Raw genomic sequence first — 72,089 nt, 5'->3', positions numbered from 1 at the left:
AAACTGTGCGTGTTGCCTGAGGTCATCGCCCACGGTATTTTTTTCAACAACCATTTGCAATAGCAAAACCCAATTAGCAGGCAAATTCGCCATTAGCAGGCTAATTATCCGATTATTCATAATCCATTTATTAATCTAATTGACATTTCATATTAAGCACATAATATATTTTATTTCCTTATTAAGGAAGCAGAATTTCATAATTGAAATACATCAGAGTACAACATGATATAGCTTTAGTACTCAGCTACCCCATTACACAACTGCACCAGCAGCAAGTTCCACATGCAACATGTAGAACCTTTCGAAATTAGCATCATAGACGGTATATAGACAGATGCATCTCATCTGGAAAACTACTGAAGCGGAAGGCGAATTTTGAGCCTTCATTCATGTTGAAGGTCGTTGCAACTTTAGGCCAGTGCCTGTGGATGATTGATCGTCCATCCTTCGTCCTCTTCAGGAACACTTCAATATTGAACCGTGGGTGTTGTATGAAAACCTTCCTCGCCTCCTGACCATAGAGGTGGTTTGAGAGGTAATCATCAGTGAACTGCTTTGGAAAGGCCTAAAAACAAGGATGTGCACAAATATCTTCTCTATATTGGAAATGGGGAAAATGAATAAAAAAGGCAAGGTATAATAGTTAGTACCATCTTGTAGTGAACTGATGTCTTCTTCATTGTGCAGACAAAGATCTTGTTGTTTTTTGTCGCTAATTTCTTTATCCTAACAATCTTTCTGAGTTTATTGATTTGATTGATATTCATGGACCGCTCATTTCCCCATATGCAAAAAGGGTCGAACAGTGGGTCAAAACCTCTGACAGCAGGACCTACATGTGCAAGACCAAATTGTTAAAAACCTAAATATTAGAATGGTTCCTGCAATTGCACAATAATGTGCTATTAGACAACGGACCATGCATGTGCTAACCTCGATTGTAAACCTCGGTGCTTCCCATTGTTTCCCTGCAACATATATAAGGTAGTTACTCATCAGGTTAAGTAAGGGTTCGCATGCTATCAGTAAAATATGTTGATGAAAAATAATCACATTGCAGATTTATCAGATTAATTCAAGCCACACGGAAAACCCATTTATCCAAACCAAGCATTATTAAGAACTAGGAAATATAGCACTTGTATATGTTTCTCATGTATTAAGTGCGGCCAAATTCAATTTATTCCTCACATGCACAACAATACAAAATTCTACCCACGACAATTCGACATCGCATTGCAGAATTGAACCAAGTAGTTAACTAAACACCACAACACATGAACCAAACATTAACTGAGCACCACATTGCACAATATAACATACTCCTAATAGAAGATCAAACAGTTAACCAAACAGTTAACTACAGCCAATTGTAGCAATTGTATTTGTTTCTCATGTATTTACTACAGCCAAATTCAATTTATTCCTCACATGGTATAAAATAACAGAATGCATGCACAATTTTGTAAAGATAAAAATTCGATTTATTTCTCACATGGAAGACAATACAAAATTGCATCCTGAAGAATTGAATATCACATTTGCAGAATTGAACCAAACAGTTAACTGAAGACGACAACTAATTAACAAAACAGCTAATAAGTAAGCACCACACTGCACGACATATAGAACATATACACTAGAGCAACAGATTGCTGGTAAAATTAGATAGCACAATTCACTAGAATTTGTGAAGGAAAGACAGGAGCAACACATGCAATGGCTAAACTGAGCATGCTTAACCGGCGTAGCTAGCAAATGGCAAGGTGCTCCTTCAAGATCTGGGGGTCGGCACGAATGGCAGCCATTGCGACCTCATCCACGCGTGCGGCCGCGATTTTCTTCTCTGCTGCGCCGACGGTCTGGGCACGTGGGATGTGGAAGGAGGAGGAGGATGGGGGTCGGGTGTGGATTACCTGCCTGGATAGAGGAGGCCGAGCAGCGTTGTCGGTGTACAAAAAGAGGTGTACACTTTTTGTACCCCTATAACTGTGCACGGGCAGTCTGAGCCACGGGCACCACCACACAAAGCAAGGCAAGGGATGTGAGCCAGGGTAAGACCGAAGCTCAAGAGAACTAGAACGACGCCAAGACCAAGACCACGAAGAGTGAAGGGGGACGAAGTGGACTCCCCCGGCAAGATCCTTGCCGGGAGACAGTTTTAGCGACCCCGGCAAGACCCTTGCCACGGCGACTCGCCCCGCGCCTACGGAACAAATCACCCTTGAGTCCACTGCCCCCAAAGGGCAAGGATTCGGGAGACATCCCCGTGGTGGCATGCAGATCTTTGTGAAGACATTCAAGATCAGATACGCACTAAGGACACGACAACCCTTGGCGGGATCCCAGCCGAGGAAGACCACAAGGCCCCTGGCAAGCGCCTTGCCGGGGATGACAGCAGGCGCCTCGGCAAGACCCTTGCCGGGGCCCCGGCAAGGCCCTTGCCGAGGACACCCGCAGGGCCACCATCAGGCCCACGCTGACTAAACCTCCACCACCGCATGCATGCAGCTGCCGACCCAACCAGCTGGGCAGGCACCTGCGTGGCGGCATGCAGATCTTCGTGAAGACCCACCACTGCGCCACCTCAGCTGCCTGCCTACCTACATGGCATCACAGGCATCGCTGGCCAGGGCGCGTGTCGACACAAGAAGGAGCAGCGACGGACGAGACAGGTTTCTCCCCCATCCCCGATAAAGCAAGGACACCTAGGCAAGACGCATTAAATGTGCCTTGTCATGTAATGCGGGGGATAACCTCGCATCACTGTACCCTTTCCACCTCCTGTGTGCCACTGTGGCAACCCCTTTTTCTATAAAAGGAGGCTCGAGGCGACCAGGAGAAGGATTCGGCTTTTTGGAGCTCCCAACGCCCCAGAGCTAGTTCAAGAACAGGAATATACATCCACCAAAGCAGGAGTAGGGTTTTACGCATCCTCGCGGCCCGAACCTGGATAAACAACCCGTGTACTATCTGTTTGATCCGCTCTTCTCACGACCCCGCGCCCCGCTAACCGCAATAGGGATTCTTGTGATCCCATAGGTGTCGTTCCTACCGACATCTTTGGCGCGCCAGGTAGGGGGCACAGTTGTGAGAATCGGCTTTAGCAGTTAGTTCGACGCTTCTTCATCATCATGGCGCCCAAGAAGAAGACGACGGTGGCGGTTGGCCAGTCGGAAGCCGGACAGCCCATCCCGACGCGGGCGAGCAGCGGACCGATCGAAGAAAGGACCCGGGGCGCTGCTCGCGAACACCAACACCATCCCAGCAGCCAGAGTTTGGGAGGCGGCGATGTTTGTGCGCCTGGTAACGGGCCTCACGTCGCCAAATCCAAAGGCAGAGCCAGGCCCTCCGCGGGTGGAGCGGGGCCTTCCAAGGTCATCGCCGCCCCGCCCGAAGGCGATGCAAGGGCCTCCAAGACTCCCACGCCGGCGCCAACAGCGCGCTCCTTCCAGGCAGCGCGCGACAAACGGCGTAATCACGCCAAAGATCCCGGGCGTCGCCGCGGGAAGAGCCCCGAGCGCCACTCCCGGGACGTAGAAGACCTGCCCGCTCGCCGAGGCGCTGGTGAAAACGGCATGCGACCGCGGGGTCGTGATAGAGCTCCTTCTGACATGGTCAGAAGTCAAAGCGCGTCGCGATCCATGCAGGTTTCGCTGCCACCGACGCCAGCAGAGGCCCTGGCGCGCGCGTAGTTGCTCCTCGACTTTCCTCCCACTACGGGGAAACTCGACGAATGGAGAGCCACTATCCGAAGCCTTGTTGCGGTGGCCAAAAAATATGAACCAAGTCCGGTAGGGCCCCCGGGTCGACGCTCCGATGGAGTCCCGCGCACCAGTGGCGGAAAAGCCGGCGGCGCCGCGACCGAGGTGAAGGCGGAGGCAGGGATGAGGCGAGCTCAGGCTCCTTGTTTCATCCTTTCGTTGCCGCGCATCGACCATATTGTTGACTCCACAGCTGGGTGTGATCTGTTGTCATTCCTCGATGCCTACTCCGGCTACCACCAGATCTTCATGACAAGAGAAGACGAAGAGAAAACGGCATTCATCACCCCATGTGGTACGTATTGTTTTATACGGATGCCTTTCGGGTTGAAGAGTGTTGGTTCAACGTTTGCAAGGGCGGTCCAGATTGGTTTTGAACCCCAGCTCCATAGAAATATGGAAGCTTATATGGATGATATAGTGGTCAAAACCAAGGACAGGGCAACCCTCATATCAGATTTACAAGAAACATTTGCAAACCTACGCAAGATCAATCTCAAGCTGAACCCTGAGAAGTGCGTCTTCGGTGTCCCGTCCGGCAAGCTTCTCGGGTTCTTTGTGTCACAGCATGGGATAGAGGCCAATCTGGACAAGATCAAAGCTATAGAGCAGATTGAAGCACCCAAGCGAGTCAAGGATGTGTGTCGGCTTGCTGGTTGCGTTGCCGCCATGAGCAGGTTCATTTCCAAGTCCGCCGAGCGCGCCCTTCCCTTTTTCAAGATTTTGAAAAAGGCGGGCCCGATGGAGTGGACGCCAGAAGTCGAAGCAGCATTGCAAGATTTGATGAGGTACCTCTCCTCCGCGCCAATACTAGTTGCGCCTAGGCCACAAGAACCGTTGCTGCTATACTTGGCGGCAACGAACCAGGTGGTCAGCGTCGCACTAGTGGCGCAGAGAGAAATTGATGACGAGGTAATAGCAGCGGCGGAGCCCGATGCCACCGATGCAGAGACGACACAGCCAGTTGGAGTGCCGCCGAAGAAGAAAATGATGCAGCACCTGGTCTACTTTGTTAGCTCCCTCCTACAGGGGACTAGATCGAGGTACTCCGGCATGCAGAAACTGCTCTTCGGCCTCCTCATGGCCTCGAGGAAGCTGCGTCACTACTTCCAGGCACACGAGATCACTGTCGTCACTCGCCTCCCTCTGCAACGGATATTGCACAATCCAGATGCAACGGGGAGGATTGTGGAATGGGCACTGGAGCTGTCCAGCTTTGGCCTCAAGTTTGAAAAGTACTTCAACGATCCAGAGCCGAGTCCTGGCGGAGTTCATTGCAGAATGGACCGCGACGCCTGACGAAGAAGCCCAAGAGACTGCTCTCCCCGGCAAGGAGGCAAGTTGCGACTGGATCATGTACTTTGATGGAGCTTTCTCCTTACAGGGCGCCGGGGCTGGCGTACTGCTTGTCGCGCCCACCGGAGAGCACCTCAAGTACGTGATCCAGATGCACTTCCCCAGGGAGGTGTCAACAAACAATATGGCTGAGTACGAAGGGCTGCTTGCCAGTCTTAGGATCGCGGCGGACCTCGGAATCAAGAAACTCGTCGTCAGAGGCGACTCACAACTTGTCGTCAAGAAAGTTAACAAGGATTACCAGAGCCCGTTGATGAAGGCCTACGTCGATGAAGTGAGAAAGCTGGAAGAGCGTTTTGACGGTATACAGGCAGAATACGTTCCCCGAGCGGAGAATGACATCGCCGATTACCTGTCAAAACGCGCTGCCGTCAAGCTACCTGTGGAACCAGGTACCTTTGTGCTTTGGCTAACTCAGCCATCCGTTGATCCATCAACAAAGCAGAACAAGAGGAGGAAATCAGGGCCCGGCAAGTACTTTCCCACCGAGCTCCCCGGAGCCGCCGGCAAGGATGTTGCCGGGGACGCTGAGCCCGCCACGGGACGGCTGGCTCCGGCGGAGCGTCAAGCTCTTGCCGTCAAGACAGCTGCTCCTATAGCGGAGGAAATGCCTTTAGTCCTCGCCGTCGAGCCCCAGGCTCGAGCGTGGGCACAGCATACCGTCCGATTCCTCCAAATAGGGGAACTTCCTGAGGAGCGGGAAGAAGCGGAAAAAGTAGCCCGTCGCTCTACTATGTACCAGTTCGTCGATGACGTCCTGTACATAAAGAGGACGAACGGCGTGAAATTGAAGTGTATCCCTCGAGAGGAAGGACTGGGGCTGTTGGCGGAGATACATGGAGGCATATGTGGATCCCACATCGGGTCAAGGGCCCTTGCCGGCAAAGCGTTTCAGCAAGGCTTCTTCTGGCCCACCGCCCTCCATGATGCGACGACACTAGTCACCAGGTGTAAAGCGTGTCAGTTCCATTCAAAAAAGCTTCATCAGCCAGCTCAAGCCCTTCAAACCATTCCTCTCTCCTGGCCTTTCTCGATCTGGGGGCTCGACATACTGGGCCCTTTCCCCCGCGCTTTCGGGGGCTTTGAGTACTTGTACGTTGCAATCGACAAGTTCACAAAGTGGCCAGAAGTGGAAGCAGTGAGGAAGGTCCCAGCACAGTCAGCCGTCAAGTTCTTCAAAGGACTGGTGTGCCGTTTTGGTGTACCCAATAGGGTTATCGCCAACAACGGCACGCAGTTCACAAGCCACACCTTCATGCAATATATTCAAGACCTCGGCAGCAAGGTCTGTTTCGCTTCCGTTGCTCACCCACGAAGTAATGGTCAAGCTGAGAGGGCAAATGCTGAAGTACTGCGAGGCCTGAGGACAAAGACCTTTGACGGACTGCACAAGAGTGGAAGGCGCTGGATTGATGAATTGCCGGCGGTTCTTTGGTCAATCAGAATGACACCAAATCGAGCCACCGGCCAGACACCCTTTGCCAAGGTATATGGGGCAGAAGCAGTTCTCCCCACGGAACTCATATACGGGTCACCTCGAGTACTCGCTTATGACGACCTTGAGCAAGAGCAATTGCGGCAAGATGACGCAACGCTCCTTGAAGAAGATTGTCTTCGGGCGGCTGTGAGAGCAGCGCGCTACCAGCAAGCCTTGCGCCTCTACCATAGCCGCAAGGTTCATGCCCGAAGCTTTGAGGAAGGCGACCTTGTTCTTCGGCGTGTTCAATCGGCCAAGAATTCCAACAAGTTGACGCCAAAGTGGGAAGGCCCTTATCGGGTAATACGAGTCACCAGGCCCGGCGCAGTCCGCCTGGAGACCGAAGATGCCGTTCCGGTGAGTAACTCCTGGAACATTGAGCATCTTTGCAAGTTTTACCCGTGAGGCGCGGCTTGTCGGGCCCCCCGGCAAGCCACCTTTTGTACGAGCCTTGCCGATGACGCATGTAACCCTTTGTACAAAGCCAGGCGTAGACCCTGAGCATAAATAAATGAAGCGCTGGCGCCCTAAGTTATAGCATGCATGCTAGGTCGAGTCTCGTCCTTGGTTAGGGTTGATAGTGCTTAGCGGTGACTAACCCCTAGCTTAGAGGTCGAGTGTGCATCTCTTTGTCTTTCTTTTGTCTTCTTTGGTTCACAGGACACGCAGATATCCGTGCCGAACCACTTGGGGAGAAAAAAAGAGGAACAGACCAGCATCTAGCCCCCGGCAAGCCAGTATTGCCGGGGGCTACAAGAGCAAAGATTCACCCACGGCAAACCAGGGTTGCCGGGGACTGCAGCTTCAGATAAGTTCTTCATCCCTTATCATGCATTCCATTATGGACTGAGGTATGTGAAACCTCGTTTTTCCCTAAGCTACCGTGCTCCCCTAACTCGAGGCCCTAGGGCTCGTTCCTGGGACCAAGTTTGGTCGTAGTCGCGGCAGCGAAAGGATGAAACAAGGAGCCTGAACCCGCCTCATCCCTGCCTCCGCCAAAGGCGTGAGAAAGGTCGAGCGAAGTGGGGAGACGGCAAGGCCTGTTGCCGGGCAAGGAAATGTTTATCTTGAAGATATCAAGGATTTACTCCTTGTCGTGGGTTCCACCCGCAAACAAATGACCCGGCAAGCATCCCTTTTTCATTAAAAACATTCCACTCAGGTATAGTCCATAGGGAATGAAAAACATGAATGATGGGATTACAAGTTTTAAATTCAACAAAGGCCCGAAGGCTTACAAACTAAAAAGAGATAAGGTGCCCGTAATCCCTTTCTTGTCCCTCTCCTCAGGAGGCAGGTCAAGGAGGTGAGAAGGGCAAAAGAAGCACCTAGGCAAGCTACGGGTGGTAGAAGAGGCAGAGAGAACATCTCGGTGGCCGTCCGAAGGCTGGATGGTGATGGCGGCGCCGGAAGTAGAGATCGAAGACGAGGCGGCAGGACGTCAGCACGCATCGAAGGCATCGGTGCCCGCGTACTCTGACTTGACGGCCTTGCCGCCCGCCCTCTTCCTCTTCCGCAGCCTCCCAACGCCAGCCTCCCAAGGAGACGACCCCGAGAAGTTCAAGGAGCCGGCGACACGAATGATGGGGTCGCCGGTGCCGCACGGAGCGGCACCCGACACCTAGTCAGACCCGTCATCCTGCCGCCTACTGCCCTCGTCGTCGCTGCCGCTGTCCTCCTCGTCACTCCTGCCCGAGGAGGAGTCTTCACTATCAGAAGAGCTCTCCACGCAGCACCTTGTATGGGTCCCAAAGAGCCCGAAGACCTTGACGGAGAGAAGGCCACCCTCCATCAGCTTAAAATGGAGAGTGAGCCCCTCCGTCAAGCTGTGGATATGAGCAAACGTCTTCCATCCCCGATGAAGATACATCACATGAGGAGCGGGGAAGTTGACGCGGACCCGCGTGCCACTGATCCCGCAGCCCCTCATGTGCAGTCGCAATGACTCCGGCGGATCCAGCTCCATCTCCCGCGTGAATGGAGTCGGGAGACGAAGGCGACGGCGCGGCGGCCGGCGCAGCCTGACGAAGAACTCACAAGGGTCATCCCCAACATGGCCCTCCATTGGAGGAGGAGCTACTGGCGGAGGCGAGGCCGGCGCGCCACCCCGTCCTCCTCTTCCCCGAGCTCCCCGGCCTCGCCCACGGCCTCGCCCCCTCCCCCTTCCCCTCGCGGCCGGCTCTACCACCGCAGGCGCAGGAGAAGGAGGGACGCGTTGTCGAGCGGCGACCCTCGCCGCCACTGTTGAAGGACCGGGATTCCCTCTCTCCATGACGGATGGAAGGGAGGAGCAGAAGCTGAAGGAAGAAGAAGATGAAAGAATGCGGGACGCCATCCCCCCCTCCCGCTCTTTATAAAGGATCAGGGTTGGGGCTCGGCCGCCCCGCTCGGCCAATCGAGACACAGAAGGCGCAGGGAGCCAGGACCGACCCGCCGCCCCAACCAGCGACGGCTCGGTTTCCCACCTCCACCGTTTGCCACCCCAGGCGCATGGGAGACACGTGGCGGACGTGCAGAACCGAGGGGACGGGTGAGACGACCTCTCCCCACCCCGTGATCGTGGGGAGTGGATGCCTTGAAGACCGTGCCTCAGCCCCATTCACTAAATGGGCCGCGCCTCCACGCCTCCCTCCGTTTATGGGGAAGGCGCGAACCGCCCCTTTACTACGACGTGATGCATGTGTGCAGAGACCAACCCCACACATGCCGCCCACGTCACACGCGCCTCCCCACGCCGTGCCATGCGCGGGAATCGTGGGAAGCGCAGCGCGCGAAGAATCTTACCGCGGTAAAAACCGCCCCGCCTGCCCGCGCACCGTTTCTGGGCCTAGCCCAACAACGCGTTGCGCTTATGTGTGGCCCAGGCCTGGGGGCTCATGTCGGTGTACAAAAAGAGGGGTACACTTTTTGTACCCCTATAACTGTGCACGGGCAGTCTGAGCCACAGGCACCACCACACAAAGCAAGGCAAGGGAGGTGAGCCAGGGTAAGACCGAAGCTCAAGAGAACTAGAACGACGCCAAGACCAAGACCACGAAGAGCGAAGGGGGACGAAGTGGACTTGCCGGGAGACAGTTTTAGCGACCCCGGCAAGACCCTTGCCACGGCGACTCGCCCCGCGCCTACGGAGCAAATCACCCTTGAGTCCACTGCCCCCAAAGGGCAAGGATTCGGGACATCCCCGTGGTGGCATGCAGATCTTTGTGAAGACATTCAAGATCAGATACGCACTAAGGAGACGACAACCCTTGGCGGGATCCCAGCCGAGGAAGACCACAAGGCCCCCAGCAAGCGCCTTGCCGGGGATGACAGTAGGCGCCTCGGCAAGACCCTTGCCGGGGCCCCAGCAAGGCCCTTGCCGGGTCCCCGGCAAGGCCCTTGCCGAGGACACCCGCAGGGCCACCATCAGGCCCATGCCGACTAAACCTCCACCACCGCATGCATGCAGCTGCCGACCCAACCAGCTGGGCAGGCACCTGCGTGGCGGCATGCAGATCTTCGTGAAGACCCACCACTGCGCCACCTCAACTGCCTGCCTACCTACATGGCATCATAGGCATCGCTGGCCAGGGTGCGTGTCGACACAAGAAGGAGCGGCGACGGACGAGGCAGGTTTCTCCCCCGTCCCCGATAAAGTAAGGACACCTAGGCAAGACGCATTAAATGCGCCTTGTCATGTAATGCGGGGGATAACCTCGCATCACTGTACCCTTTCCACCTCCTGTGTGCCACTGTGGCAACCCCTTTTTCTATAAAAGGAGGCCCGAGGCGACCAGGAGAAGGATTCGGCTTTTTGGAGCTCCCAACGCCCCAGAGCTAGTTTAAGAACAGGAATATACATCCACCAAAGCAAGAGTAGGGTTTTATGCATCCTCGCGGCCCGAACCTAGATAAACAACCTGTGTACTATCTGTTTGATCCACTCTTCTCACGACCCCGCACCCCGCTAACCGCAGTAGGGATTCTTGTGATCCCATAGGTGTCGTTCCCACCGACAAGCGTGAAGGAGGGTCGCCGACAAGGAGGCGGTGCTGCAAGCAAGGAGTGAAGGTTTCAACTTGGAAAGGAAGGCGGAAAGAGGGGAAATTTTGCTTTTGGTAAGGGGGAGGGGGCGGGGAGATAGATATTTCTGCGGAAGCCGAAAATTTGGAATCGCTTCAGCGAAAAAACTGGCGTGCAAAGTGTCATCAGACACGGTCCCTTATTAAGAACTGTGTACGATATGTGGACATCACAAATGATTCAGATAGCTTAACCCGTGTGTGATGAGTTTGAACGTCAAAAGTTTTGATTCGAATTTCCATGGTTACAGTGGTCATCCACGTCATTGCATAATTTGGGTACACAAAGGAGACTACATCACACCCACACTTCTTAATCGAGCAAGTTTAGCAATTAAACAGAGCTAGCTGACCTAAACATTACTCTAACAAATTAAAGACCGGCGCTCTTAATTAAACAAAACAAAGAGTACTACTATGGCTGGTGCTCGTCGATCTCCGTCGCCGCCTCCATGTCCAGCTCGCGCCTGACGTTCTCCTGGGGAAGGGGCTCCATGGCATCCATCGCACCATACTCGGCAAGCATCTCGCCATCCGCGTCCGCCATCTCTTTGGAAAAGGCCGCCACGAGCTGGGCGTGGGCGGATGCGATCTGGGCTTGGACAGGCTCCGTCGTCGCAAGGTATGCGGCGGAGGAACGGACGGCTGCTCGAACGCTCTTGGTGATTGATTCATCTCCAACATATCAATAATTTATTAAGTATTCATGCCATGTTTACTATTGTTTTATATGATTTTGGTATGATTTGATTAGAACTAACCCGGACAGACGCTATTTTCAGCAGAACTACCATGGTGTTTTTTTGTGCAGAAATAAAAGTTCTCGGAATGCGCTGAAAAACAACGGAGAATTTTTCTGGAAAATATAAAAAATACTGGAAGAAAAATCTACCGGAGGGGAGTCCCGTGGGCCCCACGAGGGTGGGGGCGTGCCCTTGTGCCTCGAGGACTACCCGTGGGGCCCCTGACTTGTTCTTGACGCCAACCTCTCCTATAAAATACCCAAACCTCCAGAAATTCACCTAGATCGGAAGTTCTGCCGCCGCAAGCCTCTATAGCCACGAGAAATCAATCTAGTCCCTCTCTGGCACCCAGCCGGAGGGGGCCATCATCACCGGAGGCCATGGAGGAGGATCCCGGAGGGGCCATCATCGCCATGAAGGCCAAGGACCAGAGGGAGAACCTCACCCCATCTAGGGGGGACGCCATGGAGGAGGAAGCGCAAGGGGGAGAACCTCTTCTCCTCTCTCGGTGGCGCCGGAGTGCCATCGGGAGGGGAATCATCGCCGCGGTGATCGTCTTCATCAACATCACCATCCTCATCTATTTTACGCGGTCCACTCTCCCGCACCCCGCTGTAATCCCTACTTGAACATGGTGCTTTATGCCACATATTATTATCCAATGATGTGTTGCCATCCTATGATGTTTTGAGTAGATATCCTTTGTCTTTGGGTTGATTGATGATATAGATTGGTATGAGTTGTATGTTTTATTTTGGTGTTGTCCTATTGTGCCCTCCATGTCGTGCAAGCGTGAGGGGTTCCCGCTGTAGGGTGTTGCAATACGTTCATGATTCGCTTATAGTGGGTTGCTTGAGTGATAGAAGCATAAACCCGAGTAAGGGGGTTGTGGCGTATGGGATAAAGGGGACTTGATGCTTTAATGCTATGGTTGGGTTTTACCTTAATGATCTTTAGTAGTTGCGGATGCTTGCTAGAGTTACAATCATAAGTGCATATGATCCAAGAAGAGAAAGTATGTTAGCTTATGCCTCTCCCTCATATGAAATTGCAATGACGACTACCGGTCTTGTTAACAATTGCCTAGGACAATTCCGCACACCGATCCATCATTATTCCACACTCGCTATTTATAATATTTAGTAATATATTCTAACTTTATGATAAAAACACCTACTTTTATGTTTTAGCTCTCCGATATCATGCAAAGTTATCCTCTTCATACCCACAACATAGTTTTATTTCTCGTTTCTAGTTGGAAGCAAACGTTCGGTGTACGTAGAGTCGTATAAGTGGCAGATAGGACTTGAGAGAATATTGATCTTACCTTTAGCTCCTTGTTGGTTAGACACTCCATACTTATCACTTCCACCTTTGGGAATTGCTACGATGATTCCCTGCACTTGGGGATTATCAAGCTCTTTTATGGCGCCGTTGCCGGGGAGCAATAGCGTGGGGTTGATATTCTCGTGTGTGCTTGTTTGCTTTATTCACTAAGTAGATTTTGTTTTTCCTTTTTGTTTCTGTTTAGTTGTGGGTGAAACATACAAAAAAATTAAATAATTAAAATACAAAAAAATTACTTGCCTTTCATGCCTAAAAAGTTTTTCAATAAGAGAAGTGATTGGAAGATTATGCATTGAAGAAGTGAGGGTCGACCTTGAGCACTTGTGTTCATGCTCATGGAAACAATGTAAATTTTTTCATGAAAGCTTCTCTGAAAATAATTATCTCCTTGTATATATCCATTGTATTATAAAAATAATGTGCCAAGCTTTGGTTTTAGGATGATTAGATTGCTTGTTTACTTTGTGCGGTACAAAAACAGAAACTTTGGCTGTAGTGCGTGAATTTACATTTTTTTTACTGGAAAGTCAAATGGGTCTGAAAATTTTTGCACATTACTTCTGTACAATTTTTTTAATTTTCATATGTGTTCTAGAATTTTTGGAGTTACAGAAGTTTGCTAAACTTCCAGATTACTACATACTGTCCTGTTTTTGACAGATTCTGTTTTCTATGTATTGATCGCTTATTTTGATGAATCTATGGGTAGTATCGGGGGGTATGAACCATGGTGAAGTTGGAATACAGTAGATAAAGTGCTAATATGAAATTGGAATGAGTTTGCAACAGTACCTAAAGGTAGTGATTTTCTCTAAGTATACTAATGGATCTCACAAAGTTTTTGTTAAGTTTTTGTGGATGAAGTGTTCGAAGAACGAGGAGTTACCGATGTGAGAAGAATAAAGAGAGGCAAGAGTTAAAGCTTGGGGATGCCCAAGGCACCCCAAGTAAATATTCCAAGGATACCCATCTAAGCTTGGGGATGCCCCGGTTGGCATCCCATCTTTCTTCTTCGACAATTATCGGTATACCTCGGTTTTTGTTTTGTTCACATGATTTGTGTCCTTTGTGTTTTTCTTTTTCTTTAAGAACCATGCTAGTATGAGATAGCCCTTCATTGATATAGAATACTTCATGTGCTTCACTTATATCTTTTAAGTATGATCTTATAGAATTGCTCTTTGTGCTTCACTTAGATCTTTTGAGTATGGTTTTATAGAATACTTCATGTGCTTCACTTATATCTTTTAAGTGTGGTCTTATAGAATTGCTCTTTGTGCTTCACTTAAATATTTTGAGTATGATTTTATAGAATGCTTCGTGTGCTTAACTTATATATTTTGAGCTTGGATATTGGTTAGACTATATTAATTGTAGAATGCTCCATGAACTTCACTTATATCTTTTGGAGTATGAATAATACTATCATCTAAAGCGGGTTTGGAAGAGTGTCAACTTTAGGAATTAGTGATCCCACTATTCCGAGTGAGAAGAATTTTGCTTATGTGGAGAGTAGAAAATTTTCTATGCTTGTAGATCATGAAAATAATGCTTTATGTGATGGTTATATTGTTGAATTCATTCATGATGCTACTGAAAATTATTATGAGGAAGGAATATATGCTTGTAGAGGTGCAATAATATCAAGTTTCCTCTCTATGTGCTTAAAGTTTTGAAGTTATACTTGTTTTGCCTTCCTATGCTAGTTGATTCCTGTTCCTATAAATTATGTGTTCACAAAATCCCTAGGCATAGGAAGTGGGTTAGATGTGCCAGTCTTATTCTTCATGATGCTCTCTTTATGTTTCACTTCTTTTCTTTTATGTGAGCATCATTGAAATCATCATGCCTAGCTAAAAGGCACTAAAGAAAAGCGTTTGTTGGGAGACAACCCAATATTTACCCTTAATGTTTTTGTGTGTTTACATGATTAAGCTACTGTAATAATCATGTTTTATATCTTTTGTTTCAATAAAGTGCCAAGTAAGACCTTTGGGAAGACTTGGGTGAAAGTTAATGTGATCTTGCTGTAAAAAACAGAAACTTTGCGCTCACGAGATTAGCTGCCGTTTTTTACAGAAGAGTGATTTTGAGTTGATTCTTTTTTAAGAAGATTAATAGACAGATTCCTCACGTCCACCAATTTATTTCATAATTTTTGGAGTAGCAGAAGTATGGTTGCTGTTCAGATCATTACAGACTGTTCTGTTTCTGTAAGATTCTGTTTTCATTGCATAGTTTGCTTGTTTTCTAGTTTCTATGGATTATATTTCTCGATATAAATTGTAGAAATGATATGGTACAATAGGCATTGTGTGAGAACAATTATGAACCTTGTCTTTGACAGTACCAAAGTGAATGGTTTACTCTTTATCATACTAACTTATCTCACGAAGTTCCGTTAAGTTTTGTGTGATTGAAGTTTTCAAGCTTTGGGTGAGATATTGATATGAGGAGAATAAGGAGCGGAAAGACCCTAAGATTGGGTATGCCCAAGGCACCCCAAGGTAATATTCAAGGAAGACTCAAGCGCCTAAGCTTGGGGATGCCCCGGAAGGCATCCCCTCTTTCGTCTTCAAAACTATCGGTATACCTTGTAAGGAGCTATATTTTTATTCGTCACATGATATGTGTTTTGCTTGGAGCGTATTTTCAATTTTACTTGCTGTTTGAATAAAATCATTGGATCTGAAATCTTGAATGAAAAAGAATCCTCCCATGGCTAGTTAATTATTTGACTACTCAGTGTCCTTCACTTATATCTTTTAGGAGTAGTTTGTCATTTACTCATGTGCTTCACGTATATCCTATGAGTAAATGGTTGAATGAATTGAATATAATAAATATGAATTTATATATGTTTCATATGCTTATACCATGGGGAGTAATGACTTCACACAAAATAAGTATAGGTAGTAAACTTATTGAAAGTTAGCATACGCAGAATTGGTCACTTGAACAATTCATGAAAGAATATTGAAGGAAGAGAGATTTCACATATAAATATACTATCTTGGACATATTTTGTAATTGTGAGCACTCATTAAAATATGACATGCTAAAAGGTTGATGTTGGACAAGGAAGACAATGTAATGGGTTATGTCTTCTTATATACGAAATAAAGTATATTGTCATGGATCATCCAACATACTGAGCTTGCGTTTCCCCCTCATGCTAGCCAAATTATTTGCACCAAGTAGAAATACTACTTGTGCTTCTGAATATCCTTAAACCAGGTTTTGCCATGAGAGTCCACCATATCTACCTATGGATTGAGTAAGATCCTTCAAGTAAGTTGTCATTGTTGCATGCAATAAAAATTGCTCTCTAAATATGTGTGATCTATTAGTGTGGAGAAAATAAGCTTTATACAATCTTGTGATATGGAAGCAATAAAAGCGACAGACTGCATAATAAAGGTCCCTATCACAAGTGGCAATATAAAGTGACATTCTTTCGCATTAAGATTTTGTGCATCCAACTATAAAAGCACATGACAACCTCTGCTTCCCTCTGCGAAGGACCTATCTTTTATTCTTGTCTTATACCTTATACAAGAGTCATGGTGATCTTCACCTTTCCTTTTTACATTTTATCCTTTGGCAAGCACATTGTGTTGGAAAGATCCTGATATATATATCCAATTGGATGTAAGTTATCATGAACTATTACTGTTGACATTACCCTTGAGGTAAAAGGTTGGGAGGCAAAACTATAAGCCCCTATCTTTCTCTGTGTCTGATTAAAGCCTCGAACCCACAAATATCACATGAGTGTTAGCAACTGTGAAAGATTAAATGATAGTTGAGTACGTGGAGTTTGCTGAATCAAAGCTCTTACATAGACCCTTCCAGAAAATAATATGAATTGCAATTGTTTGATGACTAAGGGCACGGTTTGTTAGTTTTCAAGAAAGTTTATGATCTATACTTTAACATGTGAATAGCTTGTTACTTGATCATGAGAAGTTTTATGAGTTGAGCTACTGTTATGATATATAATGATGCTACAAAAAGTGTTTAAAACTATCATTGATCAAACTTAAGAACTTGCTAGCATTCACACTTCATAAATTATTTCTTTTATCATTTACCTACTCGAGGACAAGCAGGAATTAAGCTTGGGGATGCTGATATGTCTCCAACGTATCGATAATTTATGAAGTATTCATGCCATGTTTACTATTGTTTTATATGATTTTGGTATGATTTGATTAGAACTAACCCGGACTAACGTTGTTTTCAACAGAACTACCGTGGTGTTGTTTTTGTGCAGAAATAAAAGTTCTCGGAATGCGCTAAAAATCAATGGAGAATTTTTCTAGAAAATATAAAAAATACTGGAACAAAAATCTACCGGAGGGGAGTCCCGTGGGCCCCACGAGGGTGGGGGCGCGCCCACCCCCTGGGCGCGCCCCTGTGCCTCATGGACAACCCGTGAGGTCCCCTGACTTGTTCTCGACGCCAACCTCTCCTATAAATACCCAAACCTCCAGAAATTAACCTAGATTAGAAGTTCCGCCGCCGCAAGCCTCTGTATCCATGAGAAATCAATCTAGGCCCTCTCTGGCACCCTGCCGGAGGGGGCCATCATCACCAGAGGCCATGGAGGAGGATCTCGGAGGGGCCATCATCGCCATGAAGTCCAAGGACCAGAGGGAGAACCTCTCCCCATCTAGGGGGAGGCCATGGAGGAGGAAGCACAAGGGGGAGAACCTCTCCTCCTCTCTCTCGATGGCGCCGGAGTGCCATCGGGAGGGGAATCATCGCCGCGATGATCGTCTTCATCAACATCACCATCATCATCACCATCTTCATCTATTTTACGCGGTCCACTCTCCCGCATCCCGCTGTAATCCCTACTTGAACATGGTGCTTTATGCCACATATTATGATCCAATGATGTGTTGCCATCCTATGATGTTTTGAGTAGATATCCTTTGTCTTTGGGTTGATTGATGATGTAGATTGGTATGAGTTGTATGTTTTATTTTGGTGCTGTCCTATTGTGCCCTCCGTGTCGCACAAGTGTGAGGGATTCCCGCTATAGGGTGTTGCAATACGTTCATGATTCGCTTATAGTGGGTTGCTTGAGTGACAGAAGCATAAACCCGAGTAAGGGGGTTGTGGTGTATGGGATAAAGGGGACTTGATGCTTTAATGCTATGGTTGGGTTTTACCTTAATGATATTTAGTAGTTGCGGGTGCTTGGTAGAGTTCCAATCATAAGTGCATATGATCCAAGAAGAGAAAGTATGTTAGCTTATGCCTCTCCCTCATATGAAATTGCAATGACGACTACCGGTCTTGTTAACAATTGCCTAGGACAATTCCGCACACCGATCCATCATTATTCCACACTCGCTATTTATAATATTTAGTAATATATTCTAACTTTATGATAACGGCACCTACTTTTATGTTTTAACTCTCCAATATCATGCAAAGTTATCCTCTTCATACCCACAACGTAGTTTTATTTCTCATTTCTAGTTGGAAGCAAACGTTCGGTGTACGTAGAGTCGTATCAGTGGCAGATAGGACTTGAGAGAATATTGATCTTACCTTTAGCTCCTTGTGGGTTCGACACTCCATACTTATCACTTCCACCTTTGGGAGTTGCTACGATGATTCCCTGCACTTGGGGATTATCAGCGATTGCCAGCTCTTCGGCCGTGGGTTGCAGACTGTTGTCGGAGAAGCTTCGTTCAATTTGTGCGGTGACCACCAGGAGCTGAGCGTGGGCAGCCTCGACATGGTCGTGGGCGGCCTCCATCAGGGCTAAGTGCGCCGCTGTGGAATAGACACCTGTTGTGCCGCTCTCGCCAGTTGCTATCCCCGAGGCAGATGTTGCTGCAACCACCTGAGAAGCAACAGCGGCCGTTTGGGCTGCCTTTGCTGCCCGATCGCAGGTTGCGGCCGCGCTCATGCACCTTGTTAGCACGCTCATGGCGGCTGCGGCCGCGCTCTCGCCGGAGTGGGCCACCGAAGTTGCCCTCACGACGCGGGTCCATGTGCCCATCTTTCACCGACGACGATTGAATAGTGAAATGATATTTCGGGAGCGAGCTAGTGTGCTTGAGACGCCGGCTGTGTACTGTAGCGGACGCACCTTGTCGCGTAAGCCATAGGCGTACTATACACCGACGGTGCTCCAGGATATTTTTTGTTGCATCTCACACGGTTGCTGATAATAAACTGTGTGCGATCTACTTGATCTTTCATCTTGATTTGAATTACATAATGGGGTCACAGCGGCAATGAACGGTGTTTGAATTGCAAGACCTTTTATCTGGAGTGAACATGCAACTATATGTGTGTCGTAAAATAATTGTAATTATTCAGGGTTCGTTTGAACATTTTATACATTAAATTGGTTTTCTAGCCATTTCAGGTGAACAATTCAAATTTGAACTACATGCACATGCTCCAGTGCATTTAAATTGGTTGAAAAATCAAATATGTGTCCTTGGGTGCATGCTTATAGGTCCCATGCAAGAAATGAGAATGAATTTCAAACACCAGGGCACCGTTGATTGCCGGCAAAACATTGAGATGCCTGGTTTTTAAATTCTAGTAAATCAAAAACTCGTCTGAAATTCATGAAACTTGGCATGCTATCATGGAGCGGCATCAACATGCCGTGGTAAAAATTTTGTCCCATTTGCGGCAGGTTTGGGTATATACTTCTCACAAACCGGAGCTTCTCACAACAAGCATGATGGTTTTCGGTAGGGAACGTCCCACCTTTGGGGACGAAACGATATCCATTACCTCTTATTGCTTTCATTTTTCTCGTGTCAACGTAGAACAACAGGAGTGTTGTGTGAATTTTTATGATTTTTCGGCGTTCGTTTGGACATTTTTATGCATTAACTGAGTTTTCAATGCATTTATGTGCATAATTCAAATTTGAACTACATGCACATGCTCCAGTGCATATAAATTGGTTGAAAAATCAAATATGTGTCCTTGGGTGCATGCTTCGGTCCCATGCAAGAAATGGGAATGAATTTCAAACACCGGGGCACCGTTGATTGCCGGCAAAACATTGAGATGCCTGGTGTTTAAATTCTAGTAAATCCAAAACTCGTCAGAAATTCATGAAACTTGGCATGCTATCATGGAGCGGCATCAACATGCCGTGGTACAAATTTTGTCCCATTTGGGGCAGGTTTGGGTATATACTTCTCACAAACCGGAGCTTCTCACAACAAGCATGATGGTTTTCGGTAGGGAACGTCCCACCTTTGGGGACGAAACGATATCCATTACCTCTTATTGCTTTCATTTTTCTCGTGTCAACGTAGAACAACAGGAGTGTTGTGTGAATTTTTATGATTTTTCGGCGTTCGTTTGGACATTTTTATGCATTAACTGAGTTTTCAATGCATTTATGTGCATAATTCAAATTTGAACTACATGCACATGCTCCAGTGCATATAAATTGGTTGAAAAATCAAATATGTGTCCTTGGGTGCATGCTTCGGTCCCATGCAAGAAATGGGAATGAATTTCAAACACCGGGGCACCGTTGATTGCCGGCAAAACATTGAGATGCCTGGTGTTTAAATTCTAGTAAATCCAAAACTCGTCAGAAATTCATGAAACTTGGCATGCTATCATGGAGCGGCATCAACATGCCGTGGTACAAATTTTGTCCCATTTGGGGCAGGTTTGGGTATATACTTCTCACAAACCGGAGCTTCTCACAACAAGCATGATGGTTTTCGGTAGGGAACGTCCCACCTTTGGGGACGAAACGATATCCATTACCTCTTATTGCTTTCATTTTTCTCGTGTCAACGTAGAACAACAGGAGTGTTGTGTGAATTTTTATGATTTTTCGGCGTTCGTTTGGACATTTTTATGCATTAACTGAGTTTTCAATGCATTTATGTGCATAATTCAAATTTGAACTACATGCACATGCTCCAGTGCATATAAATTGGTTGAAAAATCAAATATGTGTCCTTGGGTGCATGCTTCGGTCCCATGCAAGAAATGGGAATGAATTTCAAACACCGGGGCACCGTTGATTGCCGGCAAAACATTGAGATGCCTGGTGTTTAAATTCTAGTAAATCCAAAACTCGTCAGAAATTCATGAAACTTGGCATGCTATCATGGAGCGGCATCAACATGCCGTGGTACAAATTTTGTCCCATTTGGGGCAGGTTTGGGTATATACTTCTCACAAACCGGAGCTTCTCACAACAAGCATGATGGTTTTCGGTAGGGAACGTCCCACCTTTGGGGACGAAACGATATCCATTGCCTCTTATTGCTTTCAATTTTTTTTCTCGTGTCAACATAGAACAACAGGAGTGTTGTGTGAAATTTTGTGATTTTTTGGGGTTCATTTGGACATTTTTATGCATTAACTGAGTTTTCAATGCATTTATGTGCGTAATTCAAATTTGAACTACATGCACATGCTCTAGTGCATATAAATTGGTTGAAAAATCAAATATGTGTCCTTGGGTGCATGCTTAGGTCCCATGCAAGAAATGGGAATGAATTTCAAACACTAAGGCACCGTTGATTGCCGGCAAAACATTGAGATACCTGGTTTTTAAATTCTAGTAAATCCAAAATTATGTTAACCATTCACGTGACGCCACATGTCTTGGTTTTAATGGCTATAGGAGGTGTCGTGCGGACAGTTGCTTGACCCCGAATGGATGGGAGGCGTGCGAGCGTCGTCCGGTGCGCAGGCTGACCGAGAGGCGTGCAAGCTATCCTCAAGTGCGCAGGCTCGCCGGGAAGCATGCGGCCTGTACACTGCGCAGGCTCACTGGGAAGCGAGCCCTTTGACTTCCATGGACGCCCACCTTGCTCGCATCCTCTCCATTAATGGCGCCCAAGCCGCAGTTTAATTCGCTTTTTAAATATAAAACACTCATCGCAAATGTTTTAGTTAGAACACCTGTATGCAAACCGACAGCTTCCCCAGGAAGCCAAGAGAAAATGTGCCGAGCAGGATTTCTGTAGCTCTTGATCGCAAACGTTTTAGATAGAACACCTGTATGCAAAGTGAGAGTAGCGCAGGATTTGTGCATCCCTTCAACGCAAACGGTTGTTTTGGATGACCCGTGTGCAACCACGTACAAACAATTTGGTAAGATTTGTCAATCCTTGTAACACTGCGATTTGTCAAAATATGAAGCTAAAAATCACTAGCAATATCTAATTTTTAGAACTAAAATTCAGTAATTAAGCATAGATTACATTCATAGATTAAGCAATCGTTCTTAATTTATACAAACAGTTCAACTCGATAGCTGAACCGACCAAACTTTTCCCCAATTGTTGCCAACCACGTACTGAAATAGCTAGTTCAACTATATATACTAGCTAATTTTAAGTACGTTGTACAGTTCCACCACATCTATAGTCAGATAAACTGAACAAAATAGCCCCTAAATACTACTACCACTACTACTACGGAGGGGCTTTGTACTACTTTCGACTGCCTCTCCTCTGCCGAGCGCGCTCAGTAAGAGGCGAAGGAGGAGGAGCCTACCGACGAGCTGGGCAACTGCAATGCGGTGCCTGCCACTAATGCAGCTTTAGTGACGCTCACCTTGAACGCCCTCTGCCGCTCCAGACGACCCCTCTCGAAGCGGTGGTTCTCCTTGTAGATCTCCTGATTCCTCGCCTCTGAGGCGGCGTGTGATGCGGCCACGGCAGCGGTAAGGATCTTTGCGTGCTCGACGAGGCGCTCCTCCTCCTCCCGCAGGAACTCGGTGCAACGCGCGATGTCGCTGACGCACGCGTGGGCATCCACCTCCGCCTCCCGCCTTCGGGCGGTGGTGGCGGAGCGGGTGATGACCCCGGCGGTCGACGGTGAGCTGGCGGCCGACGATGGGGTGGCGGCCACGACCACCACCTCCCGCCTTCGGGCCGCGGTGGCGGAGCGGGTGATGGCCACAGTGGCCGGTAGTGGGGTGGTGGCCACAACGGCCACCTCCCGCCTTCGGGCCGCGGCGGCGGAGCGGGCAATGGCCCTGGTTTTCGACAGTGGTGTGGCGGCAACGGCGGCCGGCAACAGCTGCCGACGGACACCGGCGGCGGAGCGTGTGGTGGGTGTTCCGTGCACATCCAACAAGGACGCCAAGCGCACTACACTACGCCGGGGACTGCGCCGCCGCCGCGGTGTAGCCTCCCAGCTGGAGCTGTCCTCTGATGACGGTGGAGTGGCTGAGCGACGACGATGGACCGGTGCCATTGGCGATTGTGGGAGAAGCAGATGAGATAAGCTATAGGGATGGACGGGAAAATGTGACGCAGGACTCGCTAGCCGTGAGGGTTTTTATAGCAGGCCGTGAGCATTGGGATTTTGGGGGATTTCACCGAGTCGGGCGGGAATCTTGCACGGGAACCTCCGAGGTTGCGCGGGAACGGGCTCACTGACGATTCATTGGCGCCACTGTTTGGCAAAAAGAACGCCCCCGAGCGCTGCGCAAGCTTGCGATATAAGTCGTCTGCGACAGCGGGGTGACAAGACGTGCGAGAGGAGGACGAAAGGCCACGTACACATATGGTTAATAAAAAAACGTTTGCGATTTAATTACCTACTATACCACTGTCCTGGTTTATAAGTATGATTTAACTAATAAAATACGAATGCATGTCGCCAAAGATTATATAGTTGGATTTGTATTTGAACATAGTTTCCAATTATATAATTTTTAAAACATGCATTAACATTTTGTTGGTTAAATTTGAGGGCAAAGTATGGCACCGAAAATAAAGGAGACTATAGACTAGACGGAGGTGGTACCACACAGCCGCTCTCTACGTAGCGACGCAACTATCGGCCGGCTTGCAGGCGACCATTTCCTGCGTGTTCAACTGCTCTATGCGTGTGGTTGCTTGCGGTTCAGGCGGCCGCGGCGCGCTCTGCTCGCATCTCGCCGCGCGCGCTCTGCTCTCACGTCCCTCCGGGTGCTCTGCCCTCGTCCCTCCACGCGTGCTGCCAGTGTTTGGGGCCGGCGCATGATCACGCACGTTCTTGTGCAAGCGGTTGCACCGGGCGCGGTGCGACGATGCAGTTACCCGCTGCAAAAACTGCCATGCAGACGCGCCGAGAATCCATGCCGCCCGGCTCCCTTTTATTCCTGCGGCCATTTACCTTCATCTCTCGTCTCACACGACACAATAAGCACAGCCACGAGGACATATACAGAGAGGACATACAGCGGTTCCAATGGCGCTCCCCGTGGCTCCAATGGCGCTCCGAGCGGCCGACGACGACAACGGCGGGCAGTTCACCACGCATCACATAGTGGACACCCACATGAGGGGGAAGGCCCTCTCGGTGATGTACACGAATGATCCGGTCTCGATGGAGAGCTCCATCCAAACTATGGAGCAGTTCCTTGCCGAGGACAAGTACCGAGTGGTCGGCTTCGACCTCGAGTACACCATCGGTCGTGCCGGGCACGATCAGAAGGTTGTCGTCGCCCAGTTGTGCGTGCGACATGACGTCCTCATCTACCACTTCCACCTTGCCACAAGGCCTTGCAAGCGTTTCTCCAGGTTTATCAACAGCTCCGACTACAGTTTCGCTACGGTGGACACCACCAATGATCTAAAAGTGCTCAAGGTTTCGGACTTGAAATGCCCGAATCTTGTCAACATCCAGCACCACTACAAGGTCTGGGGCAGCGGAAAAAACAAACTGAACTCCCTGGTTGACCTTGCCTCGGCCATCATTGACCCCTACTATGCGAAGATGAAGAATGAGAGCAATAAGGACAAGAACGCCTGGCACAGTGTGTGGCATAAGAGACTGGATGAATAACATGTCAAGTACGCGGCCATGGACGCGTACACAAGCTACGAGATGTACAGGTGGATCGTTGACATGAGGAAGTGTCTTCTTCCTAACAAAGACAAGGGATCGAGCCACATAGCAGTGGCGGGAGCGTCATAAGAAGTAGATGACTAGATGATCGTTTTTCCTACTTTAGAATGCATGCAATTGTTTATTGAGGTGTGTGTGAATGATCTATATAGTCACTTATGTAATTGGATGTTTATTTCATTTATATATATACATGTTATTCTACTGTAGACAGAGCAATTCACACGGCTTATTAGCAGCAATCGTCTGTGTTATTATTGGTCTTCGCACACATTTCAGATTACGGACCTGTTTGCCGCGTATCACACACATCTTGTTCAGTTGAACCATTTCCATTGTGTTGCCTAATCACACAGAGTTCATCCCAGTGAACCGTATGTTGTATATCGCACATGCCTTCATCTGGCTGCCCGTTTCTTTTGTTCCTCCTCATCCCAAACAGTTAATTGAGCTGAACCGTATGCCTTGCATTGCACACGCAACTAAAATCTGAACCGTGTTTGATGCATCCGTCATCGCAAACATTTTGCATCTTTTTTGACGGTTTTTACACCACCGTTTGTGATTATGGCATCGCACATAGTTTCGTCGAAGGGTCTCTGATCGTAGTGTCGCGTTTGGACCATCATGCAGTAGTGTATAGTTCACATCGCCATGTGACCAACACCGAAAGGGTTTACTAGAGTCAATAATCTAATTCACATCGCCATGTGATTAACACCCAAAGAGTAATAAGGTGTGATCATGTTTTGCTTGTGAGAGAAGTTTAGTCAACAGGTCCATCACATTCAAATCCGTATGTATTTTGCAAATTTCTGTGTCTACAATGCTCTGCATGGAGCTACTCTAGCTAATTTATCCCACTTTCAATATGTATCTAGATTGAGACTCAGAGTCATCTGAATCGGTGTCAAAGCTTGCACCGACGTAACCCTTTACGACGAACTCTTTATTACCACCATAACCGAGAAATATCTCCTTAGTCCTCTTAGGTAGGTAAGGATAATTTTGACCGCTGTCCAGTGATCTTCTCCTGGATCATTATTGTACCCCCTTGACAAACTTATGGCAAGGTATACAACAGGTCTGGTACACAGCATAGCATCCATGATAGAAGCTATGGCTGAGACATAGGGAATGGCTTTCATTTTCTCTCTATCTTCTGCAGTGGTCGGGCATTGAGTCTGACTCAACTTCACATCTTGTAACACAGGCAAGAACCCTTTCTTTGACTGATCCATTTTGAACTTCTTCAAAACTTTATCAAGGTATTTGCTTTGTGAAAGTCCTATTAAGCGTCTCGACCTATCCCTATAGATCTTGATGCCTAATATATAAGCAGCTTCACCGAGGTCTTTCATTGAAAAAATCTTATTCAAGTATCCATTTATGCCATCCAGAAATTCTATATCATTTCCAATCAACAATATGTCATCCACATATAATATTAGAAATGCTACAGAGCTCCCACTCACTTTCTTGTAAATACAAGCTTCTTCGAAAGTCTGTATAAAACCATATGCTTTGATCACCTCATCAAAGCATATATTCCAACTCTGAGATGCTTGCACCAGTCCATAAATGGATTGCAGGAGCTTGTACACTTTGTTATCACCTTTAGGATCGACGAAACCTTCTGGTTGCATCATATACAACTCTTCTTTAAGAAATCCATTAAGGAATGCAGTTTTGATGTCCATTTGCCAGATTTCATAATCATAAAATGCGGCAATTGCTAACATGATTCGGATAGACTTAAGCATCGCTACGGGTGAGAAAGTCTCATCGTAGTCAACTCCTTGAACTTGTCGAAAACCTTTCACGACAAGTCGAGCTTTGTAGACAGTAACATTACCATCAGCGTCGGTCTTCTTCTTGAAGATCCATTTATTCTCAATCGTTTGCCGATCATCAGGAAAGTCCATCAAAGTCCAAACTTTGTTCTCATACATGGATCCTATCTCAGATTTCATGGCCTCAAGCCATTTATCGGAATCTGGGATCTTCATAGCTTCTTCATAGTTCACAGGTTCGCCATGGTCTAGCAACATGACTTCCAGAACATGATTACCATACCACTTTGGTGCGGAACATGCTCTGTTCGACCTACGAGGTGCAGTAGTAACTTGATCTGAAGTTTCATTATCATCATCATTAGCTTCCTGTCTAGTTGGTGTAGGCATCACGGGAATAGATTTTTTTTGATGTGCTACTTTCCAATTCGAGAGAAGGTACAATTACCTCATCAAGTTCTACTTTCCTCCCACTCACTTCTTTCGAGAGAAACTCCTTCTCTAGAAAGGACCCATTCTTAGCAACAAAGATCTTGTCTTCGAATCTATGATAGAAGGTGTACCCAATTGTTTCCTTAGGGTATCCTATGAAGACGCACTTCTCCGATTTAGGTTCGAGCTTATCAGGCTGAAGCCTTTTGACATAAGCGTCGCATCCCCAAACTTTAAGAAATGACAGCTTAGGTATCTTGCCAAACCACAGTTCATACGGTGTCGTCTCAACGGATTTAGACGGTGCCCTATTTAACGTGAATGCAGCTGTCTCTAATGTATAACCCCAAAATGATAGTGGTAAATCAGTAAGAGACATCATAGAACGCACCATATCTAATAAAGTACGGTTACGACGTTCGGACACACCATTACCCTGTGGTGTTCCAGGTGGCGTGAGTTGTGAAACTATTCCACATTGTTTTAAATGAAGGCCAAACTCGTAACTCAAATATTCGCCTGCGCGATCAGATCGTAGAAACTTTATTTTCTTGTTACGATGATTCTCTACTTTACTCTGAAATTCTTTGAACTTTTCAAACGTTTCAGACTTGTGTTTCATCAAGTAGATATACCCATACCTACTCAAATCATCTGTGAAGGTTAGAAAATAATGATACCCGCAGCGTGCTTCAATACTCATCGGACCGCATACATCGATATGTATTATATCCAATAAGTCATCAGCTCGCTCCATTGTTCCGGAGAACGGAGTTTTATTCATCTTGTCCATGAGGCATGGTTCACAAGTATCAAATGATTCATAATCAAGTGATTCCAAAAGTCCATCTGCATGGAGTTTCTTCATGCGCTTTACACCAATATGACCTAAACGGCAGTGCCACAACTATGTTGCACTATCATTATCAACTTTGCATCTTTTGGCATCAATATTATGAATATGTGTATCACTACGATCGAGATTCAATAAACCATTTATATTGGGTGTATGACCATAGAAGGTTTTATTCATGTAAACAGAACAAGAATTATTCTTTGACTTAAATGAATAACCGTATTGCAATAAACATGATCCAATCAAATTGATGCTCAACGCAAACACCAAATAACATTTATTTAGGTTCAACACCAATCCCGAAGGTAAAGGGAGTGTGCAATGGTGATCTTATCAACCTTGGAATCACTTCCAAGTTCCAACACACATCGTCACCTCGCCCTTAACCAGTCTCTGTTCATTTTGCAACTCCTGTTTCGAGTTACTAATCAACTGAACCGGTATCAAATACCCACGGGCTACTATGAACACTAGTAAATTACACATCAATAACATGTATATCAAATATACCTTTGTTCACTTTGCCATCCTTCTTAGCCACCAAGTATTTGGGGTAGTTCCGCTTCCAGTGACCATTTCCTTTGTAGTAGAAGCACTTCTTCATGGGAGCGGCAACTTGTTTGCCATTCTACTTGAAGTTCCCTTTCTTTCCCTTTTGCCCTTTTTCTTGTAACTAATGGTCTTGTTAACCATCAATATTTGATGCTCTTTCTTGATTTCTATCTTCGCCGATTTCAGCATCGCGAAGGGCTCGGGAATCATTTTTGTCATCCCTTGCATATTATAGTTTATCACGAAGTTCTAGTAGCTTGGTGATAGTGACTAGAGAAATTTGTCAATCACTATCTTATCTGGAAGATTAACTCCAACTTGATTCAAGCGATTGTAGTACCCAGACATTCTGAGCACATGCGCACTGGTTGAGCTATTCTCCTCCATCTTGTAGGCAAAGTACTTGTCAGAGGTCTCATACCTCTCGACACGGGCATGAGTCTGAAATACCAATTTCAGCTCTTAGAACATCCCATATGCTCTGTGGCATTCAAAACTTTTTTGAAGTCCCGATTCTAAGTCGCAAAGCATGGCGCACTAAACTATTAAGTAGTCATCATCTCGAGCTTGCCAAACATTCATAACGTCTGCATCTGCTCCTGCAATAGGTCTATCACCTAGCGGTGCATCAAGGACATAATTCTTCTATGCAATGAGGATAATCCTCAAATCACGGACCCAGTCCGCATCATTGCTACTATCATCTTTCAACTTATTTTTCTCTAGGAACATATCAAAAAATAAGGGAGCTTTATCGCGAGCTATTGATCTACAACATAGATTTGCAAATACTATCAGGACTAAGTTCATGATAAATTAAGTTCAGTTAATCAAATTACTAATGACCTCCCACTTAAATCAACATCCCTCCAGTTGTATAAGTGATACATGATCCATGTCTACTAACCCATGTCCGATCATAATGTGAGATGGGGTAGTAATCAATGGTGAACATCTCTATGTTGATCATATCTACTATATGACTCATGTTCGACCTTTTGGTATCCAGTGTTCCGAGGCCATGTCTGTACATGCTAGGCTCGTCAAGTTTAACCTGAGTATTCCGCATGTGCAAAACTATCTTGCACCCGTTGTATGTGAACATAGAGTCTATCACACCCGATAATCACGTGGTGTCTCAACACGACGAACTATCGCAACGGTGCATACTCAGGGAGAACACTTATATCTTGAAATTTAGTGAAGGGATGATCTTATAATGCTACCATCGTTCTAAGCAAAATAAGATGCATAAAAGATAAACATCACATGCAATCAAAGTGTGTGACACGATATGGCCACCATCATCTCATGCTTTTGATCTCCATCTCCAAAGCATCATCATCATCGTCTCGCCAACTATTGCTTCTACAACTATTGCTAACTCATAGCGATTAATAAAGCAATTACATGGCGTATGCATTTCATACAACAAATAGACAACCATAAGGCTCCTGCCGGTTGTCAGATAACTTCCAAAACATGATCATCTCATACAATAACGTATATCACATCATGTCTTGACCATATCACATCACAACATACCCTGCAAAAACAAGTTAGACATCCTCTACTTTGTTGTTTCAAGTTTTACGTGGCTGCTATGGGTTTCTAGCAAGAACCGTTCGTACCTACGGCAAAAACCACAATGTTGTTTCGTCAAGTTTGTTGTTTTAACCTTCTTCAAGGACCGGCCGCAGTCAAATTCGATTCAACTAAAGTAGAAGAAATAGACAACCGCCAGCCACCTTTATGCAAAACTAGTTGCATGTCTGCCGGTGGAACCGGTCTCATGTGCGTGGACATGTAAGGTTGGTTCGGGCCCCTTCATCCCACAATACCGCCGAATCAAAATAAGACGTTGGTGGTAAGCAATATGACTATCACCGCCCACAAATCTTTGTGTTATACTCGTGCTTATCATCTACACATAGACCTAGCTCTGATACCACTCTCGAGAATCATTGCATGGAAAACAAAAAAAATCTACGCACACGCAATGATCTATCCATGGAGATGCATAGCAACGAGGGGGAGAGTGTGTCTACGTACCTCCGCGTTCTGCACACGCTCAGCTCGATGATGTCCTCGCCTTCTTGACCCAGCAAGATGGGCGAAGTAGTAGATGAGTTCCGGCAGCACGACGGTCTGGGGACGGTGATGGTGATGCGATCTCCGCAAGGCTTCGCCTAAGCACTACGAAAATATGATCGAGGAAGAAAACTATGGACGAGGGCGCCACACATGGCTAAAACAATATTGTGTCTTTGTGTGGCGCCCCCTCCCCACATATATATATAGGTGGGAGGGGAGGAGGCAGCCCCTAGGGCGCCCTAAGAGACCTGGCGGCAGCCCTAGGGTTGCTGCTTTGCCCTGCGCCCCCTTTCCTTATATGAAGAAGGGGGAAGGAATGAGGGGGGAGAGGGAAAGGAAGGGGAGTCCTACTCCACACATTCCTTTCCCTCCCCTCTTTCCTTCTCCTCTCACAGGCCAGCCTCTATAGGGGGCGGACCCAGTTCCTTGTGGGCTAGTGTGTTCCCTCTCCTGGCCCATAAGGCCCATATCTTTGTCAGTGGTGCCCGGAACCCCTTCCGGTGACCCGATATGTACCCGGTACCCTCCGGAACACTTCCGGTGTCCGAATACTATCGTCCTATATATATCAATCTTTACCTCTCGACCATTTCGAGACTCCTCGTCATGTCCGTGATCTCATTCGGGACACCGAACAACATTCGGTTACCAAATCACATAACTCATATAATACAATATCGTCATCGAACGTTAAGCGTGCGGACCCTACGGTTCGAGAACTATGTAGACATGACCAAGACACCTCTCCGGTCAATAACCAATAGCGGAACCTGGATGCTCATATTGGCTCCTACATATTCTACGAAGATCTTTATCATCCGAACCGTTATGACAACATATGTTATTCCCTTTGTCTATCGGTATGTTACTTTCCCGAGATTCGATCGTCGGTATATTCATACCTAGTCCAATCTCATTACCGGCAGACTCTTTACTCGTTCTGTAATACATCACCTCGTGACTAACTCCTTAGTCGTTTGCTTGCAAGCTTATGATGTGTATTACCGAGAGGGCCCAGAGATACCTCCCCGATACTCGGAGTGACAAATCCTAATCTCGATCTATGCCAACTCAACAAATACCTTCGGAGATACCTGTAGAGCATCATTATAATCACCCAGTTACGTTGTGACGTTTGATAGTACACAAGGCATTCCTTGGTATCCGGGAGTTGCATAATCCCATAGTTGAAGGAATATGTATTTGACATGAAGAAAGCAGTAGCAATAAAACTGAACGATCATAATGCTAAGCTAACGGATGGGTCTTGTCCATCATATCATTCTCCTAATGATGTGATCCCGTTATCAAATGACAACTCATGTCCATGGTTAGAAAACCTTAACCATCTTTGATCAAGGAGCTAGTCAAGTAGAGGCTCACTAGGGACACGGCGTTTGTTTATATATTCACACATGTATTTAGGTTTCCGATCAATACAATTATAGCATGAATAATAAACCTTTATCATGAATAAAGAAATATAAAATAACAACTTTATTATTGCCTCTAGGACATATTTCCTTCACAACCTTGTAAATAATTGAGATTACTACAGTACGTTGATGTCATTGTGAGACCTGGCATGCCAAACCCAAAGTTCTTAATTTTTTTATGATGGCCCTAACATTTCCCTTATTGAGCATATGGGAAGTCCAATTCATTTTCAGTGCATGCAATCAAGGATCCGAACATACTTGGAGACCATCTTGATTCTCCAAGTGCCATGAGCTTTGCTATCTCTTTGACATTTGGTTCTCTCTACTTCGTTCTAAACACGTTGACCACTGCAAATAGCAAATCTCACCATGGCTTCGAGGCATGTGCTCTCAAACATCTGGAGGTACTAATTCCGCTGGTTTGTGGCTATGCCATACACAAGCATCATTAGAGCATACATGCACTTCTGAAGGCCAAAGAACCTAATGGGGTCAAAGACACCCCTTTCAGCTTTTAGTAATCATCATAGGCCCTAACACCTTGCTTGATGCCCAAGAACATTGGTCGTTGCATCAACGTGGAAAATAGGGGTCAAATAGCGAATCGGGGGTAAAGTAGTCCTTGTAGAGATCAACATGCCCCGTGCCCGCCGCCGATTCAACAGTCAATGTCCCTTTGTTGAACCCTTGAAGTTAAGAAAGCACACTCCATTTCTTCAAGAATCGTCATCATCACCGCCATTTCATCGTCATCTTGGTCATAGTCATCCGACAAAGACGAATCCATGAACTCGGCTTAGATGTACTCGTCGTCAGCATCCATCGTGTTTGCTTCAAAATACACAATGACTACATAAAGAAATTGCACCATGGCACTGAACACTTACCAGGCACGGTCCGCCGGCAGGGGCGGGGTCTTGGCGGAGAGGCGGTTTGGTGGGGCGGCAGAGGTCCGGCAAGGCCGGCACGGCTCCAAGGGGGTACAACATCAACGTCAGTCTCGAGAAGCGTGGATAGAAAGTGGAGGAAGGACAAATTGTGAAAAAATGCAGGCTCTAAACATGGTTTACAGCATGACGAACGCCCAAACTCCCCCGCAGTTCCCCAGTTTGGGGCTGGCCAAGGAGATTTCAAAAATTCCGGGTCAAAATGGGCCACGTTGGAGGCCTAAAAATGTTAGCACGACCTCTTTTTGGCTCAGGCCAAACACTTTTTCTCACTGGTAGAGCTTTCTAAAAAAAGCGATGTGAGAACATATTCTCTTATCTAAGCTTCCTCCCTTCGCTCCCCCCATCGTAGATGGTTCAGTCACACCCGGTGCCACGAAATGACTGAGAACTAGGATGGGGTTGAAATGCATTGCACGGGAGAAGGATTTAGGGAAAGGTACCCACCTTTTAACGGGAGAAAGGCAGCTTATGTGAAAACTTCCCTTGTGCCCAAGATCTTTGGAATTCATTTATTTCTTCTTTGACAACAATGATGATAGGCCGCGGTAGTAGCGTTAGAGAAAGGAAAGGACTTGAGGTCCGTCCACCTACAACTAATAAAGCTCCGCCTTTGGGTAGTCCAGACATTTGAAGGCGATTTGATGAGCCGTCGTTGAAGATGTTCTACATATGTGCACAATTTGGTGGGTGCTTTGAAAATGCCTGGCTGATTTCCGGGAGAGAGCGAGCACGAGACTAAGGCAAGAAGCGGTTGCTTCATTAAGGCTCGTACTAAGCGGTGACCGCCCGAATTCAACCACAGCAGCGACGCGCACACCAAAACACGTGACAGCACCAGGTAAAAACAAGAGGCCCAAAATTACCACAAAAATCAAAGTGGTTCCGCTTTTGAATTGTAAGTATGCACTTTCAGGATCCTCAACTTCTGTTCATTCAGTGGACCAGGATATTTGTTTGTTCATCGAACAAGACATACATGAAGTAGGGACTCAACAAGCATCCACAAATGTACAGAGTCAGCTCACATGACGGTTCCCGTTTTCATGCAGAAAGGAAACAGCAGTCGCTTGCCTGCACCAGTATTTTCGGTACAAGGATATGCCAAGGAGTTATACCGCCAAAGAAATCAAATGCATTTAGCAGAAACTTGCAGTTCCACGCATGCATTCACCGACGCATGTATCTGTCCTGAACTCCCAAACCTATCTTCCTGGGCCCGTTTGGTCAATTGGCATGGTATTAATCATGGTGTCCCTTCTCCGAAAGGATAAGTAACTGTAAAAAGAGCAACGTCTCAGTTAAGGAAAATGTTTGGTATCACTGTACTCATCAAACACAGTGAACTACAAAAGAGAATTTCACATACCACCCCCTCCTCTATGGCATCATTTTTTCACACATGTACGCATTTGCTATTACTACCCATAACCGCTCCATCAACAGTGTTTCTTTCAAGACCTGTTCATACCCCGGGCCGGGCCGGGCTTGGCAAAGCCTGAAGTGAAAATCCCAAGCCTGAGACCGGCCTGGCCCGAAACTCATGAACAGTGCTGTTTTTAATTAAAATAATTATATTTGGAATATTATATTAATATATTATACCTATATTTCAAATAAATATATATATATATGGTCATTTCAGGGTTCTTCTGGGCTTTCAGTCCGGGCTTCGGGTGAGAAAGTGGAGCCCGAGTGTGGACCGGATGCCAAGCTTTCGGGCCCGGGCTGCCCATGCACATGTCTACTTTCAACCAAAAACAGTACGATCAACGATGTTTAACGAAGCTAAGTTCTCTAGCAAAAATACCATCTAAAGCATATTCAACATTTTGTGGGTTGTCGATATTTATCAACTAATGATCAATCAATCACACAATACTCCAACAGAGTGTGTCTATGCTATTCAATAGGAGATGAGAAATATTAAATTTCCCACTAAGTTTGAAGCTTGTGCTAGAATTTTTGGTTAAATTACATTCAACAAATTCTCTCTCTACTTATTTATTATGTCACATTGTCCTATATGGCAAACTTTGCCAACAACAATTTCACAAATTTCACAACTGTGACTTGGTTAATTTACATATAACATTTCTCTCTCTACTTACTTATTTTCTGCCACATCATCACATTGTTCTACATGGCAAACTTTACCAATAACTATCTCACAACTGTTAGGATTATACTAGGCGTCGGTTGCACATATCCTTTGACAAATTTGGGCAAAGGAGAGCCAGGGGAGGACAATGCAGGCATCCGCGGCGTGTTTGTGCGGACGCAAACCGAGCCAAAATATGGGCTAGAAATTGGTCAAAGCGGACAGCAAAACGGACATCGATCCGTTTGCGCCGCCACGTTGGGCCGTGGTTTCTGCCCGCGCGGACAGAAACGGATGCGGGTGGACGAAATGCGTCGCCCCGTTGGAGTTACCCTAACATAGCTGAACAGGGTGAATAATATAAGGGTGTTAAGACTGTTGGTGGTGAAACACGGTACATAGATGAGCCTGGGGACTATGTGCTGCCCTGATATGCTGACTATTACGGAGGATACAGAAATGACTTGCAATGATGGTGATGATGATGATTATGACAGGCTAATAGTGTCCTATGACAAAGATAATCCTCCGATTGTGGAGGAGACAAATTATCCTTGTTTGAATTCAGAATGCACTTGCAACCTTTGTGATAAAAAGGAATATGGATATAGAACCGAAAAAGGTGATCCACCTCTGGTACGAGTTTATTGTGGATAGAAACTGCATGCAACTTATATGAAAGATGGTTTAACTTTTTAAGTATAATGTTTTATAGTTGGTCTTCATGTATAATGTGTGGATTACATGTGTTAATAATTTCTGTCTCCTACCCCAGTCATCATTGTTGGAGGTCCTTGTACTGGATATTAGAGATGTAGAGGGGCTAATATGTAACTTGTACATGGTGTATATACAGGGAGATGAATGGATAGGCCAGAGGCGCACCGAAGCTTCAGGAACAAAAAATACCCTTTCTTAGATGAATCCCAATCCACCGAAATCAACAAGATACTTCAACAATCATATTTGCTGGCGTGCTCAAACAAGTGAGAGGCTGACGCCAGCTACAAGAACATGGGTTGCCACAATTGCTGGACTAATTAGAAAAAGACTTTTCACTTGGTGCTACAGATTTGCAGAAGGAACTTCAAGAGTAGTGCCATATCAAAGTTCCACATCATAGAACATTTAATGCAAGGAGATGACATTTATAAGGGCAAGGGAACATCAGAGCAGGTTGGGGATTCGCATTAGCGTCACACAGGTTGACGGCGCTGAGTACTGGAAGGCGTGGGAGGAGGCTTTGGGGCCCCGATTTGTGGCGGCAGAGAGCAGAATCGGGGCTGCCTTGTTGGCTGTGTGCTTGGCTGCAGTGGAGCAGGGCGGCCAGCGGCGAGCAGAGCAAACAGCGGACGGACTGGAGACAGAGGCTAGAAGGTACCCAGGAGGTGGAGTACGGCTGCTGCTGCGAGGGGTCGAGTAGGACTACTTCAGGCAAAGACGAAAGTGGCTAGTTGGTTATTTGTGTGCAAGGTTTGAGGGCTGATTTGAGGCAGAGGTTGAGGTGTGGATAGAAGGTAGGCTGCACTGCTGCAGGATTGATTCGCAGGGGGAGAATACTGGTTCTGAGTTGGTGATTGAAGGTAGTACACTTGCAAGATGGGAGATAATGTGAATGCTCCTGCGGCAGTTACAGCAGCGGAGCTTGCTGCAGTGCTACAAGCAATGGATGAGAAATATCAACCTTTGTTTGATGCACTCAGCAGACAGGGAGGTGGCATGAGAACAGAACCTGAGACTAAGGAAGAGATCCATCCTTTACAGATGCCTCATGTGAAGCTCGAGGGATCAGAAAGTTATGCAAGTTGGGCTGAACATGCCGAGACCATGTTGGTCTCCAGGAAATTGGAAGGCTACATACTTGGTGCAATTGAAAAACCAGCGGATGAAAGCTCAAGGGAAGGACAGAAGTGGAAGATGACCAATGCACTTGTAAGGGCGTGGTTGTTGAGTTCATTGTCTCCCCAAATTGCCAAGCAGGTTGAGAGGATCAAGGATGCATCTGAGATCTGGAGGCTCCTCAAGGGTACCTACTCTGGAGTTGGGAATGAAATGTTGGCTTGCAGGATCCAAAGAGAGCTTCAGGAGCTAAGTCAAGGTGAGAAATCAGTGGTGGAGTACGTACCTGAGTTAAAACGTTTGTGGAGTGATCTTGACTACAATGATTCGATTGAGATGGAGTGTGGCAAGTGCATTGAGAGAAGGCGTGTCAGGGATTTTCTAAATGGGCTTAGTTCCAAGTTTGAAAACAGAAGGGCTGCATTGTATGGTAGTGGGATACTACCTAACATGGAGCAAGCAGTGTCTGCAATTATTAGCGAGGAAACTCGGTTGAAGTTGGAGGCTACAGGGTCAGCTACACAGGGCGTCGCACAGAGGCGCTCAGCCTTCCTTGCTACAGAAGGGGTGGACTTCCAAAGATCAGGAGGAGGTACATATGAGAGGAAATGTTTTGAATGTGGTCAGCCAGGACATTTGCGACTCTCTTGCCCTGTACTATTTGGAGGAGGCCGGGGTAGAGGACAAGAGTGGCGAGGCAGGGGTCGTGGACGTGCATTTGATGGACGCGGAGGTAGCCGAGGACGTGGTATGCGACCTGCAGGCAGGGCGAATACCTCAACAATTATTGAAGAAGCCTCACAAACTATGAAAGTGGAGATGTCGGTTGATGACTGGGAGAAGTGGAGCAAATTTAAGGCAATATGTTTGGATGACAAGCAATCTACCGGGGCTCATCTTCCAACTTTGGTGGTAAAAATTCTTGCACTATGAGTTATAAAGTTACTAATATACCATGGTTAATAGACTCTGGGGCTTCTAGACACATGACTGGCTCATACAGCAATTTTCTTGATTATGCTCCTGATTCAAAGAGGCAAAGTGTGAAATTGTCTGACGACTCCTCTCAAACTGTTCTGGGTTCAGGAACAGTCATGTGTGGATCTAATAATATGTCTCTTTCATCTGTTCTACATGTTCCCTCGTTCCCAATTAATCTGCTATCCGTTAGTTGCATTACAAAAGAGCTTAATTGTGTTGCTATCTTCTTCCCATCATGGTGCTTATTTCAGGAACTTGGGACTGGAAGAAGGCTTGGGACAGGGAACATGCATGATGGCCTGTATTGCTTAGATGATAACATGTCACCTACGGTTGCTGCGGTTGCTGCTGTGTCGTCTCACTCTCCACTAGAGGAATTTCTCCATCGCAGGCTAGGACATATGTCTTTTGTCACTCTGGGTCAGCTTTATCCAAACATTTATAATAAAATTAGCAAAGAGAATCTAGCATGTGATGTGTGCCACTATGGAAAGCAGACTAGGAGTACTTATGTATCTTCAGATAATAGGAGTACTGTACCACTTGAGACCATTCACTCAGATGTATGGTGGGGTCCTAGTGGAGTGTTATCTCTTAATGGATATCATTCTTTTGTCACATTCATTGACTGCTGCACTAGAACTACTTGGCTCTATGTGTTGAAAAACAAGAGTGATGCATTTGAGTGTTTCAGGGATTTTCATAATTTAATCATGACCCAATATAATGCATGTGTGAAAGTATTTCAAACTGACAATGGCACAGAATATGTAAATAAGGAGTTTGGTGCGTACTTATCAAGCTTTGGAATTATCCATCAAACTACCTGTCCAGGCACCTCTGAACAGAATGGTTTGGCTGAGAGGAAAAATAGGCATCTCTTAGAGATTACACCATGTATTGATGACCATGAATGTTCCAAAGTTTTTGTGGAGTGAGGCAGTAATGACTGCTGCGTATTTGATGAATAGAATGCCGTCTAGAGTGCTAGGTTACAAAACTCCAATAGAGTGTCTGACAGGCAGGACTACAAAAGTCTTTGGGTGTGTACGCTTTGTGAAAGACTACAGGCCATCTGTTGGAAAATTAGATCCTAGAGCTTTAAGATGTGTGTTTGTTGGGTATTCAGGGAAACAGAAAGGGTACAAATGCTGGTGTCCTGCTGAAAAAAGGATTTTTTTTAATATTAAAAAAAGGATGTTTGTAAGTATGGATGTAATCTTCAGGGAACATGAATCATTCTATGGAGAGCCAACTGACCTAACTGATGTATTTCCTGACTTGTTTATTAATGATATTATCTCAAACACAGATTGTGAGACAGGGGAAGATAAAGAATAGGAAGACAATTGTGCGGCATCAAGAAAAATGATAGTTGGGGCAATACCAGTAGGTGGATGTGTATGATGATGAAGATGTGGGCAGGATGCAAAACAGACCAAGAACAGGTGGAGGGGGGGCAACAAGATACATCAAATGGAACATTACAGTGGCCAAGGCCGAATGAGGAACGTGATCTTAAGGTGTATACACAAAGACACCAAACTGGGAATGAACATGTGCAGGGGGAGGAAATTATTCTTGAAGCCCAAGAACAACCTAACACGCATGGTTCAATCCCAAGTCCAACTTCATCCCAGGCTCCACTGCCATCCTCCACGAGTGATGGTACACTCTCTTCTCCATATGATGATCTAGATGTTCCTATTGCCCACAGAAAGCAGCCTCGCACAACATCTGGGAAATTACCCTCAAAACTGTCCCCATATATTGTTTCTAATCATGTTTAATACTCATTGGTGGGTTCTTGGTATAAATCATTCATTGCTTCTTTAGATTCCACAATACCAATACCGCGTGACTGGCAAGAGGCGAAGAAAGATCCAAGATGGAGAGAGGCAATGCTGGAAGAAATGGCAGCACTTGATAAAAATAATACATGGGAACTCACTACAATTCCAGCAAACAAGAAGATTGTGGGTTGTAAGTGGGTATTTACTGTGAAGCAGACACCTGAAGGGAAGGTAGAAAGATATAAGGCCAGGTTAGTGGCAAAAGGGTATAGCCAAACTTATGGAGTACATTATGATGAAACATTCGCTCCAGTGGCAAAGATGAACACTATTAGAACGATGATCTCAATAGCAGCAAACCGTAAATGGAAACTATTTGAAATGGATGTTAAAAATGCATTTCTCCATGGAGACTTGCAGGAAGAGGTTTATATGGAAAATCCTCCTGGTTTAATAGTAGTGAAACTGAAGGAAAAGTATGCAAACTAAGGAAGTCTCTTTATGGACTTAAACAATCGCCTAGGGCTTGGTTTGGGAAGGTTTAGAAAGGAAATTTGCTCTCTAGGATATCAACAAAGCAATGCTGATCACACTCTTTTCTTTAAGTGTCATTGTGATAAGATTACTATACTTGTGGTGTATGTTGATGACATAGTAATTACAGGGGATGATGACGAGGAGATAATGTGCTTAAAAGAGACACTAGAGAGAATCTTTGAAATTAAGGACCTGGACACTTCCTGGGAATTGAAGTTGCATACGGGGCACAAGGTATTTACCTTCCACAGAGGAAATATGTACTTGATTTGCTTAATGAAACTGGCATGTTAGAGTGTAAACCAGCGGCCACACCAATTGAGCAGAATCATCGCATTCTAGCAAACTCAGGTGATCCAGTGGACAAGTATCGATATCAGAGGCTAGTTGGTCGCTTAATTTACTTATCACACACAAGGCCAGATATTGCATATGATGTTAGCATTGTAAGCCGTTATATGCATGATCCGCGGTCTGGCCATTTAAATGCTGTAAATCAAATTTTGCAATATCTTAAGAGCTGTCCTGGGAAGGGGATTCTGTTTTCAAGTCATGGGCACCTAAAAATAGAGGGGTATACGGATGCTGTCTGGGCTAGGTGCTTAGATGATACAAGGTCTACATCGGGTTACTGTGTATTTGTTGGTGGTAATCTCGTCAGTTGGAGGAGCAAGAAACAGAGCGTTGTCGCTCGATCCACGGCAGAGGCGGAATTCAGATCAATGGCGTCAGGCTTATGTGAGTTAATGTGGCTGAGAATATTGCTAGCTGAACTTCAGTTGTATGATGATGCACCCCTTCAACTTTACTGTGACAATCAAGCTACCATCAAGATAGTCAATAACCCAGTCGATCATGATAGAACAAAGCATGTTGAAATAGACAGACATTTCATCAAGGAAAAACTAGACGAGGGAGTACTTAAAAGTTAGCTTTGTTAAATCTGTAGATCAGCTGGCTGATGTTTTAACCAAAGGAGCTGGTGTTGTGTCTTTCATGAAAATTTGTGACAAGATGGGGCACATAGATATATTTGCGCCATCTTGAGGGGGAGTGTTGGAGGTCCTTGTACTGGATATTAGAAATGTAGAGGGGCTAATATGTAACTTGTACATGGTGTATATACAGGGAGATGAATGGATAGGTCAGAGGGGCACCGAAGCTTCAGGAACAAAAAATCCCCTTTCTTAGATGAATCCCAATCCACCGAAATCAACAAGATACTTCAACAATCATATTTGCTGGCGTGCTCAAAGAAGTGAGAGGCTGACGCCAGCTACAAGAACATGGGTTGCTACAATTGCTGGACTAGTTAGAAAAAGACTTTTCACTTGGTGCTACAGATTTGCAGAAGAAACTTCAAGAGTAGTGCCATATCAAAGTTCCACATCATAGAACATTTAATGCAAGATGACATTTATAAGGGCAAGGGAAAGATAGTTTCCACTTAGTAATTGGTATGCACATTTAAGTCAGATTTAAAGATGGTATCATCAACGAGTGTTTGTTGATATTGATTATGAAGAAATCAAATTGAAAATGTGCTTCAACAAAGAGTTTGCATCAGTCAAGCCATGTTGGATGGGTTTCTTAGAGGGGTGCCGACCATACTTGGCTGTAGATTCAACTGCTCTAACAAGCAAGTTCGGAGGACAATTGGCAGCTGCTTGTGGTATTGATGGCCAAAATTGGTTGTACCCGGTAACCTATGGAGTTATGGATGCAGAATCCACTGACACCTGGACTGGATTCATGCCTTCATGGAGAGACAAACAGGTCATTGGCCATCCAGCTGCTCTGGTCAATCACACAGATGCATGCAAGGGATGGGAGAGTGCAGTGGGTTGCATCTTTTAGCGAGTGGAGCATAGAGAGCATGAGGCAGCTAGCTGACAATTTTCTGAAGAAGTTTAAAGGGTCTTTAAATTCTATGACAATTTATGCCCTACTGTGCATACCTACCTCCCTATGAAGCATGCTGCCTACATAGAGAAAATCTATGCAAAACCTAAAGTGCAGAAATACAAGGATGAACACCACCCAAATTTATGGTCTAGAAGCAAGTTCAATGAAGTCCCAAAAGTTGATTATGTCAGATAACAATCTAGCAGATTCCTTCAACAGCAAGACCAAGAAACTAAAAGCTATGCCCATTGTTGATTTGTTGGATACCATTAGGCCACAATTAATGCAGAGAACTGATCTTAGACAAAAGAATTGCAACAAAAAGAAGTCACTAAGTTCTCACAACTATCATGCAGAACCTTAATCAAAGAACTAGAGGTCTAAAGATAAGACTGGTCAGAAGCAAAAGTTCAGAGGCAGAAGTATCTGCAAGAGAGAAAGATGGGATGGAATGGAATGGAAGCATCCAGTTGACACTGGGAAGAGAGCATGCTGTAGGCTGTGCAAAGGCCTTCCTTGTGTCCATGCTATTTTCATCATCACTTCACTTAGGGAACCAGGAAGCGAAGTTGAAGTATAAGCAGCTTATGCAAACAGCATACGTGCAATGCTATGGAATATCAACATGTCAAACGTATCCTCCTCTGCTAAAGAGGCCTCCTGAAAGGGAGCCTTGGCGCAACGGTAAAGCTGTTGCTTTGTGACCATAAGGTCATGGGTTCGAGTCCTAGAAACAGCCTCTTGCAGAAATGCAGGGAAAGGCTGCGTACAGAAAACCCAAAGTGGTCGGACCCTTCCCCGGACCCTGCGCAAGCGGGAGCTACGTGCACCGGGCTGCCCTTCACTAAAAAGGCCTCCTAGGAGACCAACAAAGAATATAATCCAGGCTTTGAATGAAATAGATGCAAGGTTGGGTCACAAAGAGGAAATGCAAATGCTGTGGACAACTTGGCCAGATACAGAAGAATTGCAAAGAGTAAGTTGACCAAGAATTTTCAGAAGATGAACAGACTGGTCCCTCTATTAGTGTAAGCACTATTTGGTACTCTTCCTCGCCTAACGCATTTCTTTAGATTTTGTAAAACTATTGTTCTTATGTAAAACTAATGCATTTATTTAGCTATTAGTTAATCTGTAAAACAGATGAATCTCTTTAGCTACAGGAGACTAATGCATTTCTTTTTATTTGTAAAACTGATGGTCCGATGCACCTCGAGGAAGACTGGTAAAAAAGTGGTGGCAAAAGGTCAAAGGAAAAGATCTGTGATTTGAAGTAGCAAAAATGCTGCACTAAAACCAGCCACAAATAATCACCACATGGTCAGATTGCTACAGAAGCTGCAACAGGTACTATTGCCATGTAAATTTTGGTTTCAGACTTGTAATGGCAAGTATGCAGTCCTGCTGCTTCTGAAATTAGCGAGTATGCAATCCAGGAGCTTTTGAAGAACACGCGTGACAAGTATGCAGTCCTGATGCTTTTGGAAGTAAGAACTTGTGAAATTTATTGCTTGTAATGCTGTGTGCAGCCTTGAACCTTCAATGTAGCATGTATGCAGCCTAATGCGTGCTTACTTTTCTCTGTTTGATAGCTGCACTCCGTAATTTTGTGATAGCTATGCTTGGGGCCTACCTTTTTGTAGAGTAATACATCAGAGAAATTTCTACCATTTCTGTGAGGTCTAAGATCTTACTACTTGCACTAAATTGCATTTTGAAGATCTTTCTGCAAGAGTAGCAGAACCTGATGTGCAAGAGCTTTAAGTCTGCATGTCTACTGTAAATACTTGGTAAATTCTCACATCTTCAATAGCCCAAAATACTCAATGCTTCCGCTACCCAGCTAATACATAGTGCCCAGCTGAGTCTAACTAGTGCTGACGAATGGCACGGTGGCAAATGCGTAAAAGAAACTATGGCACGGTGGCAAACGTGTCAATAACCATTTACAAAACGAAATAATGTAGACCCTTACATAGAATAGATTGGCAAAGGATACATACCTCCTGTTGCAACAACTTCACCATCATCAGACACTTTTACAGTTAATGTTCTGTCACTCCAGCGAGACTTGCGTATGTGAAACACATCAAGCTAAAAAGGTAACATCATATATTTATCAGTGTCAACATTTTGCTAATATTATTCCCATATAAAGGCATGAATAATAAGTATAAAGAAAATCATAGAAAAAACTTACTTTGACATTGACTTCAGAATTAAGGCTATTATTTTCATCCTCGCATTTGCTTAGCAACATATTCTCCAACTGACAACAGCAGCAATACTTATGTAAGTTAATAGCATAAAGCAATAGAATTTAACATACTCCCTCCGTCACGGTTTAGAAGGCGCGCTTGGGAAATTCTCTGGGACCTAGGTGGTTATCTATTGGTTGTGAGATGGGCTAAAAAATAGCATTCACACTACGCATGCATATAGAAATAGTATATCGGAGTACCAATTAGCTACTAGAAATAAATGCAATGCGACCTAAACCTTGTCTATTGTGGAAACACACGCAAATTTAACTGTGCCTTCTAAACTGTGACGGAGGGAGTGTCTTACTTTTGTATTACTTCAAACATAATATCAACAGTGCATCTACCTCGACTGTTGTAGAGATGCGTTCTCCATTGAAACAATTAATGACGTCACCGACCAGTATTCCAAGTTTCTCAGCAGGAGATCCATATGACACCTAAGAGTCACAATAACCACTCAATATGCAGATAACATAAACACTCAAGTGAGCTAACATAAATCTAGAAATGAGCAATACAAACATGCATGCAGCCACAGTGCACGCTCGATCAGAACAACAACTCCCCGCATTCCTGACTTCTCTGTCCAAATCATGCGTAAAAACTGAAGTCCTAGTAGTAAAGATCCACAGAGATGTAGTAATAGCAGAAGTCCTACTAGTAAAGATGTACAGTGATGTATAATAGAAGATCAAACATAAATCCAAATGAGCCCAACACTTGCGTACCTGGTTTCCCAGTCTCCTACTCAACCATAGAACATGTACTAAACTATGCTGTACAATGCATAGTAAATCCTAGAGATCACATGGTAATTTTTTTGCCTCTGCTCTAAAATGGAGACGAGGTACATGATGAATTGAAGTAGTAAAACTGGATTAGCAAAGGTACCTGCTAAGCATATCAGTACCAAATCCATTTACCATCTAGCAAAAAATACAATTTTGCGCACAGATGACTTGTACATATGGTTTTACTACAAACTTACTAGGAGTGCATTACTAGATGCTCCAGTGTTACTTCATCACATACCAACTTTAGTACTTTGCTACATTTACTAGATACTCCGCTATATATTACTCCCTCCATCTCATAATATAAGAGCGTTTTTGACACTAGTGTAGTGTCAAAAATGCTCTTATAGTATCGGACGGAGGGAGTACAACCTAACATGACAAGTACTAAAACTTCAACCAACAGATGAGTACACAATTGAGTTCAAATAAATAACCACATTATTTAGTTTACGACAAACACTTGCATAATTGCACTGAAAAAAAAACACTATACAGGTTATTTGCATGCACATCTTACCACTTACAACTAAATCGCGTGAATCACATTAAAACACCAAGCTTTCCAAGATTAACAATAGTATAGAGCATTTTTACTATCAAAAGCATATATGTGTGGGTTGCGGGTTGTGTAGTCAGTTGGTTCTCCCGGGAGTGGCTCATGCAGTCTGGCCGGAGCGTAAAATTAGCAATTATATACTCCTAGTTTGGTGTGGCTATATTTTGATCTAGAGAGAAAGAGAGGGAGAGAGATACCTCTTTTACAATAAGGCCATCATCAATATTACACTTGCACAATATATTCTCAGCAAGAGCAATGTCTACAAACTTGATTGACCAAAACTTCATACCAAGCTGGGGCCGAGGGATGCGCCTGTATCAAAAAGTCATCCAATATACATTAATAACTGAGTAAGCATAAGCAGCAACCCTTCTAAAATGAATCATGTCAATTAAACCAAACTATCCTTTATCCTCTATATACCAATATAAAAAGACCTAAAGAGGCAGATCCAACTAATCTCGGCCATCAAATCGTGTCAATCCAACGACCTACTCCCTCCGTCCAGGTGTATAGGGCGTACGCGTAGTTCTAGGTCATCGATTAAACTAAATATGTGTTATACGTCATCAAAAATATATCATTAGATTCATATGGAGGTGCAGTTTCTAAATATATGTTTTTTGTCAAATATAATCTATATTTAGCTAGTTAAATTACCGACCTAGAACTACGCGCAAGACCTATACACCCGGACGGAGGTAGTATATTGCTCCAATGGTGAGCGCTTAACATGTTTAGCGTACAATTAATATAGTACCAAAATATTAATATTTGTGCTATTAATATAATTAACACGTACTTGATATCCTACCTAATATCAAAATGCAATTAATTTTACTCCCAAATATCAGCGTGCATTGCACGTACGCATTTACTAATATCATAAAAACTCCAATGCAAGACAAGATATTTTTAAAAGCATGCTAGACCAAATATTTTGATTAGACAAATTTTGTCTTCCCTGATCATATGATCACGTTGATCTGTAAAGCTACACCATATGAAAGAAATTTAACTAACAGAAGGACATCAAAGTGAAACAACTCGATCTAAAGAGTAATAGACGAAGAACCAAGTGTGTGCAAATTGGGATTGATCTAGACAAGGCCAGAATCTGCACAGATTTGATGAAATCCACTTGCTATAGATCACAAACATCAATAAGGTGTTTCATTCCATCCTTACTAGAGAAGATCTTCTTTACGAAGGGGACATAATGATGCTAAACGCCTTCTTAGTGGCACTAAAAACAGAAGTAAACAAGAACATACCCAAATTTTCTCCACAAATGCAAGCACTTGACTAAAATGGAAGACGGTATAAAAGACCCGCTTGTATTGCCATTGACCATTCCCACGATTTTTCCACCAAAGTCAATGAGTGGCCCTCCTATGCCATACTAGAAATGCATTGAAATCAAGAAGACATAATAGCAATAATTTGCAAAATACGCAATAAAATACATTGTCCAGAATAGCAAATGTACAATTCAGTCTCGAGATAAGATAACAGTTTGTACATCGGGGAGTGGATCTGCACTGTGAACATGCATATAGTGATACCGTTCAAGCAGGTTTGGATTCAAGATTTTCACCACACCATGGCTTATCCTTAGAAACGACTCTTCATCTCTTCCAAGCTCAAAAACTTGGTCAGAATGCTTCACACCATCATTGAAAGAAAGTATATGAACGGGCCGATCCATTCTAACACTGAAGAAGGCCAAATCATAGTGCTTCTGATGGTACTGCAGGGTGGCCTTTTCAGTGACGCCACCCTGCATGTGAACAAGAACCTACAGCAGGTGCAGAATGCAAGATTTCAACTTTTTTTTTCTAAAATTACAACATAAAATATTTAGTTTGCAACTAGTGTATCACAACCACAAGTAGAAAGAGGTATTTTGAATTGGAATCAACTGGAGGTACAGCGGGACTAGCTATAGGCATAGCAAATGGATAGAACTCAGCAATTCTACTCATGCTTAAGAACTCACCTCCGCATGAGTATCATACTCTTCTTGCCCTAACCAACTGTCCATAGATGCAGACTTAGTACAAATGAGACTTGAAGTTGTCAAAGCAATGCCAATTTTGGTCTTCTCGTCCCAATCAACCCAGAAACCACAGCATCGTGCTAGTGGCTTACCACCTACAAATTCATTGAAATATCAGCAACGAACAGCATAATTTCATGATGCTCCTAAATAAAAAGATATGTTATCATTATTATTTGTACCAATAGAGGACGAGAGCCCTAGAACAGAGTGAGCAGCATTAAGCACCGTTTTTCTTGCAGATTCGCGATCAGGAACCAGATTTGGGTCATCAAGAACGCACATGGAAGCTCTGCACATGTGCACATTCAGAGTAGGCAATCCCATATGGCGAGCTACAAGAAAATCAGTACACAGAAGTAAACACTCACATGCCGAACATAATACTTCGTTCGGAAGTGGAATTGATACCTTTTCTCACTGGTGGTGAAACCATGGAAAGTAATCGAGACGACTTGGATGGCATACCTATTTTCTCCAAATGATCTCCTAGTGCCTTCTGAATGACTTTGGACGTATCCAGATCATCAAGTCGATACATCTCATCCGGTATATGTGGCTCGCGAATTGGAGAGCTGTGTGCAGATGAGACCTCCTCCTCCTCCTCCTCCTCCTCCTCCTCCTCCTCCTCCTCCTCCTCCCCGGTCCTCTTCCGTTTCTTCGATTTCTGGTTGGCAGCCGGCCCCTTCTTTCTCTTCCTTGTATTGGAACGCACGGATGGTTCCTGTGGGGATTGGGACCCCGGGGACTGCTGCGCACGCACCAGGGCCATCGACCAGGTCGTCGCCGTGGCCCTTGCTGCAGCGGTGAACCTCAGGCTGCGGCGGAGCGCGCGGGTTGATCCGGACCCCGACGCCTCTCCCTCTTGAGTGGCGGCTTCCGGCATTGCTGACCTAAAGAGGGTCGGGTCGGGTCGGGGCAATCAGTAGGGTGAGGACGCAATCGTCGGGGCCTTCACGATCGCCGGGGCGCGCCGGCGGAACTTAGGGTTGGCGAACTGAAATTTATTTTCTAATAATTTTGGTGGGGTGGGTTGGAGACTATTAGAGCATCTCTAGCACACCCCACAAAATCTCAACATGCAAAACGCGTTTGCAGTTCATGGAAAAACGGCTTTGCGGCCAGTGTGGACGGCCCCGGAGGCAGACCCCATAAAACGGATCCGTATAAAAGGATATTCGTGGAATATGCTCTTTTACGGGTCGGTTTTGCGGGATCTGGTCTGCGCCGCTCCGCCGGCCCGCAAATTCTAAATTTGCACCTCAATTTAACACAAGATAATGCATTTCTTTACTTTTTTAACAACATTGAATACATAGGACATCACCAAATCTTTGCTAGAATAGCAAGACCAAAGAAAACAAGAACCACAATTATGCATTTTAGAAGATTTTCAACTTTCATAACTGCTCCCACTAGTTGGACCAATATCTTCCCCCATGCATTCATTGTTGATATGTGGATTCTTGATTTTGCATTCTTCATTCTTTTTTTTTAGTTCTAAAGAAGTAGACGTTGCTTCCCCTCTAGTTGCACATGCAGCCGCTTCATTGCCTTCGATTCTACTAAGGAGTGCACGAACGTCTATTAAGTTTCTTTCTATCGATAAATCAATGTATTCGCCTTCCCAAAACCAAAATGAGCATCCATCTTCCTACACACATGATGATGTTCGAAATAAGTTATCGCAATTGAGCCAAAGAATGCGGTGCCAAAGCCGAATGAAAACAACACGTACCCCGTCGTTTTCGCATTTGAATAACACCCATCCGGGGTGCTTCGGCATGCCCGAAGTTAGCCGCGGCACTGTTTGTGTGCAGTCGTCGCACTGTATGAGCGGCATCACCGAGCCACAGAGCCTCTGTGCGAGCGTCAAGCCCGGTGGACGGCCGGCCGAATCAATGCCCGCAAACCGGCGGCGGCGGCGATAGGACAGACCCGTACTTGCATGCGGCCATGGGACTTTGCCGGGGCTGCACGAGGTGCTCCCCGACCATTCCATCACTTGGTGCAGCCACCCGCACCCGGAAAAGCCAAATCCGGCAGCCCGCGATGAAGGGCCGCAGATCTGCAACTTTCCGGCCCACCGACACAAGAGGGGGCGGAGGGCAACCTCATGTGTGTGGCGGCCTTTCGGCGTGATCCCGCCGACTACTTTCGCCGGAATCGTGGGCGGCGGTCCGGCGGCGGGATGAGGGGGGGAAGCGTGGGCTGAAATTTCCTCCTCACCAACCGCTCCGCTATATGCAGGGCACCGACGGGCCGGGGGGAACCCGCGTATTCGCGGGTTGGGGTCAAGATTTTGCTGCGCCCCTCAAAAAAATTTGCAGGCCGGCCGCGTTTGCGGGATCTGTTCGGGCAGGATTTTGCGCGCCGACCCATATTTTGGCGGTTATTTTGCGAGTCGGGGCTTTTTGTAGGGTCTGCTAGAGATGCTCTTACCCCACTTTACTTCCAACTTTCATCATTTGCCCCCCTCCCCAGATTGATGGTGGGGACGGGGCCACCCCCTGAGGGAGTCCTGTATTAAGGGGTCCTCAAGCGTCCGGGCTATGTGACATGGGCCGGACTAATGGGCCATGAAGATACAAGACAGAAGACTTCTTCCCGTGTCCGGATGGGACTCTCCTTTGCGTGGAAGGCAAGCTTGGCGTTCGGATATGAAGATTCCTTCCTCTGTAAACCGACTATGTACAACCCTAGGTCCCTCTGGTGTCTATATAAACTGGAGGGTTTAGTCCATAGGGGACAATCATAATCATACAGGCTAGACATCTAGGGTTTAGCCATTATGATCTCAAGGTAGATCAACTCTTGTAACCCCATATTCATCTAAGATAATCAAGCAGGAAGTAGGGTATTACCTCCATCAAGAGGGCCCGAACCTGGGTAAACATTGTGTCCCTGTCTCCTGTTACCTTTGATCCTCAGACGCACAGTTCGGGACCCCCTACCCGAGATCCACCGGTTTTGACACCGACATTGGTGCTTTCATTGAGAGTTCCTCTGTGGCATCGAAGACAGGATTGATGGCTCGCCTTTTTATTGAGGACAGTATCACTTCCAGAGGAGCCCTGGCTTCAGGCCAAACCCTCAGGCTGGGCAGCTTTACCATGGCCGCCCGTTCGGCCGTTAAGCCGATGATGACTTCCCAAGTCATCGAAAATCGTCTCCGTGTTGGCCCCGAATACTCCAAACGGATGGATCCGACAGATTTGGCATCTTTAAACGAACTCCTGGATCGCATCACCGCTCTGGGGGTCGCTACAGACTATGATCAGATCAGGCTTAAACCCGATCAGAGAGAAATCAAATCTCCGCCGATCACCCATCAGATAGCGGTCATAGAAGAGCAAAACAACAACAACTCTTCCCCTATGTTGAAAACAAGCTATGTTCGGATTTCTAAGCTCGGAGAGCCGGATACCCGTCCGCGGGGTGACACTCCCAGTCCTCCGAACTTAGAATCGGGCGTTGAGCCTGAAGAATTATTGGACATCCCAGAGCCCGAATTAATAAACTCGGAAGTCTTTCAAACTCTGGACTCCACATCGGGTCAGGGTTCGAATTTAGCACCACCCACCCACCACAAGAAATATTCGCCAAGCAATTCCGGTCCCCCGGATATATGCGACCTCATGTACGTATGGCAGCAGTCTTAGGAAACAGTCCATCACTTTTGGGCCAGGTTCCTCCTTGTCAAGGACAAAATCAAATATTGCCGCGACGAGGACGCGATTTCAGTATTCTGCAATAATTGCACGGACGAACGGATCCTCAACGCCCTCAGCCGCCGTCGCGTATTACACTTTGCTAACTTGGCAACCATAGTACAGAAGTACTGCGCAATGGAAAGCGCCTGGAAGACTCAGACAGCTTGCTGGGAACCACCGGCCTTTACGCCACCTCTCTGGCGGGCAAAAAGGATGCACCCTCGCGGGGCACCCAACCCCGTAGGCAAGAAAATTAAACCCATTATGGGACGTGGAACTATTCTTGAGGGATGGCTCGATAGGCCATGCAAAATACACACAACACCGGATACTGAACCAACCCACAACCTCAGAGCATGTTGGATACTCCGGCAAGTGGCCAAGAGCGGTGAGGATATCCTCACCAAAAACACCTCAGAGCAGTACTCTCCGGAAGACGACGACCTCAGCGTATTCACAGTCTTCGAGACTTTCGCTTCAAACAATCGGCGCAAGAGGGCACTCCGAGACCTCGCCGAAGTCTGCCAAGTCGCAGCAATAAACCCCTGGAACAACACGGCCATGACTTTTAATGCCGATGACGAACCAAAATTCCGGTCAGTCCGGGCACCAGCCGCCTTGGTCCTCAATCCAATTATGGATGGCTTTCGGCTCACTGAAGTGCTCATGGACGGCGGCAGCGGACTGAACTTCATCTATGAGGACACGCTCAATAAAATGCAAATAGACAGGAGACGCATCAAGCAAAGTAATACGACCTTTCGAGGAATCATTCCCAGTCGGGAAGCAAGATGCATAGGAAAAATCAAACTCGACGTGGTATTCGGCACGTCGGAGAACTATCGGTCCGAAGAGATAACCTTCCAAGTGGCCTCTTTTAACAGTGGATATCACGCCCTGTTGGGGCGAGACGCATTCACGCACTTCCAAGCCATACCGCATTATGGGTATATGAAGCTCAAGATGTTAAGGCCCAATGGTATCATCACTCTCGCCAGTGATTCGGACATAACACTCCGCGCCGAAAACAAAACCACATCCCTGGCCCTCGAGGCACTATCCGAGGCCCTCATAGCTAAAGAGTTAACCGCACTACGCTCCACGGTGGACAAAGACGACGTAATCCTCGATAAGCGGCCCAAATCCACCTCCTTCAAACCAGCAGACGAAATAGTCAAATTTCAGGTTCACCCGACGGACCCTAAGAAGACAGCTTCCATCGAGGCTCAGCTGGACCCGACGATCGACGCCGCACTACGCGCGTTCCTGTGCGAGAACTGGGACATATTCGCATGGCACCCTTCTGATATGCCAGGAATCCCACGCAGGTTGGCCGAACACAGCCTCAATATATTAAAGGGACACAAGCCGGTCAAGCAAACGCTGCACCGCTTTTCCGAACCCAAACGACAAGCTATGGGGGAGGAGCTAGCCAAGCTAATTGAGGCCGGGTTCATCAGAGAAATCAAACACCCGGACTGGCTAGCAAACCTGGTGATGGTACCAAAGAAGGATAAATCCTGGCGCCCGTGCGTCGATTTCAAAGATCTCAACAAGGCCTGCCCTAAGGATCCCTTCCCCCTCCCCCGCATCGATCAGATCATTGATGCTACTACAGGACACGACTCACTGTGCTTCCTCGACGCATACTCCGGATACCATCAAATCAAAATGAAGGAGTCTGATCAAGCCGCAACGACATTCATTACCCCATACGGGCCTTTCTGCTTCAACACCATGCCCTTCGGGCTGAAAAACACCGGCGCCACCTACCAACACATGATTCAAACATGCCTGGAGAAACAAATCGGCAAGACGGTCGAAGAATATGTGGATGACGTCATCATCAAAACTAAGCACGTTGAATCACTAGTAGATGACCTGCGTCTCACATTCGACAACCTCCGTACATATGATATCAAGCTCAATCCAGAAAAGTGTGTCTTCGGCGTCCCCGCCGGAAAACTGTTGGGCTTCATCGTTTCTAATAGAGGAATTGAGGCAAACCCAGCCAAAATCCGAGCTTTGTCACAATTGGCTACATCAATAGACCTCAAACAGGTCCAAAAACTAGCCGAATGCGTGGCAGCTTTAAGCCGCTTTGTCTCCAAGTTAGGAGAAAAGGCATTGCCACTATATCGCCTGCTCCGGCGCACTGACCACTTCGAGTGGGCGGACGCAGCAACGGCCGGACTGGAAGAAATAAAGGCTCTTTTAGCAAGCAACCCAATCCTGGCCGCGCCGAACGTCGGCGAACCCATGTTATTATACATCTCTGCAACACACCAGGTGGTGAGTGTGGTGCTCGTCGTTGAACGAGAGGAGGACGGACATAAATTCCCACTTCAGAAATCAGTATACTATGTATCCACTGTCCTCACACCATGCAAATCCCGGTACCCTCATTACCAAAAGATAGCATACGCTGTCTTCATGGCATCCCAGAAGCTACGGCACTACTTCCAAGAGTGCTCGATCACGGTGGCTTCCGAAGTACCACTCAATGACATCATAAACAACCACGACGCTACAGGCCGGATTGGCAAGTGGGCCATTAAGCTCTTGCCATTTGATATAACATACAAACCACGCCGAGCCATTAAATCCCAAGTATTGGCTAACTTCGTCACCGAATGGACAGAAGTTGAACTCCCTAAAGAGTATGGTACATATTCCAACTGGGTTATGCACTTCGATGGCTCTAAAATGCTGGTCGGTCTAGGAGCGGGCGTTGTCTTAACGTCCCCCACGGGAGACACAGTCCAGTATGTACTCCAAATATTATACACAGACTCCAATAACGCAGCTGAATACGAGGCCTTATTGCACGGTCTTCGGATATCTGTCTCCATGGGCATACAACGCCTGGAGGTGCGCGGGGATTCAAATCTCACAATATCCCAAATAAACGAAGACTTCGACCAAAAGATCCGAAGATGGCGGCCTATCGTAACGCCGTACTCAAATATCAGCTCGGTTCGAGGGACTCGAGTTTCATCATGTGGCTCGAGAAAGTAATCAAGCGGCGGATGTCCTTGCTCGCATGGGTGCCAAGCGTGACCCCGTCCCACCGAAAATCTTTTTGGAAAGGCTCTTCAAGCCATCCGTGGCGTGGCAGGATGAGAGCGGCAACACTAATCCGGATCCAATTATACCCCCAGATTCCGAACACAACACCGATGTCATCGAGGGCTCAGTCATCAAAATAACACCATCGGCCCATTTGATAATGGCACTAATTGCCCCATGGACCGACCCTTCTTGGCCTACCTCAACAGACGAGAGCTCCCCGAGGATCAGAATGAGGCTCGATGCATCGTTCAGCGTTCGAAAGCCTACAAGGTTCATGAAGGAGAGCTCTACAAGAAGAGTGCTACCGGAGTCCTTCAAAGATGTATCTCCGAAGAAGAAGGACGGGAGCTCCTGGCCGAAATCCATGCTGGTCTCAGCGGTCACCACGTCGCGGCTCGGGCTCTTGTAAGTAAAGCCTTCCGTACCAGTTTCTTCTGGCCGACGGCCCGAACAGATGCACATGACCTTGTCCAACGTTGTGTAGGATGCCATCTTTTCGCCAATCAAAGCCATATGCCGCCTACCACTCTACAAACAATCCCCATTACTTGGCCTTTCGCAGTCTGGGGGCTTGATATGGTCTGACCCCTTAAAGGGGAAGCCATAAGAAAAAATATCTGTTGGTCATGGTCGATGAATTCACTAAGTGGATAGAAGCCAAACCAGTTAAAACGACCGAAGCCGGACCAGTGATAGACTTTATATCCAGTGTCGTACACCATTATGGTGTCCCGCACAGCATCACCATCGATAACGGCTCCAATTTTACAGCTGACGAAGTAAACCTGGTGTGCCAACCTGGGCATCAAGCTCGATTATGCTTCCGTCTATCACCCACAAACAAACGGTCAAGTCGAACGAGCTAATGGTCTTATCATGAGCGGCATTAAGCCTAGACTAGTGCGGTCTTTGAAAGAGTCAGACAAACACTGGGTCGAGGAATGTAAGTGCATCTAGTGCCCCTTAGTGATTTTGGTGTATTGAAGCCTTATAGGTTAAGAGACTAATGAGTTTATGAGTGTACACAGGTCTATAAGTCTATGAGGAGTATGATATTTACAGAGAAAGTCGACCCCTAAAAATGAAGTTCTTCGACTGAAGACTTTGGATTTCTGAAGACTTTCTGAAGACTTTGAAAGTGAAGAAATTGGTGTGACCGTGAAGACTTGGTATTCATTCAAGGAACATGAAGCGTGAAGACTTTTGTTTTCGTAGTTTCATTTTCTCTTTCTTGAGTCATAGGAAACACCGTACTGTTAAAGGGGGTCGAGGAAATACTAAGGAAAAATTTCTGTGTGATGCTCAACTCAAAATCCTACACCTACCAATCCCTTCGAGTGAAGCCATTGGAAATCTCATACAGTTCAGTCATATTCTTCAATGACAGAGACGAAGTTCTTCTGGTCTCTGAGGAATTTGTTCTGATTGAGGAGTTAGGAATTCGCCAGTGCAGATTGCCTACACTGTAAGGAACATGATAGCCCTGAGGAATTTGAGCCTCAAATTTCCGACCATTGCTGTGCTACGCGCCAGCTGTCCCAAAATATCTTATCCACCTAACGGTCATATCATTGAAGGGCATTTATGTCTTATCATGTCGGGCTGCTCCCTAGGCTATAAATAGCCGCCCCTACAACCACTAGCTGGTTGGCTGCTCCGAGAGAAACTGACACTTGTCATTTGAGAGCAACCCATCCTCCGAGGACTTTGAGCGAAAATCATCGAGTGAGGAAAAACCCAAACCCAAACACCTACAAACCCAAAGTGATTGAGCATCACTGAAGAGATTGATCCTGCGTGGATCCGACGCTTGTTACCTTTGAAGACTGTGCTTCTTCTAGACGGTTAGGCGTCATGGTCTAGAGCATCCAAGAGGAATTGTGGATCGCCGAGTGACCGAGTTTGTGAAGGTTCGGAAGTCACCTGAAGACTTACCACGAGTGATTGGACGAGGTCTGTGTGACTTTAGTTCAAGGAGAATACGATGAGGACTAAGTGTCCTGGACTGTGTGTTTAGGACTGTGTGTCCAGGACTGTGTGTCCTCAGGTTTAAATACCTAGCCGCTCCAACCAGATGTACAACTGAGACAACGTTGGAACTAGTCTACCAAATCATTGTCTTCACCGAGCTTACTGGTTCTATTTCCTCAACTCTTTCATTTCCTCATTACTGTGTTGTGTGCTTGTCATATATGTGTTTGAAGACTTTGACTGAAGACTTTCTCAAATTCCTCAGTTCAATTTCTTCAGTCTGTTTGTCTTCATCCTGTGTTATCCTGTGATTACGCTTTCTGTACTCTGTGCTTGTCTTCATTTCATCATGATGACCATGCTTGTGTTCTGTTATGTTTACTTTTGGATACTTATTCCGCTGCTAGTAGTTCTTCTCTAAGAAATTTCCTCACCGGCAAATTCCTCAATGAAGAATTCATAAAAATCGCCTATTCACCCCCCTCTAGTCGATATAACGCACTTTCAATTGGTATCAGAGCAAGGTACTCCCTTGTTCTGTGTGATTTTGGTTTAACCGCCTGGAGTTTTAGTTATGTCGACCGCAGGTATGAAGAGAGTGACATGCCCCATCTTCGATGGTCACGATTATCCCAAGTGGAAGGCCATGATGAGGAAGCGCCTCATGGCTATGAACAGCGAGCTATGGACCGTCACTGAGATTGGTCTTACCGATCTGTGCAAGATGGCGGAAGCTGATGACATTCGCAAGTTCACCCTTCTCAATCTCACGGCGAAGGACGTCATCTGCTCCTGTCTGTCTCAAAATCAGTTCAGGAATATCATGCATCTCGATCATGCGAAGCTTATCTGGGACCGTCTCTCTGAGGTCTATGAAGGTCATCGAACTCGTCATGATCCTTGGTTTGAGGATTTCAAGGAATCTCTCAAATCGATGACATTCGAGCCAGAATCATCATCCTCTACTCCATGCCTTATGGAAAAAAGTGCTGAGGTAACTGAATGCTACCTATCTGAGTCTAGTGATGATGAATCTGGTGATGAATTTGGACCTAGTTATGTCAAACTTGCTTCCCTTGCCACTAAACAACAAAGAGCTTTGGAAAAAGTTCAATACATGCTAAATAAGAGCGATGATATGTTGGGTGAAGAAATGGATCAGTCAAAAGCTTTGGCTGGAAGTCTTCAAAGACTTCATACTAAGTATGACACCCTTCAAGATCAACGTAACACCCTCTTATCTGATCATGAGAAGCTTTCTTATGAATTTCTTCAAAGAAAGCAAGATCTTGAGAAGCTAAGAGTGAGTTATGAAGATCTTGAGAAGGAGCGCGATTCATTACTTGCTCAACAAATCAGCGCTGCTCAGGAAGAATTCGTTCCTCCATGTTTGAAGTGCATTGAACGTGAATCTGCTAATTCTTCACCTGAATGTTCGAATGCTTCTAATGTTACAAATTCTTCACCTGCCTCTGCTATCACTAATTCCTCATCTGAGGACATTGCTAGTATCATTGACGATGCAGGGCTGAAGGAATTGTACATGACAGGCATGTACAAAAGCCTCAAAGGGCATCAGACTCTTTGTGATGTGCTTAAAAAGCAGATCCTCAACAGGAACCCTAAGAAAGAGGGTATTGCCTTTGAGAGGAAACTCAATGCTGATGGTACATACTGGAAGCCTGAGCAGTACCCCAAAACCTCATGGGTTGCTGCAAAGGGACCTCCAGTTGATCCATCCAATTTATCTGGCTTTACATGTGAATCTTCTCATTCTTAGTCATTTGAATCCAATTATAAACTGTTCAAAAATCAGAATGATGAAGTATTTGCTAGATATGTTGGTACTAACTGCAGGAACGGTTCCCCTATGAAGAAAATCTGGGTTCCCAAAAGGTGCCTTGAAAGTCTTCAGGTGAATGTCCTCATGACACCACTTGTGAAGAATAGGAACCCCAGATCAAATTCTTCATATGGACCAAATTCTTCATATGGATCCAAGTCCTCATACTGACCAAATTTCTCACGTGGATCAAATTCCTCAAAAAGATCAAAGTCCTCATATGAATATCATCGTGCTAACAACTCTGTTTCGCAGGGAAGAGCCAAGGGCTATGAATATGAGCGTTATTCTTCTAACCATTATGTTCATAAGTCCTCGAAGAATTTCTCTGCTTATTCATATGCTTACCCTAACTCCTCTTATGTGAAACGAAACGGTCTGGCTTCTATGCCACCTTTCTCGTATGGAGCTCGCAGAGTGATGAACTCTTTGCCACCTCTTCAGATGTGGGTGGTGAAGAAAAAGAACTAATCTCTTCTACAGGGTCAGGTCTCCAGACGTGCGTAAATGTCTGAAGAATTTGCTGGAGACCTGAAAAGTGCCTGAAAGGACGCAGGCTAATCATGAAGAAATGAACTTTCATTTCTCACGTCCTCATACTGCTTTATCTGTTGCATTCTTGATGAAATTGATCTGATGAATTGTGATGCCATATTCTTCACTGATGAAGTATATGAAGTTTGTAAGTTGCACTAATTCATCTGCAGGATGCTCAACCCAAAGCCACTCAGTGGGTCCTCGATAGTGGATGTACAAATCACATGACTGGTGACAAGAATCTATTGATGGATGCTCCCTTATCACCATCGCATCTGAAGCATACCATCTTCGCTGACAAAGGCAAAAGTCAGGTATTGGGTCTAGGTAAGGTTGCGATCACAAAGGATCGGCACATGGACAAAATCATGCTTGTCGAGTCCTTAGGATACAACCTCATGTCTGTCTCAATGCTTTGCGATCTTGATATGGTTGTTGTCTTTGGCAAGTATCGTTGTGTTGTGGTTATGGAAGCTGACAATTCCAAAGTCTTTGAAGGCTTTAGGAGAGGAGACTTGTATATTGTTGATTTCTCTACAGGACCGCAACCAGCCGTGTGCCTACTTGCAAAAGCTTCAGAAGGCTGGCTATGGCATCGACGACTTGGTCATGCAGGCATGAGGAATTTGCACACGCTTGCGAAGAAGAAGCATGTCATTGGCATTGAGAATGTCAAATTCCTCAAGGATCACTTATGCAGAGCCTGTGAAGCTGGAAAAATGACCAAGGCCAAGCATCCAGTGAAGACTATCATGACCACTACTCGACCATTTGAATTGCTTCATATGGATCTCTTCGGTCCTAACCATTATTCAGCAGTTTCAAATGATGCATCTCAATATGGCTTTGTTATTGTTGATGATTACTCTCGTTACACATGGGTACACATTGTTGCTTACAAACATGAAGTGCAGGAAGTCTTCAAAAGATTTTCCTCGAGGGCTTCAACCAACTTTGGTGTGAAGATCAAGCACATCAGAAGTGACAATGGAACTAAGTTCAAGAATTATGGTCTCGATGACTATCTTGATGAACTTGGTATTACTCATGAGTTATCTGCTCCTTATACTCCTCAGCAAAATGGCGTCGTGGAGCGCAAGAACAGGACTCTTGCTGAGATGGCTCGCACTATGCTTGATGAATACAAAACGCCTCGCCGTTTCTGGATTGATGCAATTGATACTGCGTGCCACATCATCAACAAAGTATATCTTCACAAATTCTTCAAGAAGACTGCCTATGAACTCCTCACTGACAAGAAACCTAATGTGAGTTATTTCAAAGTCTTCGGTGCTAAATGTTGGATCAGAGATCCTCATCACAACTCTAAATTTGCACCGAAAGCACATGAAGGTTTCATGCTTGGTTACGGAAAGGACTTGCACGCCTACAGAGTCTTCAACAACATTCTTCACAAGGTTGTTGAAACTGTAGATGTGCGGTTCGATGAAACTAATAGCTCGCAAAGAGAGTACCTACCTTCTGTGATAGATGAACCAGCACATGAGGAATCAATCAAGTTCAAGGCTACTGAGGATGTCATTCCTACCAAAGAATCTGCTGAAGAATTCATTCCAGAACATGAATAACGTCGAGCTAATGCACCTAAAGAACATGCTGAAGAAAATGGTGCTGAAGAAAATGCTGATCAAATTCCTCGACGAAAACCAGCTCATCCTTGCTACGTCTCCAACGTATCTATAATTTTTGATTGCTCCATGCTATATTATCTATTGTTTTAGACGATATTGGGCTTCATTATCCACTTTTATATTATTTTTGGGACTAACCTATTAACCGGAGGCCTAGCCTAGAATTGCTGTTTTTTTGCCTATTTCAGTGTTTCGAAGAAAAGGAATATCAAACGGAGTCGAAACGGAATGAAATCAATTGGAGAAGTTATTTTTTGGAAGGAAAGCAACCAGAAAACTTGGAGTGCACGCCAGGGGAGTCCCCGGCTACCCACGAGGGTTGGGGGCGCGCCCCCTGCCTCGTGGACAGCCCGGAGGTCCACCGACGTACTTCCTTCACCCATATATACCCACGTACCGTAAAACTTCCGGAGAACAGAATAGATCGGGAGTTCCGCCGCCGCAAGCCTCTGTAGCCACCAAAAGTCAATCGGGACCCTGTTCCGGCACCCTGCCGGAGGGGGGAACCCTCACCGGTGGCCATCTTCATCATCCCGGCGCTCTCCATGACGAGGAGGGAGTAGTTCACCCTCGGGGCTGAGGGTATGTACCAGTAGCTATGTGTTTGATCTCTCTCTCTCTCTGGTGTTCTTGATTTGGCACGATCTTGATTTATCGCGAGCTTTGCTATTATAGTTGGATCTTATGTTGCTTCTCCCCCTCTACTCTTGTAATGGATTGAGTTTTCCCTTTGAAGTAATCTTATCGGATTGAGTCTTTAATGATTTGAGAACACTTGATGTATGTCTTGCCGCGCGTATCTGTGGTGACAATGGGATATCACGTGATTCACTTGATGTATGTCTTGGTGATCAACTTGCGGGTTCCGCCCATGAACCTATGCATAGGGGTTGGCACACGTTTTCGTATTGATTCTCTGGTAGAAACTTTGGGGCACTCTTTGAAGTACTTTGTGTTGGATTGAATAGATGAATTTGAGATTGTGTGATGCATATCGTATAATCATACCCACGGATACTTGAGGTGACATTGGAGTATCTAGGTGACATTAGGGTTTTGGTTGAGTTGTGTCTTAAGGTGTTATTCTAGTACGAACTCTAGGGCTGTTTGTGACACTTATAGGAATAGCCCAATGGATTGATCGGAAAGAATAACTTTGAGGTGGTTTCGTACCCTACCATAATCTCTTCATTTGTTCTCCGCTATTAGTGACTTTGGAGTGACTCTTTGTTGCATGTTGAGGGATAGTTATATGATCCAATTATGTTATTATTGTTGAGAGAACTTGCACTAGTGAAAGTATGAACCCTAGGCCTTGTTTCCTAGCATTGCAATACCGTTTACGCTCACTTTTACCACTTGTTACCTTGCTGTTTTTATATTTTCAGATTACAAAAACCTATATCTACCATCCATATTGCACTTGTATCACCATCTCTTCGCCGAACTAGTGCACCTATACAATTTACCATTGTATTGGTGTGTTGGGGACACAAGTGACTCTTTGTTATTTGGTTGCAGTGTTGCTTGAGAGAGACCATCTTCATCCTACGCCTCCCACGGATTGATAAATCTTAGGTCATCCACTCGAGGGAAATTTGCTACTGCCCTACAAACCTCTGCACTTGGAGGCCCAACAAAGTCTACAAGAAGAAGGTTGCGTAGTAGACATCAAGCTCTTTTCTGGCGCCGTTGCCGGGGAGGTGAGTGCTTGAAGGTATATCTTTAGATCTTGCAATCAAATCTTTTTGTTTCTTGTTTTAGCACTAGTTTAGTTTATAAAAGAAAACTATAATAAAAAAATGGAATTGAGTTTACCTCATACGCTTCATCTTTTTAATATCTTTCATGAGTATGATGGAAAAGAAAATTGTGCCAAAGTGCTAGAAGAAGAATTCATTAAAATGTTTGGCACCAAATCTTTGAATGATGAGCATGATTGCAATGTTGTTAGTATGAAATCCTTGAATATCCATAGTACTAATGATGAGTGCACTAGTTATGATGAAAATGTCTCCTATAAGCATGTCGATTTTTGTGGAGTATATTGGGTTTGCAAGTACACACCAAATAGGGAAGATAGATATTGCAAGAGGCATAAGTACTTAGAAACTAAATGGTTGCAAGAAAGGCTAGATGCTTGTGCTGAAAATTTAAATTTTCTTAGTCGTACTTGTGAACTTTGCAATGAACGTGATCATTTCAGTACCCAATGCAAATTGTTTCATGATCATATCGTGTCCAAAAATTGTGATGACTTGATTTCCCTTGCACATCATAATGAACTTAGTTTGCTCTTGGGTTATGAAGAAATGAAACGTATAACTAAGGATATTCAAAAATTTGCCCTTGATAAAGTTCTTCATTTCAATCTAGAGGAAATTTATATGTATTGCGTGGTGAATTGCATTGAAAATCCTTATATTGCCAATTACATAAAGAAAATAAAACAAATAGATTATGAAGGGAATACTAACGAAAGGGAAGAGGCTTCCCAATATTCTCCTATTATTTCTTATGATGAATCAGGTAACGAGGAGGAGCCTTTTATTCAACCAATCTCATCAATAAGGAGCTCCAAAAATAGGATTGAACCCACACATGATGTGGTGAAGAAGAAGAAAACAAAAAAGAAGAGAGGTAAAAAGATATCTCTCCCAAATAATGTTGCTCCTATTATTGTTGTGCCTCATGAAAATGAATCAAAAAAAATTGTGGAAGCTGATGCACTTGATGAAGATCTCATTAATTATGCCTATTGCTTGTTGTGATGATTATGATTGGGAAGATAATGATACTTCTTATGATCTTGAATATCTTTTTGGCACTTACTTGGAAGAATATGATAATTGCTATACTATTGGTGCTATCCATACTATTAATGATGAGAGTGATTATGCTTATGATATGAAAAGGCCCAAGCTTGGGGATGCTATGTTTGATGAAGATGATGTTTTTGAGAATATATTTGCTGCAATTAATGTTTGTCCCAAGCTTGGGGAGGCTACGTTTAATGAAGATGATATTTTTAGTCTCTCAAGTTTTGATATGCAAATTTATAAGGATGATAGCATGCCTCCTACTTATGATGATTATATTGATGAAAGTGGGTTTGGAAGAGTGTCAACTTTAGGAAGTAATGATCCCACTATTTTGGAGGATGTTGAATCTTGTAATATTTATGAAAGTGGATTTGGAGAGGTCATGACTTTATTTAGTGATGAGTCCACTATCTTGGAAGAGGTCTCAATCGATTATGATGAGAACAAAGTTGCTACTTATGATGATTATTGTGATAAAACTTATGCTATAAAGAGTGGTGATGATTATATTTATAAAACTTGTAATGATTATGAGTACCCTTTCTCTGAACATTACTCTTTTAATGTGGAAACAATTTATAGTTTTCAAGTCTCTTATGATACTCCCACTATTCCGAATGAGAAGAATTTTGCTTATGTGGAGAGTAGTAAAATTTCTATGCAAGTAGATCATGAAAAGAATGCTTTAGGTACTGGTTATATTGTTCAATTTATTCATGATGCTACTGAAAATTATTATGAGGGAGGAATATATGCTTGTAGGAATTGCAATAATATCAAGTTTCCCCTCTATGTGCTTAAAATCTTGAAGTTATGCTTGTTTTGCCTTCCTATGCTAGTTGATTGTTGTTCATATAAGTTGTTTGCTCACAAAATCCCTATGCATAGGAAGTGGGTTAGACTTAAATGTGCTAGTCATATTCTTCATGATGCTCTCTTTATGTTTCAATTCTTATCTTTTATGCGAGCATCATTGAAATTATCATGCCTAGCTAGGGGCGTTAAACGTTAGCGCTTGTTGGGAGGCAACCCAATTTTATTTTAGTTTCTTGCTTTTTCGTTCTGTTTAGTAATAAATAACCCATCTAGCTTCTTTTAAGATGTGGTTTTATGTTTTAATTAGTGTTTGTGCCAAGTAGAACTTTTGGGAAGACTTGGGTGAAGTCTTTATGATCATGCTGTAAAAAACAGAAACTTTAGCGCTCACGAGATTAGCTTCAACTTTTTACTGGAGAGTGATATTTAGTTGATTCTTTTTGCATATGATTACTAGACAAATTCCTCAGGTCCACCAATTTATTTTAGAATTTTTGGAGTTCCAGAAGTATACGTTTGATACAGATTACTACAGACTGTTCTGTTTTTGACAGATTCTGTTTTTCGTGTGTTGTTTGCTTATTTTGATGACTCTATGGCTAGTAAAATAGTTTATAAACCAGAGAGAAGTTGGAATACAGTAGGTTTAACACCAATATAAATAAAGAATGATTTCATTACAATACCTTGAAGTGGTGTTTTTTTTTCTTTCGCTAACGGAGCTTACAAGTTTTCTGTTGAGTTTTGTGTTGTGAAGTTTTGAAGTTTTGGGTAAAGATTCGATGGACTATGGAATAAGGAGTGGCAAGAGCCTAAGCTTGGGGATTCCAAAGGCACCCAAGGTAATATTCAAGGATAACCAAGCGTCTAAGCTTGGGGATGCCCCGGAAGGCATCCCCTCTTTCGTCTTTGTTTTTCGGTAACTTTACTTGGAGCTATATTTTTATTCACCACATGATATGTGTTTTGCTTGGAGCGTCATGTAATTTTCTTTTATTTTTCTGCTGTTTGAATAAAGTATCAAGATCTGAAATTCTTAAATGTTAGAGAGTCTTCACATAGTTACATAATTATTAAACTACTCATTGATCTTCACTTATATCTTTCGGAGTAGTTTGTTGTTTGCTCTAGTGCTTCACTTATATCTTTTAGAGCACGGTGGTGGATTTGTTTTATAGAAACTATTGATCTCTCATGCTTCACTTATATTATTTTGAGAGTCTTAAATAGCATGGTAATTTGCTTAAATAATCCTAATATGCTAAGCATACAAGATTTGTAAGAATTCTTATGAGTGTGTTGAATACTAAGAAAAGTTTGATGCTTGATAATTGTTTTGAGATATGAAGATGGTGATATTAGAGTCATGCTAGTTGAGTAGTTGTGAATTTGAGAAATACTTGTGCTAAAGTTTGTGATTTCCGTAGCATGCACGTATGGTGAACCGTTATGTGATGAAGTCGGAGCATGATTTATTTATTGATTGTCTTCCTTATGAGTGGCGGTCAGGACGAGCGATGGTCTTTTCTTACTAATCTATCCCCCTAGGAGCATGCGCATAATACTTTGCTTTGATAACTTGTAGATTTTTGCAATAAGTATATGAGTTCTTCATGACTAATGTTGAGTCCATGGATTATACGCACTTTTCTTCCTTCCACCATTGCTAGCCTATCTAATACCGCACACTTTTCGCCGGTATCATACAACCACCATATACCTTCCTCAAAACAGCCACCATACCTACCTATCATGGCATTTCCATAGCCATTCTGAGATATATTGCCATGCAACTTACCACCGTTCCGTTTATTATGACACGCTTCATCATTGTCATATTGCTTTGCATGATCATGTAGTTGACATCGTATTTGTGGCAAAGCCACCATTCATAATTCTTTCATACATGTCACTCATGAGTCATTGCACATCCCGGTACACCGCTGGAGGCATTCATATAGAGTCATATCTTGTTCTAAGTATCGAGTTGTAATTGTTGAGTTGTAAGAAAAATAAAAGTGTGATGATCATCATTATTAGAGCATTGTTCCAGTGAGGAAAGGATGATGGAGACTATGATTCCCCCACAAGTCGGGATGAGACTACGGACGAAAAATAAAAAAAAGAGAAAAAAAGAGGCCGTAAAAAAAGAGAAAAGGCCCAAACAAAAAAAATAAAAAAATGAGAGAAAAAGAGAGAAGGGGCAATGCTACTATCCTTTTACCACACTTGTGCTTCAAAGTAGCACCATGATCTTTATGATAGAGAGTCTCCTATGTTGTCACTTTCATATACTAGTGGGAATCTTTCATTATAGAAATTGGTTGTATATTCCAATGATGGGCTTCCTCAAAATGCCTTAGGTCTTCGTGAGCAAGCGAGTTGGATGCACACCCACTTATTTCCTTTTTGAGCTTTCATACACTTATAGCTCTAGTGCATCCGTTGCATGGCAATCCCTACTCACTCACATTGATATCTATTGATGGGCATCTCCATAGCCCGTTGATATGCCTAGTTGATGTGAGACTATCTTCTCCCTTTTTGTCTTCTCCACAACCACCATTCTATTCCACCTATAGTGCTATGTCCATGGCTCACGCTCATGTATTGCGTGAAGATTGAAAAAGTTTGAGAACACCAAAAGTATGAAACAATTGCTTGGCTTGTCATCGGGGTTGTGCATGATTTAAATACTTTGTGTGGTGAAGATAGAGCATAGCCAGACTATATGATTTTGTAGGGATAACTCTCTTTGGCCATGTTATTTTGAGAAGACATGATTGCTTTGTTAGTATGCTTGAAGTATTATTCTTTTTATGTCAATATGAACTTTTGTCTTGAATCTTCCGGATCTGAACATTCATACCACAATTAAGAAGAATTACATTGAAATTATGCCAAGTAGCACTCCGCATCAATTTTTTTATCATTTACCTACTCGAGGACGAGCAGGAATTAAGCTTGGGGATGCTTGATACGTCTCCAACATATCTATAATTTTTGATTGCTCCATGCTATATTATCTACTGTTTTAGACGATATTGGGATTTATTATCCACTTTTATATTATTTTTGGGACTAACCTATTAACCGGAGGCCCAGCCCAGAATTGCTGTTTTTTGCCTATTTCAGTGTTTCGAAGAAAAGGAATATCAAACGGAGTCGAAACGGAATGAAATCAACTAGAGAAGTTATTTTTGGAAGGAAAGCTACCGGAAAAACTTGGAGTGCATGCCACGGGAGTCCCGGGCTGCCCACGAGGGTGGGGGGCGCGCCCACCCCCCTAGGGCGCGCCCCCTGCCTCGTGGACAGCCCGGAGGTCCACCGACGTACTTCCTTCACCCATATATACCCACGTACCGTAAAACTTCCGGAGAACAGAATAGATCGGGACTTCCGCCGCCGCAAGCCTCTGTAGCCACCAAAAGTCAATCGGGACCCTGTTCCGGCACCCTGCCGGAGGGGGGAACCCTCACCGGTGGCCATCTTCATCATCCTGGCGCTCTCCATGACGAGGAGGGAGTAGTTCACCCTTGGGGCTGAGGGTATGTACCAGTTGCTATGTGTTTGATCTCTCTCTCTCTCTCTCTCTCGTGTTCTTGATTTGGCACGATCTTGATGTATCGCGAGCTTTGCTATTATAGTTGGATCTTATGTTGCTTCTCCCCCTCTACTCTCTTGTAATGGATTGAGTTTTCCCTTTGAAGTAATCTTATCGGATTGAGTCTTTAATGATTTGAGAACACTTGATGTATGTCTTGCCGTGCGTATCTGTGGTGACAATGGGATATCACATGATTCACTTGATGTATGTCTTGGTGATCAACTTGCAGGTTCCGCCCATGAACCTATGCATATGGGTTGGCACACGTTTTCGTCTTGATTCTCTGGTAGAAACTTTGGGGCACTCTTTGAAGTACTTTGTGTTGGATTGAATAGATGGATTTGAGATTGTGTGATGCATATCGTATAATCATACCCACGGATACTTGAGGTGACATTGGAGTATCTAGGTGACATTAGGGTTTTGGTTGATTTGTGTCTTAAGGTGTTATTCTAGTACGAACTCTAGGGCTGTTTGTGACACTTATAGGAATAGCCCAATGGATTGATTGGAAAGAATAACTTTGAGGTGGTTTCGTACCCTACCATAATCTCTTCGTTTGTTCTCCGCTATTAGTGACTTTGGAGTGACTCTTTGTTGCATGTTGAGGGATAGTTATATGATCCAATTATGTTATTATTGTTGAGAGAAATTGCACTAGTGAAAGTATGAACCCTAGGCCTTGTTTCCTAGCATTGCAATACCGTTTACGCTCACTTTTACCACTTGTTACCTTGCTGTTTTTATATTTTTAGATTACAAAAACCTATATCTACCATCTATATTGCACTTGTATCACCATCTCTTCGCCGAACTAGTGCACCTATACAATTTACCATTGTCTTGGGTGTGTTGGGGACACAAGAGACTCTTTGTTATTTGGTTGCAGGGTTGCTTGAGAGAGACCATCTTCATCCTACGCCTCCCACGGATTGATAAACCTTAGGTCATCCACTTGAGGGAAATTTGCTGCTGTCCTACAAACCTCTACACTTGGAGGCCCAACAACATCTACAAGAAGAAGGTTGCGTAGTAGACATCAATCCTCGCGTTGCAAAAGAAGTGCAAGTTGAAAAGATCATCGATGACATTGAAGCACCAGGTCCTCTCACACGCTCAAAAGCTTCACATTTATCTAACTTTTGTGGGCACTATGCTTTTGTCTCTATTACAGAGCCCACTAAGGTAGATGAAGCATTTCTGGAGCCTGAGTGGATTTAGGCCATGCAAGAAGAATTACATCAGTTCGAGCTCAACAACGTCTGGGAACTGGTCAAACGTCCAGATCCTCGCAAGCACAATATCATTGGCACAAAGTGGATCTACCGCAAGAAGCAAGATGAAAATGGCCTTGTGTGAATAAGGCACGGCTAGCTAGTAGCTCAAGGCTACACACAGGTTGAAGGAATTGATTTCGATGAAACTTTTGCACCTGTTGCTAGACTTGAGGCTATTCGCATATTACTTGCTTATGCTAACCATCATGATATCACTTTATATCAAATGGATGTGAAAAGTGCATTCCTCAATGGTAAGCTTGAGGAAGAAGTATATGTTGCTCAACCCCCAGGTTTTGAAGATCCAAAGAATCCTGACAAAGTCTTCAGACTCAATAAGGCCCTCTATGGCCTCAAGCAGGCCCCTCGGGCGTGGTATGATACTTTGAAGGAATTCCTCATGAAGAAAGGCTTCAAACCCGGTTCACTCGACCCTACTCTTTTCACTAAATCTTATGATGGTGAACTGTTTGTGTGCCAAATATATGTTGATGATATTATCTTTGGCTGTACTGACCAACGTTATAGTGATGCATTTGCATATATGATGAGTGAATAATATCAAATGTCTATGATGGGAGAATTGAAATTCTTCTTAGGTCTTCAAATTCGTCAACAACGCAATGGCATATTCATATCTCAGGAGAAATACCTCAAGGATGTACTGAGGAAATTCGGCATGCAAGATTGCAAAGGCGTCAAAATCCCTATGCCCACAAATGGCCATCTATGCACTGATGAAAATGGTATTGACTTCGATCATAAGGTATACCGCTCCATGATTGGTTCTTTATTGTACTTATGTGCATCTAGGCTAGACATAATGCTTAGTGTTTGCATGTGTGCCCGATTTCAAGCTACACCGAAGGAATCACATCATAAGGCTGTGAAGCATATTCTTCGATATCTAGCTCCCACACCAACACTTGGATTATGGTACCCCAAGGGCTCGGCTTTTGATCTCATTGGATATTCTGACTCTGACTATGCTGGTGATCATGTGGACCGCAAGTCAACATATGGTACATGTCATTTCCTCGGACGATCTTTGGTCTGTTGGTCCTCGAAGAAACAGAACTGCGTATCACTGTCTACTGCTGAAGCTGAGTACATTGCTGCTGGTTCTTGCTGTGCTCAATTGCTGTGGATGAAGCAAACTCTCAAGGACTACGGCGTCAACATGAAGAATGTGCCTCTCTTATGTGACAATGAGAGTGCCATCAAGATTGCTCACAACCCAGTTCAGCACTCGAAGACAAAGCACATTCAGATTCGTCATCATTTTCTTCGCGATCATGTGTTGAAGGGCGACATTTCTATTGAGCATGTGAAGACTGAAGAACAGCTAGCCGATATCTTCACAAAGCCCTTGGATGAGAAGAGATTTAGCAAGTTGCGGTGTGAGCTAAATATCTTAGAATCTTCGAATGTTCTTTGAATAGGACACTCATCCTAACACTTATGCAAAATTGATGACTTAGATGTGCAACACATTAAGAAACGTTTCTCTTCAATCAATGAAGAATAACACTCTAAGTGTGAAGAAATTAACGAAGAATTTGATTCTCAGAGCCCTAGGACAACTGTACGCGGTGTCTGAAATCATCATTCTTATACGGTGGGTCACGCCACCACAAAAGTTAAAAATCTTCAATTTGAGTTTTTCCTCAGTTTTGAAATTCCTCAGTTGTTCATGTTCTTCAACTTTGCATTGTCTTCACCGTTTCCGTCGTTTTTCTTCGTTGGGCTATATATATATATATGGCTAATTCACTTATGGCAAAATGTTCAAGTTGATTTTTCTGCTAAGTGAATGTGATCGGACCCTTCCCCCTCTATGCTAAACTCAACCCAATCTATTCACAAATTCTTCATGTGCGTTCTATTTGAAACTCGTTCAAAATCTTCACTGTGTCCTTGTCAGCTGAAGAATTTGCGAACGGAACGTTAACACTTATCTTATCCAAAACATTCATTTTGCCGCTCAAACCGTTCAGCTTCCCACGATATACTTATCAATTCAACCATGATCTAACACGATCTCCAGTTCACAGTACGTGGGTGACACATGTCAAGCGAAGGAGAAGGGTCAGGGGCACGTTCGTCCAAATTCTTCGGACAAACAGTTTTTCACTGTGGCTATATATACCCCCTCCCCCCTTCCTCACTTCCTTTACTCCGCTCAACCTCTCTCTCCAGCTCGAGCTTGTCAAACCCTAGCGCCGCCGCTACTTCATCGTCACCGGTGAGGAAGAGCTTCACTGCCTCAACCTCGTTGCCGTCGTACTCGCGCCGGCCGCGGAAATCTTCACTCCGCCGCCGCCGTAGCCGTCTTCCTCCGCTGAGTTAGGGCGTGGAAGATCTACACTGACGAACTTCACTTCTCCACCTCACAGTTCGTCGTGTTCTTCTTTCAGGGTAATTAAAAGTTCCTTTTACTGCCCTCTTTGATTCGGATGATTTCTACAAAATCTTCAAAGGTGTTTTTCTTCAAATACTCACACACTGAACACCTCACATGTCATCTGTTCTTGATTCGTTTCTCTAAGCAACAATTTTTTCTTCAAGATTCCTCAATTGTGTGGATTTCTGATCCATACAACTCTGGAACCTAAGACAAAAACGCTTAGTGAAATTCTTCAAGACTCCTGGTCAAATTCCTCAAACTTGTTCATTTTATAAAACATTCTGAGAACACATATGATCTCTCCAAATTCCTCGCAACTATACTCTGTTCACAGGTACTCATGTCCGCTGCTGAATCACTAGGTTCTCATCAACTTAACTCATTTGCAGCGTTCCTCGAAGAAAAGTTGCATACTTCTTCAGAGAATTCAATTGTTCAAATTCCTCAACTGAAGAAAATGGCTGATGGAAAGAAGACACAGAAAGGAGGAAAGAGGCCCGAGGTCAATACTGCTTTTGAAATCCCTGATGACATATATGCAGATTATTGCACTCCTGATGAGGCCAAGTTTGGAAAAGAGGACAAAAATCAGTGCAAGGTGCGCATACAGTGGATAGAAAGGAGATGGACAAGAGAATGGAGGGAGTACAGATATGTTACTCCAAAATAGATGAATAAATTCGCTCTAAATCCTCCATGCCCAAGACCTCCATTGGCACTGGCCAAGAAGCAGATCCCACCAGCCTCAAGCGCGGTGAGGATTATCCTGATGAATGGGCAAAGCGCCAAGCCAAGCTGGCCA

General features: G+C 44.8%; 1 protein-coding gene across 4 annotated transcripts; it reads right to left on the bottom strand.

The window, feature by feature from the left end:
• Window positions 1-33,597: 33,597 nt before the first annotated feature.
• On the bottom strand, window positions 33,598-48,585 carry LOC125525829. 4 transcript variants are annotated; one of them, XM_048690831.1, is made up of 10 exons: window positions 48,039-48,583; window positions 47,753-47,905; window positions 47,511-47,665; window positions 47,034-47,309; window positions 46,786-46,913; window positions 45,706-45,823; window positions 44,500-44,592; window positions 44,092-44,178; window positions 43,895-43,985; window positions 33,598-34,013 (listed from the first exon to the last, which is right to left on the bottom strand). In XM_048690831.1, exons 1-10 carry the CDS (start codon window positions 48,454-48,456, stop codon window positions 33,982-33,984), a joined length of 1,551 nt encoding a protein of 516 aa, XP_048546788.1. In that variant the 5' UTR covers window positions 48,457-48,583; the 3' UTR covers window positions 33,598-33,981. The 4 variants fall into 4 exon arrangements, 3 of the variants coding, with proteins under 3 accessions (XP_048546788.1, XP_048546790.1, XP_048546791.1); XM_048690833.1 differs by having other exon boundaries at window positions 44,092-44,160; window positions 48,039-48,582; XR_007291445.1 differs by lacking the exon at window positions 33,598-34,013 and adding an exon at window positions 44,678-44,737 and having other exon boundaries at window positions 43,935-43,985; window positions 44,092-44,160.
• Window positions 48,586-72,089: the final 23,504 nt, after the last annotated feature.

Source organism: Triticum urartu, chromosome 7, assembly GCF_003073215.2.
Source record: "Triticum urartu cultivar G1812 chromosome 7, Tu2.1, whole genome shotgun sequence".
Lineage (NCBI taxonomy): Eukaryota > Viridiplantae > Streptophyta > Magnoliopsida > Poales > Poaceae > Triticum > Triticum urartu.
This window is presented reverse-complemented; position numbering and strand designations above follow the sequence as displayed.

Coding starts and splice junctions, on each gene's coding strand:
- LOC125525829 (XM_048690831.1), bottom strand. CDS start 48,456: ATGCCGGAAGCCGCCACTCAAGAGGGAGAGGCGTCGGGGTCCGGATCA. Junction 47,666..47,752: donor AGGGCTCTCGTCCTCTATTG/GTACAAATAATA, acceptor ATGAATTTGTAG/GTGGTAAGCCACTAGCACGA. Junction 34,014..43,894: donor TGAAGTTGTTGCAACAGGAG/GTATGTATCCTT, acceptor CTCTTTTTACAG/TTACTTATCCTTTCGGAGAA.